Here is a 72,089-nt window from a genome sequence, read left to right as displayed (position 1 = left end):
TGTGGGACTCTTACCCCCTCCCCACTTTGGAGTCTGTACTTGTTCCTGAATAAATTTCCACCTTTGCTATACCATCTTCCATCCGTGGCTTCATTCTTCCACCCCGAGGGACAAAGAGCCTGGGAAAAGCCATCCTGCCCAGAGAACACCATGCATTCCAGTCCAAAATTCCCCGTATGAGAAGGAAGCTCATAGAAATATAGCATATTTAGAGATCAAACATTTCAGTGGCAATTTCAGCTCAATTATTGAGCATGCAAAGAAACAAGGATTTATAGAGGGCTTATGTATTATCCATAATTAAACCTGGACCTAGAACCTAGGCTTGGTTATATTCTTTCTGTAGATCATGTCTTATCCCCCTTACTTAAAAATGTGTTGTTTTTCCCTTTCATGTGAGTCCTACACTGGTTACAATGACATAAAATAGATGGAACAGAACACTCGCATTTTTTCTTTTAGCACTGTGGATACAGCCAACCCCCAAAGCTGCCCTCTTTCCCTTTTCAGTGCTCCTCAGTCCCTGACAAACCATCAGCAAACTCCTAATCATCCTTCACTCCTCTACATTTTTTTTTTCTCAGAGTGCACCATTTTCCTTCATGAGCATATATTCTGCTTGTATTTATAGTTTTGTTTTGGGGCTTTATTATCCATCTCTCCTCCTAAAGTGTAAGCTCCCCAAATGCAAGTATCTGGTCTGAAATGTTGAAAACATGCTTTAAAGAGTATTGGTCTAAAATTCTGCACCAGAGGTGCAAAACGTGGCTGATATTGCAGCATTTCCACTGTGCTTATCATCTTCAGTTCTTGTTATGCCCAGATTTCAGGATCCCCAAAAGATCACACCAGGGAGCCAGCCGAGTCCAATGCAAAAGCAGAGAGTCTTTTATTATTACAAACCCGGGTCTGGCTCCCCTACCCTCCTTACTGACACAGCAGCAAGTGGCAGAGAGAGGGCTAGCCCGGTGGGAAGAGGAGTTTTATAGGGGGGTGGAGTAAGGGGAGGAGAGGGGACTGTGGGCCCTGCCGATTGGCCAGGCGCAAGTAGAAATCCTGGGTGTGGCTAGCAGAGGCTTGGGCTTCCGGGAAGAAGCCTTGCCGAGCACATGGTTCTGCCCAAAAACGGAGGATTCGGGGCAAGATGGAGGGCGTAGCCCTCGCCCTTTCAGTTCTCTGGTTTTATAGAATAAATTGGCAAGTTTAATTGGTGAAACTTGTTGAGTCTTTTCATCTGCCTTGGCCTAAAGCCCTGCCCTTTGTATTGCTTAACCTAAGAACTATTCCTTTGGTAAAATCATTACCAAAGACCTATGAGACTAGATCAGGAAATGCGTAAACCTGACTGATTAAGGAGACCTTATCACTTACTGCAAAGAACTCACGAAGGGTCTGGAAATTAATGCAAGCTCATACAGCACTCTTTCCACAGCAAGCTCCTGGGAGAGAAAGACAGCTAACACCATGGCCTACAACTGGGAGATACAGTCTATTAAAAAAGACATCTGCATAAGACTCCCTCAAGCCTCCCTGGAAGGGACCATGCTACATACTGTTAACTAATTCCTGACTTGAAAAATTACTTCATCAATTTCTATTTTTTCATTTAAAAAGGCTCCCACACTTGCACCTCATTTGCCTACAGACCTCAAATGAAAATTATCCACAGCAGAGAACCTTTCAGACAAAGAGCAGGTGGCACTGGGGCACTCAAAATAGATGGCTTTTCCCAGAAACTGGGGCTGGGCCAGTAAAGTCACCTCCCTGCAACCCCACATCGAGGTATGTCAGTCTGTTCCATGCCTCCCTGCTTCGGGTCTTATTTTGTTGGTCAATTCATTTTGTTCATTAGATTCCACAAATACGTGAGATCATGGATGGACCTGGAAAATATTACGCTAAGTGAAATAAGCCAAACTGAGAAAGACAACTTCAACGTCCTGATGACAAGCTGATAACTTTTTCTATGTTTTGGACTGTCTGTTGTGATTACTGAGTGTATGAATGAGATCCTGGGCTTGGACAGGGAACTAAATTACATCATATAAGAATCACATTGGAAATATAGGATTTGTGGCAATGAGGTACTAAAATTGGTTTACAGTCTAATTTCTAAATTAAACTGTTTATGTTCAGAAATATGGTGTCGCCTTTTCTATCTCAGTTGCACTCTAACAGGATGACACATGCAAGTCATTAATGTGACAATTTGTATTCTTTTTATCTTGAAAATTTTATATAAATTAAAATTCTTGTATTCTTAATAAAAAATACTCTCCTCAGTGATTACAGATGTGGAGGTGGACAAATCTGTGATTTAAACAGGTGATTAAAAAGTTAAGCTGAAATTCCCTTTGTGTGGTCCATAAACTGAACAAGATTATATATAGCAATTTAATGAGAAAGAAAGACAGAATATTAAGCTCAGCATGAAAGTTTAGCTAGCAATCCAGGATGGATAAGGGAGGGCAGGAAGATGGGCAAAGATCAAATAAATTATTTCAAGTTGTTCTCCAAAGATGGGACCAAAGTCCCTTTCACCAACCTTTTTTCAAATATACTTTCTGGAACACGTCCTATATAATAAAGAGGTAATATGCAAAATGGTCATCACACCCTCACACAAGATGGTCACCCCCATGTGGTCACAAGATGGCCACCTCTGGCAGTCGGACATCCCTCTCAGAATCTGGGACCGCTGGCTCCCAACTGCTCACCTGCCTGCCTGCCTGATTGCCTCTAACTGCTCTGCCTGCCAGCCTGATCACCCCATAACCATTGTTCTGCCAGCTTGATTGATGCCTAACTGCTTCCCTGCCAGCCCGGTAGCCCCCAACTGCCCTCCCCTACCAGCCTGATGGCCCCCAACTGCCATGCCCTAACTGGGTACAGGGAGTGAACCTGCAATTGAGGTATGTGATCTTAACTGGGAATTGTACCTGAGACCCTTTGATGTGCATGCTGACTCTCTAACCATGAACACTGGCCAGGGCTGTAGATACACTTTCTGATGATGTTTCTATTTTGCATATGATGTTACATAGCTTTTCTCTAATGCTATCGAAGAAAGTAAGAAATTGCATATAAACTACAAACTCCATTCTTAACAGTATTGACAGTGATATTGACAGAAATACCTACTGTATTGGAGAAGAGTTTAATTAGATAATAGAAATCAAATTTGTATTTCCTTAAAAGTCAGAAGGCTTTACTTCTAATAAGTTAGTAGCTTATAATCATAAAATAAAATCACTCAATGGCATGGACTTTAAGGTGGGCACTTAAGTAGGAAAACTTTCTATTTAAGAGTATATGCAAAACAAAACAGAAACTAACTCAGAAGCAGAGAGCAAACTGGTGATTGCCAGAGGGGAAGTAGGCAGGGGAGGGGTAAAATAGGGGAAGTGGATTATTGAAGTACAAATTTCCAGTTATAAAATAAGTCATGGGGATGTAGTGTAAAGTATAGACAACAGATTCAATACCATAATAACTATGTGTGGAGACAGATGGGTACTAAACACTGTGGTGATCACCTTTTAAGGCATATAAATGTTGGTTTTTTTAAAAAATATATTTTTATTGATGTCAGAGAGGAAGGGAAATGGAGAAAGAGATAGAAACATCAGTGATGATAGAGAGAATCATTAATCAACTGCCTCCTGCATGCCCCACACTGGGGATGGAGCACACAACCTGGGCCTGAGCCCTAACCAGGAATCGAACAGTGACCTCCTGGTTCATAGGTCGATGCTAACCACTGAGTAAGATGGGCCAGGCAGGCATATAAATGTTGAGTCACTATGTTGTACACCTAAAACTATTATTATTTTAATAAAAAATAAATTAATTTTTTAAAAAAGTATATGCAGTAAATTATGTGAAGAGCTTCACATAAACATTCATACAAAAATTATCTTTGTACAATTCATTAAATCATTAAAATATAAATTAGGGGCAAAATTATTACAGCTAGGTTTTTCTTTTCTTCTGAACATGCATCTTATAAACTGGTAAGGTTATTAGGGTAATAATTTCAAAAACAGAAACAAAGAAGCTAAATTTAAAATGTTATATGTATGTTAATTATTATTTATAATTCTAACTTAAATATGCTTCATTTAAAAATATTTTAGTGAAAATGCACTCATTTCACCCAGTATTGGGTGAAAGAGGTAAAGGAATTAAGTAAAAATTGGTAGGTACAAAATAGTCATGGGGATGTTAAGTACAGCATAGGAAATATAGTCAATAATACTGTGATAACTATATGAATGGTGTCAGGTGGGTACCGGGAATATTCGGGGGGATGGACACTTTGTAAAGTACATGCTGTAAACCTGAAACCAGTACAAAAGAATACTGAAAGTGAACTGTAATCGAAAAATAAAAAATAGAATAAAATAAATGCTCTCTTTTTTTCAAATTAGTATAAAATAGGTATTATATTCATAAATAGATCTTAAACACTCATTAAATTAATTAGTTCTATAAAAATAAATTATGTAGTAGTAAAATGAAAACTGAAATCGTAGTGTTATTAAATCAACTGCAGGCTGTTTAATATTTTCTATTTTGTGGCTTAAAATATCATCAAGGCCATGATATCTATCAATATGCCCAAAGTTATAACTATAAAGAAAGAAAGAAAGCAAAACCTACATTCTGAGAAAAACTCAATGTATATTGTCCAATTTCGCACCCCCCCCCAACAAATTAGGCCAATCCTAGTGAGAGTCATTGGTGTTACCTAGAAGACTTGACAGTCAATATCCATTCAAATGATGAATATTGAGGTGACTAATATGTGCAGTCATTGTTCATTAAGAAAATAAGAATCCTTGCCCTCATGAAGCTTTTAATTTTGTTGCTTTATATCCTAGTATAGAATATATCAAAAATAGAATGCCAGCAATATTAATAACATTATCAATATAATCTTTAATGATGCATATTTCCTCTTCCCTCACTGATCCCATGTGATCACATTTCAAGGAAAACACTAATGAATTTGAACATCCCCAAACTGAAATGTAATATTCACAATATTTATGGTAGAATAAAATATTCTCACAGGAAACTAAAAATTACATTTCAATGTCATTAGGACAACACATTTTTATCTGCAACACAAAAGGCTAATAATTCAGGGAGTGGTCTCATAAGTTTCATTGAGGAAGAAGGCATTGCAGAAAACCCCATTATTTATGTGTCAGTTTCCAACAATACTAGTCTTTCCTAATATATCCATATGAGGTCACAACCCATTTTATTTATTTATTTTTAATATATTTTTTATTGATTTCAGAGAGGAAAGGAGAGGGAGAAAGAGACAGAAACATCAATGATGAGAGAGAATCATTGATCGGCTGCCTCCTGAATGCCTCACACTGGAGATCAAGTTTGCAACCCAGGCAGGCGCTCTGACTGAGAGTCAAACTGTCACCTTCTGGTTCCTGGATCAATGCTCAACCACTGAGCCATGCCGACTGGGCAGGTCACAGCCCACTTTAGAGATGATAAATCTGTTTCAGATAGTTAAGGAAAGGCCACTGAGAGTGAGCAGCACAGGATGGGTGATAGGGTTTTCTGATTGGGGACGTGTGCTCTAAAGCCCTATAAACATTGCCGCCCACATCAGAGTAACAAACTCAAAGTCAGATCTGAATTGCCAGCAAGTGGTAGTCTGGTAAACCCAAAATGTCAACAATAATAAGATTATGGAGCATGGTCTGTGTGTGCAAAATATATTTCCTGGCATTAACTTTTATGACCTTTACAACCACACTGTAAGGCTATTCCCTGTTTTAAAAAGTAGGAAATTAAAGTTTGTAATGGGGTTACTTTGACATTAAACTGCTCTCAGACCCATGTATACAACTATTTTTCTTACAAAGATATTTGTATTCCACTCATATCCTTATTTTAAAATGAACTCTGGAATTTAATTAAAAATTCATGTTGAAATCAAGAACATAAGTGGAAATTCCTCACTGGAATTCATGCAAATAAATGAAATAACAATGTTAAACCTGCATCTAATCTCTTGTACATATTGAGTGCCTGCTATAGCTATTGCTAAGTTGTACATTCATAATGACAAAACCATGAAATAAATTTGTTTCTATTTGTACCAGCCTAAAACTAAACATGGAGAGAGCAAAGGGGTGGATTTATAGTGTTTCCCCATTAGTTCCTTCTGTTAACATATCCACTAGCATTCCTTTCTCTAAATTAGAGTTTTTCTATGCTTTCTTAATTTTCTAACTTTCTAACACCTCTCCTAAGCAACAACAAAAATAAAATGGATCTATTAGTAATACATTTTTTTTTAATTCACTCACCTTATTATATCAAATTTTGCATATGCCATATCTAAACTATTGCTTAGAACACCCATTTTTCTAAGTTCTGTTACATTAATTCAGTAATAGTCCTCATAAATGTTTAAACAATACTGGGTAAGTAATAACAAGGAAGTTCCTTTTAATAGTTTTTTTTGGAGTTTACTGTCCACAGCAAATAATGAAAGTGAGAGCAGAAATATAGTACACAACTTGTCCTAAATTTATCTGTTTTTCTTAGAAAACTGGGCTGGAGGAGAGAGGAGATATATTGACAGTAGTTTGGAAACTTCTCTGCTAAAACAAATTTGAGGAGAAAATGGTAATAATAATATAGGTTTCCCTTGTCCGTAACAAATATTTTAAATGAAGGTGACTCATAAATCTAATTTCGTCCTTTAAGTAGCAGGAGCTGATGATTTGGGAGCTTTGGGAGGAGACACATTGGCATCCTAGACCTCTCTATGTTTCTGCCCTGAGTCCTGCATAAATGAAGATGTGGATAGTCTCACCCTCCCGGTCCTACCCTTGGCCTGGCAGCCCAAAGGGATCTGATGAAAACTCAGCTTCCCAGCTGTATCGAGCACCCATGAATCTATCGAGGCCGGAGAATAAAACTTACATGCATGGCCCAAAGACAACAGGGTGAAGTTCAGACATGGTAGTAAACGTAGCACCTTTTCCCTCAGCCCAGCAAATTATCCAGTGCCTCATTTCTCTCAACATGCTTCCTTAGTGTTAACTGCTGACGACAGAAGGGTGTAGGCGTTGGAGTGTGTGGATGAGACAAGTATATTTGTAACATGCTTGGCTTTAATAAATCCATGTAAATAATAACATTGTCCACACCAGAGCAAAGCAAGGGAGAATGGGCAAAGCTAAAAAAATATACTTAGTTGAATTTTTAGAAAGATAGTACCAAAGGTTTCTCATGTATGGCTATTTACAAAAGGTCCAATGTAGATCAGAATCAAGGTGATTTGGTAACTGCCATAAGGCATTTCACTTCAAAAAGAATATCTTTTTGTTGCTTATACTGTTCAGTGATTTGGTCTTGAATGAAAAAAACAAACAAACAAACAAAAAAAAGCTAACAAATAGAACCAGGAACTGAGTCAGTTTTTTTTCTCTGTTTTTTATTTCTTCATTTTTTAATGTTAGAGCTTTTAGACTCAATGACTGTCTCCAAAAGGCCTGCATAGTATTTGTCTGAATATTAAATTATCTTAAAATTAGAAATAATTCTGTATTTCTGGGTTAGAATTGTTTTCAGAAAATAATTGATGAGAGTTTTCATTAAAATAAAAGTAAACTGCTCTGCAAATGATAGTTAAGAAAATGAAAGTACAAGGCACATAATGGGAGAAGATATTTCAAAACACAAAGCCTGGTATATAAAATATAAATAATTCTTGCCCTGGATGGTGTGACACAGTTGGTTGAAGCACCATCCCATTACCCAAAAGGTTGTAGGTTTGAATCTTGGGCAGGGACTGTGTGGGACACAGCCAACTGATGGGATGTTTCTCCCTCAATTAATATATCTTTCTCTCTTTCTCATATTCCTCTCTTCCCCCCTACCTCCCTCTCTCTAAAATCAATTTTTAAAATGGACTCAAAATGCAACAGTAAGAAAATAAACAGCTGAACTAAAAAAATAGGCAAAAGATCAGTCACCTCACCAAAGAAAATACACAAATGGCAAATATACACATTGAAAAGATGTTCAACATCATATGTCATCAGGAAATGCAAATTAAAACAATAGTGAGGTAAGTATTAGAACACAAAATCAAGAACACTGGCAAGGTTGGGAGCAATAGGAACTCTCATTCATTGCTGGTGGGAATATAAAATGGTACAGCTACTTTGGAAGATGGTTTGGTCATTTCTTACAAAACAAAATATATTCTTACCATATAATCCAGCAATCATACTCCTTGGAATTTACTAAAATTAGTTAAAAAGTCACATACACACAAAAACCTTCCCATTAATGTTTATAATAGCTTTATTCATAATTGCCAAACTTGGAAGAAGCTAAGATGTCCTTTCTAGATAAATGGATTAAAAAATTACAAACAAAATAGAAATAGAGGCATGGATACATGGAATAGACTGTCAACTGTCAGAGAGGCGGTTGGGGAATGGGGACCAGATGAAAGAAGGTGAAAGGATTAGCCAATTTACACATATGCAAAACCCATACACACAGACAACAGTGTCCTAATGGCCAGAGGAAAGGAGGGGCAGGGACTGGATGGAGGTGGGCAAATGGGGGAGGATGGGGACATCTGTAATAGTGTCAACAATAAAAATGAAGAAAAAATAGGACTAAATAAAAACAAAGAAAAAGACTAAATATGGCCCCAAAAATCCTAAAACATTTATTATCTAGTCTTTTATGATAAAATGTTTGTCAAAAATGCACATCTTACCTCAAAAGGACTACTCAATTCCAAACATTTCAAAATTAAGAGATAAACACACATTTTATTCTATTTAGTATGGTGTGTAGCCTAATAAGATTTCCCACTAAAATATTATTAACCCACCCAGAAAACATATAGAAACAGAACTACACCATAACTGTAATTTCATATGCTATTGACATCTTTATCTTTTTCTCATATTTACCTATTAAGATATAGCCTTGTATAAGTAATATTTCTGTTCTTCATCATGGCTAGTATGGTTTCTCCTTATCTGTGCTCTAAATTTAAAATAAATGTTGAGATGTGGCTATGTGGGGAGGGCAGAGAGGAAAGAAAGGGAACTGGACAGTTGCAAGAGAAATCTAACCTCTCATAATTTCTTGAATTTCTTGTTCTCTTATTTTTTCTTTCATTGCACAAATGAGAAGTTCTACAAAGGAAAACATCAATTTTAGGATAAAAATTTTATAACTGGGGTGATAACTGAATGCAGACACAATATGATTTAAAGATTTTGTGTCAATTTTCTCAAAAAAGTTTTTGTGATAAAATTGGGTGAAACAGGGAGGAGGAACCAAGATGGCGGCATAGGTAAACACATGTGCTTGCTGCCTCACACAACCACATCAAAACTACAACTAAAAGACAAAACATTGATCATCCAAAACCATGGGAAAGCTGGCTGAGTGGAAGTTCCACAACTGGAAGGAAAGAAAAAAGCACATCGAGACTGGTAAGAGGTGCAGAGGTACAGAGGTACAGAGGTACATGCGAAACAGGCTGACAACTAGGTGCGCTGTTGTTTTTTTAATTGGGAGGGAGATACAAGCTCCCGATTGCTCTGAACTCCAATTCTGGGCGAGACTCTGGGGACCCAGATCCATACAGGGAGAAACCGGACTGTCTGGCATCGGCTGGAACGTGAGGGAGGCTTTCTCTCAGAGGTGCTCAGAGAGATCATTGCTCCTGCCCAGGGGTGCGGATCGCAGAGACGCGGGGACCCCTCCGATGCAGGGCTGACTGGAAGCCATTGCTGTTTGCTCTGCACTGGTGATTCCCAGAGACCCCACCCCACCCAATTTACAACCCGACCCAAGCTGTGTGCAGTGGCTTTTGCATATGAATGGCCCACCCTTTTGCAGCATAAAACCTAACAAACAGCAGCTGGGGCAGAGAGCTCCAAAGCTTCCAAAAGAAGGCCCAAGGCTAAGCAGCAGCAACCGGCCTTGCATCACAGCTGTGCCTCATCTGGGCACTTCCAAACCCCAAACAAAGAGGAGGAATCTGCAGATCTCTCTGTAGCTCCTGCTGGGTGGTCTCAGGCAGTGGCTGACTTAGCACCTCCTTGGAGATAAAAGAACCAGTGTACCCAGTGGTCAGTGTGAGACCATATCAGATTACAACTCTTCACATCCATAAGCAACACACTCAAGGGGCAGACTCAGTGAGCACCAAAGCTGCACTGAAGCAAGCCCTGCCCTATAAGGGTGTCTCCAGCATAGCAGTTCTTCTATTGTAGACACAGCTGATCCTCACAGCCAATTGGACTGGAGGTCAATTCCTCCCAATGATACCAACAGCAATCAAGGCTTAACTATAATAAGACTGTGCACCCAGCCCACAAAGGGATGAACCAAGAATGTCCACCTCAGGTGACTGGGGAGGCTGAGCCACTGGGCCCTATAGAACACCAACCACACAAGTCCACTCTATCAACACAGGGAAGCAGCCAAAATGTGGAGACAAAGAAACAGGTCACAAATGAAAGAAATGGAGGAAAGCAAACTACTGGATATAGAGTTCAAAACCACAGTTATAAGGTTATTCAAGAATCTTCAAGAAACCTCTGAGAAATTTAGTGAGACCCTAAAGGATATGAAAAAGGACCAATAAGAACAATATACAGAGATCCAACAGCAGACTAGAAGATTCCAAGAATCAAGGCAAAGATTTGAAATATGAAGAAGCAAAAAACACCCAACCAGTAAAGCAAAAAGAAAAAAGAATCCAAAAATATGAAGATAGTGTAAGGAGCCTCTGGGACAACTTCAAGCATACCAACATCTGATATGGGGCTTCCAGAAGAAGAGAGAGAGCAAGATATTGAAAACCTATTTGAAGAAATAATGACAGAAAACTTCCCCTACCTGGTGAAAGAAATAGACTTATAAGTACAGGAAGCACAGAGAACCCCAAACAAGAGGAATCCAAAGAGGAACACACCAAGACACATCATAATTAAAATGGCAAGAGCAAAAGACAAAGAGAGAATCTTAAAAGCAGCAAGAGAAAAACAATTAGTTACCTACAAGGAAGTACCCATATGACTTTCAGCTGATTTCTCAACAGAAACAATGCAGGCCAGAAGGGAGTGGCAAGAAATATTCAAAGTGATGAATAGCAAGAACCTACAACCAAGATTACTCTACCCAGCAAAGCTATCATTTAGAATTGAAGGTCAGATAAAGAGCTTCACAGATGAGGAAAAGCTAAAGGAATTTATCAACACCAAACGAGTATTATATGAAATGCTGAAGGGCATTCTTTAAGAAGGGGAAGAATAAGGAAAAGGTAAAGATAAAAATTATGAACAACAAAGTGACAACAAATACATATCTATCAACAAGTGAATCTAAAAACCAAGTGAATAAAAAATCTGATGAACAGAGTAAACTGGTGAATATAATAGAATCAGGGGCATAGAAAGAGAGTGGACTGACAATTCTTGGAGGGAAGGGGGTGTGCGGAGTGTGGGAAGAGATTGGACAAAAATCTTACACCTATGAACGAGGACAGTGGGGAGGAGTAAGGGCATGGGGTGGGGTGGGAACCAGGTAGAGGGGAGCAATGGGGGGTGGGGAAGAGGAACATTTATAATAATCTGAACAATAAAGATTTATTTAAAAAATAAGTAAATAAAAATGAATAAAGGTAAAAAAAATTGGGTGAAATAGACTCTATCTGTGTACCCAAATATATATCCTATATAATAAAAGCCTAATATGCTAAGTGTCCGGTCAACCAGTCAGCTGTTCAACCAATTAAAGTGTAATATGCTAATGATATGCTAAGACTGCTCAACTGCTCACTATGATGTGCATTGACCACCAGAGGGCAGATGCTCCGACTTTAGGTTAGCTTGCTGCTGGGGTCTGACTGATGGGGACTGAGGGAGATGGGCGCCAGACACTCCCTAGAGCCCTCCCGCGATCCCTCCCAGGCCCCAAACGTGCACTGATGGGGTCCCTCGGCCTGGCCTGCACCCTCTTGCAATCCGGAACCCCTCAGGGGATGTCAGAGAGCAGGTTTCAGCCCAATCCCGCAGGCCAGGCCGAGGGACCCCACTGGTGCACGAATTCGAGCACCAGGCCTCTAGTATAGTAATAAAGTCACTGGTACAGAATCCTAGCTGGCACTCAATGTACCTTCACTCTGAAACTCTTCCAAGAACAACCCATTTATTTACAAATGATTTAGAAGGCAAAAATGAATAAACATGGTAACAAATGCATTGTACATTACATTCAGATTACCAATGAATTGAAGTTATACAAACACAACTTCAATTTATAATGAATTAACATAGCTTTCAGAAGAGTCAGCTTCAGAATGTGGAGGTTGGTCATAGCAGCACTTTCCAGTCCAGTGAGCATGTGAGCCTCATGCAGTACCATGTGTGCTCAACTTTGACATGCAAAGCTGGATGACAAAACCTATTTACCTGGAAAGAGACCACTGCCCAGGACACTGAAAGTAAATGTTAGTTTCTGGATTTTTTAAAAAGGCAATGTAACATTTAAGAAAGAAAAAATATTTCCACCACTCCATGTTGAGCAAACATTTCAATTTATGTCAAAGCAAAAGTGAGAAGAAACCATGTCTTTGAAGCTTTGTGTTAGGTAAAATGTTGAATTGATATCATCCAAAGGACCTCTGAGAAACTGTATGTAAAAGGTACACACAAAATGCTTTACAGATAAATTCACAAACCAAATGAAAACGAGCATCTATGCCTATCCAAGAAAAGGAACAATTATATGAAAACAACAAAACTTCCAAAATAAAAGAATTCCCAAAGTAAAAGCATACCAAAAAACAGAAATAGGGAATGGGGTATGAGTTGGGACAGACAAGGGGAGTGGCACATAGACATACTAGGATCAGCAAAAGAAAGGATCCAAATATTGTATGTTATTATTTCAGTAAAATGTGTAAACATGTCCATTCTGAGAAATATGACTTGGGACCAGTTCATTAAGTAAGTAGAAACAAAAATACATAACACTCAGCTTTTTCTTTTAATAAGTGGTATTTTAGATACAAAAACATAAAAATATTATCTTTGCAGAAGAATTACACATTTATCATTCAAACCTCATTATACATTATTCCTAACAAACATTAATCATTTTTAAAACAACAATAAAGATGATAAATACTATATGAAAAGAAATATCCATACAAGTGACCACACATTAATCTTCACACTTTCACTGTTAGATTTAAAGATGTTTGGAGATAGTTAAAATTTGTTTTTATAACTTAGCTAAGCAGGGGGATATTTAAATTAGAATGTATATTCAAAATAAAAGAACATTTTTAGTTATTTGAATATTATTACACCTCAAGGAAAGCATGAAATTTGAGGACTCCTGGAAAGGACACACTCCTGTGAGGGTTATGGATCCGTAACGTAATTACCATATAATATGGTAGCTCTACTATGAGAGCAGCACGTCTTCTTAGAGGTGCTACCCAGAAGGCAAAGCGGGCAAAGCCATACTCTATGTTCGAGCCATGGAAAATGAGGATGGAAGGATAAATTTGAGCTCACTGAATTATGTATTTACAGGGGCTAGGGGAAAACTTGCTGTATTAATATAAATATGAAAGATGTATAAAATATTAAGTATCAGAAAAGTATTTCACTATCATTAGGACCATGTTTAGTTTTCTATACACCAGGAGAGTTTGAAAACAATATTCAGCCCTACTCTATACTTCTGAAATTACATTTTCCAGGGATATTTATAAACCTGAATTTAAAAACTTGAGAATTTCTTATTTTGACCACCTATATATTTTACACAGTGAGAAAACTGATAAAACTTTATTGAACATAAAATCTAGGTCTTTATTGAATTCACTCTTTACATTACAGTATGAAGTTTGTACCAAACCTCCCCTTTGCCATGTTAACTGGGGGTTTTCACTAGGGCCAATGAACAATCTTAATTTTCCATTCATCATGGCTTCTTTCAATCATGGCCAGAATGATCTTTCCCCATCAGATGTGATTTACTCTCTCCTCTTACATAATTGCACACCTAAAACGTATATAATTTTATTAACCAATGTCACCCCAACAAATTCAATAAATAAAAATATAAAAATAAAAAAGAATGCTTTAATGTCTTTTTTTTTCTAAAGATCACTAAAAGTCTGAAGTATTTGGCCCCTCCTTAAATCTCCAGTGAAATTTAATGACATCCTCGAGTTTGCTTTCTTTGCTTAAAGAACTTTGGCTTCTTCAGGTCATCAAGCACAACACACTTCCTGTCCAGGTGCCTAATGTGATCAAATGAATGATCTGACAATGATATTTCCTTTGTGCCTCAAAAGTTTTCATTGATCGTGCTGATAATGAAATTATTGTCTTTTAAGTTTTACCCTCTATTATACCTAGGCTAAATTCTCCACTCCATACACTATTGTTGACATCATTTTAATTTCCACAATTACACTGCTTCTTTTTTATGATTATAAAGTGAGTATTTATTAACAGAGTACATTTTCAAATTTTAAAATAATCTACAGATATGAATAATTTTTTTATATTTCTTCTTTTCTCTTTCTTTTTAATGTTTTAATCTCTATTGTTGAGAGTATTACAGATATCACCCCTTTATTCCCCCTTCCCCCAGGTCTTCACCATCCTATTGTCTGTGTCCATGGTCAATGCGTATATGCATAGTTATTGGATTAATCTCTTCCCATCCCCTTCACCCCCCTTCCCTATGAGATGTGTCACTCTGTTCCATGATTCCATGCCTCTGGTCCTATTTTATTCATCATTTTATTGTCTTCATTAGATTCCACATATAAGTGAGATCATGTAATATTTGTCTTTCTCTGACTGGCTTTTTTCACTTAGCATAATCATCTCTAGGTCTCTCTATGCTGTCTCAAAGGGTAGTAGATCACTGTGGTACATTTATACAATGAAGTATTATGCAGTTGTAAAAAGAAGGATCTACACTACTCTCTTCTTTATAAATACTTCCTTCCTACAGTTTCATCCAGCCCAGGGGTGAGCAAAAATTTTGGTAGAGTCAGAGAGTAAATATTATAGAATTTGTGGTCTTAGTGGCAAATTTGGGCAACTGTCTTTGCCACAAGACAAATAGTCTTATATGTTTTACATTTTACACTTAAAAATGTAAAAACTATTTATACTAGGTAGCTCAATGACCCACACAAAATCAGGCAGCAGAACAGATCTGGTTCCTAGTTTATTGTTTCCCAAATTCTGATAGACACATGACTTTACTAGTAAACATGATCTACAAACCTATGATTATCAAACTGACATCTCTAGCCAAGTCATCTTCTTGATGCTACTTGATATTTCCACTTGAATTCTAACAGACATCTCAATTTAATGCAAAAATACAAATCAATCAATCACACACAGACTACCTACACCTCTGCCACTGAACTCAAACCTGTGTTATCAGACCTTCCCCATCTCAAGAAAAGACTGTATGTCCCTAAACCCAAACACCTTTGTGTGATTCTTGATCTGCAAATCCTATCAACTTTATCTTCAAAACAACTTCTAATCTCAACCAATTTTCCCCAATGTTATTGTTACCATCTTAATCCCAACCACCATCAATCCTTTACCTGGACAGGTGCGATAGTCATTTGAATCTGGATCTTCTTCATCTACTATTATCCGTCTCCCTAATAGTACAACCTCTATGCTGGAAATAGAAGGAACTGCATAACAGGAAATCATATATTCCATCTCTATCTTAAACCTTTTGATTTTTTTTGGATCTAAACATTTCCTTCAAAATCATAACTAATCTGTTCCCTGAGAGCCCCTCTCCTCATGTCCCTCCTGTGCCCTTCCTTCATTCCAGACAAACCAGTCTTCTTCCCAAGAAGATAGCAAGCTTATTTCTATTTAAGAACCTTTATATTTTCTCTTCTTTCAATTCATACACACCAAATCTTCAATGTACCTACATCTCTTTTCATTCCAATCTCAAATGAAACATCACCTCCTCAGAGAGAGTTCCCTGACTTCCCTGTAGCCGGATCAGTGCCTTGCCACTTGCCATTATACTCAACCACATTATCACATCTAATCTTCTTCATGGTAGGACACTTGATAGCCCTTCATAGCACTGATCATATTCTTGTATCTATTTCTTCTTCTCTCCTTACTACGTTATAGCCACCTGAGTCTCTGCCTTCTTCATTGCTATAAACCCAGTGCCTGGCATATAGCAGGCACTCTATATCTATCTTTGATTTCCTTGTTGATTACTATGTATACGCTAATCCTTTTTTAATTTTTTTTTTCAATTACAGTTTACATTTAATGTTATTTTGTATTAGTTTCGGGTGTATAGTATAGTGATTAGACAATCATATATTTACAAAGAGGTTCCCCAATATTTCAAGTATCCACCTGGCACCATATATAGTTATTACAATATTATTGACTATATTTCCTATGCTGTATTTTAAATCCTTGTAACAATTTTGTGACTACCAATTTGTAATTCTTAATCCCATCATGTTTTTCTCCCAGCCCCTCCACCCCCCTCCCCTCTGGCAAATAAAATTTTTACACTATATCTTATTTTCCTGTCTGTATTTTTCCCTTCATATCTCTCCTCTGACTATATATTCAATTTTTAAATGTATGTCATTTTGTGTCCTCAGAATTTTTTCTTTCAATATATTGTGAGAGCTTTATTTTCTCAAAAAACGAAACACCTATTTTAGGCCAAAAAAAAAAAAGAAGAAAAGAGAAAAAGAAAGGCATGAAGACAGAACAGAGTAAGTATTTGCTTGGTATAAGGTGATACTTTCCTACCACAAAGACAACTATATCAGGAAACAAAGAAACAAAAATATTATATTTCTGGTTATTCCTGATTCCCAGATTTTGGAGCCAGTAAGTTTTCCTACTTTCTTGGCCATGGTGATAGAAGAGATGCACTTACAGCTATTAACACATTACCATGGTCTACAGTTGGCTTCCAGAAACACAACTTAATATGGTATCAATTGATATGAAAGTACTTCAAAAGCAATTTTATCAACATCTTTCAACAGAACAAATGACCCTTCTAATTGGCTTCTTCAATTAAGTACCTAAAACTGATGAAGAATAAGCTATGCTAAAGTTTCATTGGATCACTATTCTAAAAAGCTTTCAAATTAATTTAAAAAGAAATATTCAGTAGTAGAAAAGAAAAGAGATAAAAACCTTATTTTAATCAGTTTAAATAGAATTTAACAGCTCTTTAATAGAGTAGTTTGCTGTTGATTGCAAGAGTAATAAAACAAAAGTCCTAAGTAGTTATCATTGTATCAGCTGAAAACTCAAAGTGAATTACCAGAAAGAAATCTCAATATCCTCCAAAGCTTCCCATTTCATTCCAAACTAAAGCCAGTTATTACAATAGCCATTAAAATTACATAAACTCCATCCCTTCCCCCCTACCCTGTTACTCTTGGATCTTTAAGTTCTCCCCACCATGTAAGCTTTGCTTGAGTACAATAGTTTTTTTGCTGTTCCTACAAAACACCAAACACACTTCTGCTCATGATTTACATACCTGTTGTACCCTTGCAGGTAATGTTCTTCTACCAAATCCCTGTGCTATTCAGGACCTCACCTCCTTGGACTCTCAATTGTCATCTTCCCTGTGAGGTCTTTCTAGACTATCTAATTAAAAATAACCCTCTCAGGGTGGGTACCTATATAGATCATGTATCACAGAAATGTATACTTAAAACCTATATAATCTTATTAACCAATGTCACACCAATAACTTTAATTTAAAAAAAATGATGGCCACCATAATTTTTAAAAATTATCCCCTCAGAATTTTCTGATCCTCATCACAGAATTATTTCCATCATTTAACTATTTAAGTTGGCATATTTTACATATGTATGCTCACTATTTATCATGTGTCCCCCCCACATTAAAACGCAAGCTCCATAATGGCAGGACTTTTGTCTTTTTTTTATTGCTGTTACCTGCTCTATCACTAGTATTCAAAATGGTTCCTGGCCCAAGATAAATACTTTATAAACTTTTGTTAAGTAGATGACTCTGAAGTCTAAACCATCAAGGAGCTTATAAATAGTAAGTAAGACACAAATGAACAATTATAGTGCATACTGAGAATTATAGATAAGGTGGTCTGTGAAGAGCGGCTACAGTGTTTGGACAGGTTCAAGCCTTGGACCAGGGGTCCTCAAACTTTTTAAACAGGGGGCCAGTTCACTGTCCCTCAGACCGTTGGAGGGCCGGACTATAGTTTAAAAAAAAAAAACTATGAACAAATTCCCATGCACACTGCACATATCTTATTTTGAAGTAAAAAAACAAAACCTGGAACAAATACAATATTTGTATTTGCATGTGGCCCGCGGGCCGTAGTTTGAGGACCCCTGCCTTGGACTAATGAGAGGGCACAATCCTCTCATGGCCACGTGCAAGTCCCAGCTTGGAGGGCAGAGCCCCCCCAGCACAATTATAGCCAACGCTATAGTTGTAAGCTTAAACCTATGGTCGTGGCCCCACGTGCCTGAGTGATGTGGGCTTGATAGAGTTCAGGTGCATGTAATTGAGTAGGATTGAAACCCAGAGAATGTTGTAAACATTTTGACCACGCCCTTACTTTGCCTCGGAACCTGGCTATAAAATAAAGACATGACTTGTAGTCCTCAGCGCTGTCTCTCTCCATCAGAGAGGGCAGCATCCCGCCTAGACCCAGCTTTCTTCTCTTGTTTGTCTTTTCTCAATCCTTCACAGCCCCCACTTGGGCTAAAGCCCGCCACAGTTGTGTATGGGGAGTTTTGTAAACTACAAGATGTAACGTCAAAATGATAAGTGGAATCAGCAGAGACACATTAGGTGGTATCTGAGTTAAAGGACAAAAGGAATATAGCCAAATGGAGAGAAGAGAGAAAGGAAGACCTTACAAATGAGCATCAGAAGTTACTTCAAGAAAAATCAGTTTAAAAATCATCATTGGAAAAAATGCATCCCAATTATTGTATCACAGATAATTAACTATAAAATCCCCAAAGAGTTTAGGCTTTGATAAAGTTACAGGTCATTTTGTGACATAATTATATATAAATCTCAGTACTTCCTAATTTTTGAGGAAAAACTTTTAGGTAAGATATATGATAATTTTAAAAAAGTGAAGTTGCAGATGACCAGTCACATGTCCCTTAAGACAATACCTAGCTTGTGAACACTGTGTACAGCCCTTACAATTAAAAGGTTGATATTTTTAAATCTTTTAGAATCTAAATCGACAACTTTGAATTTCATGTGTAATTCATGAGCTTTTTAAAGGAAACCTAAAAAGTGACAGAGACGTGATTCCGATATATGTCTTTATGCTGAGATAGATATAGCACTGCAGGTTGGAGAGGTACAAAGAAACAACAAGAATTAAGAATAAGCAGTAATTTCTACCAAAAATGGAAATACCCAGTCTCACACATGAGGCTATTTTGAATCTCTCAATTCAAAAGTCTAGATTCAGTGTGCACAGAGTTAAGTTGCCTATAAAGGTCAATGAGCCACCTTCCTGAGCCTCTTTTTATTTTATGTCTGCTTGTGTGTGTGGGGGGGGGGGTAAAGTCCCACTAAAAACTTCATATACAGATTCATTTTTAAGAATTTACATTATATTTTATTATATTATCATATGTTAGAATATCCTAGCTTATGACACTTCATTTTTCCCCCTGCATGTGCCATTTCCATTCCTCTTTCGATTTCTAGCTATGTAGGGCCTCTTCATTCCAAATATAACTTCTTTTTTTTCCTCATATTTGTGGCTGGGAAGAGAGATGAGGCTAGTATATCACACAGAAGATAATGTCTAGTAAATTTACCTATTCTTCAAGTCAACTGACATAACAAATTCCAAACACAACAAAACTCTTCAAATGAAAAGTTAAATATAAAACAAGCACCGACACAGTCTCTAAATATGTGAAAACAGAACATTAAAGCTCAACTAAAAATGTTATAAAGTCACTTGGAATGGTGTTTAAAATATTTTTTTTCTAAATAAACTTGATTGTTAAGGGAAAGAGAACCTTCTAAAATGAGATTTATCTTAAAGGACAAATTAAATGGGAAATAAAACATACTTTATTACATTGCATGGTAATAGTACCTTTTAAAATATTGTGAATGAATGCCACTTAAAAAATGGAAGATGTAGTGTATCTTCAGTAAAAAGAGGTATCAATTACCATGTTTTCCCTATAAAAATGGAATATTCTAAGACAGCCTTTTTTTCAATGCCAATGAGTCTGATGATCAGGAAGACAGTTTAAACCACTAAACAACAAATACTATACAATGATTTCATTAAGCATTATATAAATTATGAAAAGGAAGTCTTTTTGTGGAAAAAAATATTTTTAATAGAGCACTCCAAACAGAGTCTTAACTGCTCAACATTTATGGTGTCACCTTCTCTTACTTCATGGGCTTCAATGCACAATGCATAAAAGGACTCCCAGCGACTTCTTTAGGAATACAACCTCAAATGTTGGGGGCGGAGAGGGAGTCACAGATAGTTTTCACAAGAATCCAAATTTTGAAAACAAGTTATTCAAAATATGTATTTAAAATAAATCCACTGGGGTTCTTATAAACCTTTTACTATAGAAATGGTACATCACATCAATTTCTAATAGCTGACTTTTTCGTAGGAAAAAAAACACTGCTAGAAAGTATTGTTAGGATTTTAAATGTTGTTGGGTAGGTATCTATGGGGGTTTCAAGTACTGGATAGTTGCATTCATATTTTAAGAAGCTTAAATCAAACTAAAACTAGACATAAGTTACATAATTCCACCACAGACTAAAATAACTCCACCATATACACACACACACACACACACACACACACACACACACACACACACACACATTCTTTTCTATCACGACGGAAAATTTTTTACATTTGAAGAAGAATGCTAGAAACATTAAGACTTCTGCTGTGCAGCAGAATTCAATTTTACCATTACTTAGCTTGATGGTATTTTAAGGGCAGGTCTCCTGGGATACACAAATAATCATTCAATATTCACTGCCAAATGTCTGAGCTCACCTCTCTTAAAACAATATTCAATTACAAGATGAAAGTAATTTATCCAAACAAACCTGAAAAACATAAACTTTAGATGGCATTAAGGTCCTTCAAGGAGAGTATTCCTCACCAATAGTGATACTAAGATATTAAAAGTTATAGATCACATGATTTGAATTCTAATTGAGGAACTGTAGCTATGAACTTTTAACTCAAAGTTAGATACTATCTTCATTTACTGAGAGAATTATACAATCACTTAAATTTCTTAAATGAAAGAGAAAAAAAGGGAAACAAAAATAATAGCTCTGGCACACACTGGGAAAAGATTTCGAGGGAGAAAGAGAAATCTCTCTCTCTCTCTCTCTCTCTCTCTCTCTCTCTCTCTCTCTCTCTCATTCTCTTTCTCTCTCTCTCTTTCCATCCACCCAACCTTTATTATCTTTTCCCTAAATTATCCGGACAATTAAATGTAAAAAACAACTGATTAAATTAGTATAATTAAATATGATTCCAAAACAATATAATTGAAGAACTTGCAAAATAGGACAGCCAAATTATACACTTTTTCCAAAATTTTCCCTTAACTAAAATATAATTTCACAATGGAGATCATGGAACTGAATATTATAATTGTGGATATTATCAGATTTTAATTTGGAATGTTTAATATGTGACCCAAAATCTAGTCATAGAAAAGGAAGATAAATTGATTTGTCCTCAATATTTAAGTTTGCTACATAAGTGATGTAGCTCGCTTCTTCAAAATTTCACATTTTCTTACAACAGCATCAGGGCTGCTCTTTGGAATTTCATTTTAGCATGTAAATCATGAAAGCCAATTGATTAAAATTATCTATGTATTCGTGATAACATATTAAAAGTAGTACTATATTTATGCTATAAATCAGTTACAAAAATCAGTAAACTAGTGGTAATTCGAATGCTTTGACAAACTTGTTTTTGAGAACAGACTGACATATTCATTCCATTCTTCTGTTACAGAAACATAACACCTTTATTGTATAGCAGAAAAAATAGCCCTCCTTTAATAAAAACCATTAAGATAGAAAGATATTCTTAAGAATTCCTAACAATATTTCTGAATGGTATATTTGCTTTTCCCCCCTTAGAATAGGCTTCTATTTTTATTTAATTTATTGGGGCTTATTTGTTTTTAGAAGTAAAAAATCAGCATCTTTATTTTTAACAATCATTCACCTTAATCCAAAACTTCCTCATACTGCCTTTATATTCATACACATCTTTTTCTTAAATGTTTATATAAATTATACTTTTATCTTAATACATATATTATTACTTCAACATATTGTTGTGAAACTAAAGAAATGAAATTGCAGAGTTTGGAAATAATTTCTCAGTTCTGAATAAATAACTGCTACCTGCACTCTCTAGAACCCTGCAAAGCCAGTGGGCTCTTCAGTGCCTCTCTTAACCCTTCTTCCTGCCAACATCCTCAGGGTTGTGTTACACATCACACCCTTTAGATAGTTCATTTTTATCTAGATTAGCTCCAAAGTCAATGTCTAAGTCAGTATTTAGAAATGTACTAGTATGTATACCTTTATATCTATCCTGTGAGAGTTACTTTAAAGAAAAAATAAATCTGAACATTTATGTTACTTGTTTTATTTGCATGGTAGGTATATTTTCTTTTAAAAAATCATGTTTTCTACTTTATCTTAAAGATTAGCTTTGCTTTCACTTATTAAGCAGTTTCTAATGTGCAAACAACCTAAGTAGCATAGAAACTGGCAAAGTCCAAGTCAGGAAATGCTACTGGGAGGATGAATATCAGTGTGTAAGTCAGATGTCAGGGAAACAGATGTCCTCAAGCAATGTTCTTCTTGACAGACATAAAGAAATTGACAAGAGACAACTACCTGAGTCCAACCCATTGTTCTTTTTAGGCTTTTTATTTGACTATGATGCCCCCAAAGGAACTATCAGCCAACATTCTTATTTAGAACTAAGAATGAATTTCCAGGAACATTTTTTATAAGTGGTGGTGGCACACAGTTGAATTAATACTGAGTATGAATTTTCATGTACCTTCTGGAATAAGTAGATTTTCTCCTCTGTCCTTACAACTTAATGACCATTTCTAACATGGATTTTATGGGAAATACCATCCAGATTTCCCAGTGATGTACAAATGATCATAATATAACCTACTAATAAATATGGAGCACTTTTATAGAAAATATAAAACAGCTTTGCTATCATACCTAAAATTTTAATTTATGTGAAAATAAGTGTTGTTGTTTTTTTTGCAGGCATATTTGCTACAAGAATCATACCTTATTGATACGTAATTACAACTATGAATACTGGAGGTCCCAATAATCAAAGTTTAAAGTTGTAAACTTAATATAGAGAAAACAGTATCCATAGATTTTAATGAATTATTTTGTTACCAATAATAAAGTACCATGCAATTTTTATTTTAATAGATATCTAGTAATATAAAATTTTAATTTTAAAGCATTTATTTTCAAATTCTGCTTCATTGCACACCCAGAAGTGAAATGTTTAATGAGCCTTATTGATCTAAATAATAATGGATAGCTTACAGTGTATTTAAAATGATAAGATTTCCTTATCATGCTTAAGAAATCTGCTTTATTTGACCTAGCGACAATATAGGAAGCAAAATTCCCTTAATCATAATATTAAAGCAGTCCATTATTTTTCTATGAAACTATTTTGTCCTTAAATCATTGGTATTTTGAGTTATTCTTTTTAAAAGAAACTAAATTAGTTGCATTTATTATTAGAAGTTTCACTATAGTTAAGCCTGGAATTGATTCCAGGCCATGATTTTTTTATTAGTTTTTTTTATAAGTGATGGTCACTGTCAAAGGAGATAATACCCAAGCAATCAATATTGAGGAAAGAATAAAGGGTTTGGTCAAATAAGAGATAACGATACTTATTTTTCTTCAAGTTTATAACAGCTATTATCCTTTGAAAACAAACCACAATCCCTAGAAATGATGGTCACAGAAAGGGTCTGGCAATCTCGTGTAATACCAAGTGTACTGTTGGATCAGTATTGCAGAAACAGTTGTCCCACTGCCTTTCAGTGATCCTACACATTGCCAGAGGAATAAACAACTCTCTCAGCCAACAGAAAGGCAGAGTAGCTGCTGTCTGGGGATTCTTGTTTTAGATATTTGGTGAAAAAATATATGTATTAAATATGATTATCTTATGTTATTTTTTATCAGAAAGGAAAGCAAAATGAGACCAAATAGATAGTAATGTAAATTCTTAATGGTGTGAAAGAAAAACTTTAGAAACCAAAGCCTAGTTCATCATTAAAATTGATTATCTTAATATATGCATATATGCCTATTTACATACAAACACAAACATACATTTTCAGTTTTAAAAACATCTTCATGTTTCATTTCTGAAATTCATTGAACAAAGTCAAATATGGTAAGCAAACAATGCTCTTTGTAAACAATATTGAAAAGTTAATAAACTTACTTGAATATACGCAATGTTTATTGGATATTTTGAAAACAAAGGGACTAGTAAAAGCTCAGCTTTATCACGATTATGTAACACTGCTATCCACTTTCAGTTTATCTAGAGTCATTTGCCTGCCCCTATGATTCCCTGCTCACAGATTTTAAGTCTTGACAAATGCAAAAACAATGTCAAAATGTATTCTCCTTCAAAAAGAAAAACTGAGGGTCATGTCTTCCTTTTATGATATAAAATATTAAATTGCAATTTGAATATGAGAAGGCAACACACTTCCAAAAAAAGAAAAGCAATGCTTATAAATAAACATATTTCATAGACACTAGCTTTTGCATAAACCACTTCATACAGCTATTGATCAAATCAGTATATTGAAAACCCTTATAACAAAATATATGGTCCCCTTCTACTCTGCAAAGGACATCTCAGGACACCACAGACTTGCAGCTCTGTTCTATCATTAATTTCCTCCGAATAGACTTGGCAGGGCAATGAAGAACATCAAATTTTTCACTTAATTTCTGAAGAAAACACAACATTTAAGGAACATGTTCTTGAAATTAAAATTTTTAAAACATAAAAGTCACTAAAGAAAAAAAAAACATAGATCTAAACACTTCTCTTAAAATATATAAAACCTTTAATTAATAGGTTCTTGTTCTTTAATTAGTAGGTTACACACACATACAAACATATCTATAAACGGTATCTAACACAACAGAGCAAAGCTAATTTTGAAGTGGTCTTTCCAAATTTGATCCACCAGCTCACACCTGACTGCAGCTTAGCTGAACTGACTTAAAAGCTTTATAGTGCACTTTAACAAAAACCTTGAGGAAAGATTACCACAAATCACTTCAAACATCAAACCAAAGGTCCACCTAATTTCAAAATAAAGTGAAACTCACAACCCAGCTCTTAGAATAGTAAAGCATGCTTGCACCTACCTTGGCCTTGTCCATTCCCCTGATGACTCCAAAGGATCACAATCAGCATCAGTAGTTCTGGAGCCCATGGCCACATTCTTCTAGTTACACGTCCTTGCCTTCTGGCCATTGCATTTTAAACTCTGCAAGAAAAGCATTATAAATTACAATCTTAATGAATGTTTTATAATGCAAATCCCATGTCTAATATGCATTGTGTATATTAGATTATCCTGATTACAAGATACAAATCACCCTGGTTACAAGAAAATCATGCCTCTCTTTGGGATTCCCATAATGATAAATAATGTAAAATCTCATTCATCTTAGCCTTGCATTCCAAACATTCATCTGAATGATATTTTTCAATATTAGTTTTCAAAATACAATATTAAGCTTACAAATGCTTAAAAAGCACTTCCAAAATACCTATCAGAGGTCAGTTAGACAAAGCATTTTACATGGACACTATTTATAACTTGTTATTTTAGGTAAGTTGATACATTAAAAACACCATGCCATCTCTATGAACATACACAAATATAGCATAAGTATTTCATAAATTATTTTCTAGTTTTCAGGTAAATTGTATTTTAGTTGTATTAGTAACTTTATCTGCATAAAAGATTTATCACATACACAAAACTAATCTTGTGTACTTAAAATTGAAAGCAAAATTAATCTTAGAAACCATAAAACATTTGCAATTGTAATTCCAGATATATGTAATAAACCATAAAAACTCTCATAAAATATATCACATATGAAAATATACCTGAAAGTTCATTTTGACACTGTTTTTAATAATAAATTAAAATTCATAAATGTCCACCAAAGGAATGTAACGTATTCTTACAGTTGAATGATATATTGTAGTTAAGATACATATGCTAAAGCCACATGTACCAACATGGACAAATGTCAAAAATAAAAGGTTAAGCAAAAATAGCAAGTTTCAGAATCATTATACCATATTAAATTATGCCATATAATATTATACCATATTTTACATGTAAAAATAGTTAAAACTGTACATTTTATAGGTGCATAAATGTGTAATACAACATACTAATGCATAAGAATGATAAATAACATGACCTAAATTAGGAAATTGCAGGACTACAATTTAAATAGTTATTATGAAAAATCTTCAAATTCCAACTTATCCACAGTTGACAAGTTATGGAGCTAAGGAAAGTAAATTTAATAATTTCCAGAATAAACCCTGTATTCAAAAATACTACATAATCATAATTCTAGTAAACTTGGAAAGAAATTTTGGCACCCAGAATTTCTCCTTCTCCCTTTCTTTTATATCAAGAGAAGAGGATTTAATTGTTCATTTTGCATTATGTCATTTCCGACATATAGTACCTGAGGTTAAGGGAAATTTAAGGGCCATCTAATCCATCTTCCTCATTTTAAATGAGCAAACACACCAAGAAGGTTGTGATGATATTTTCAAACTAACGTATAACAAAAAAATAATGATGATGATGACAATGATAATGACAGTCTTGCTACTAATAAATATTTCTTAAAAGTTTATTGTATTCAAGGTCATTATACTATGTTAAAAGCCTTATATCTTTTATCCCATTTAATTCTCACAGAAATCCTATAAACTAAGCATTTTCAAAATCACCATTTCACAGCTGAAAAAATAGGATTGTGTACAGAAAAGCTACACAATTGCCAAGTCATGTGATTAGTTGGTACCATTTTCATGACTTGAGCTAAAACAGAATGACTTCGGAGTCTATGCTCTGCACAAGTCAACACTACGCAGGACTAATTCCTGCATCTTTCAACTACAGTCAAGTAACCATTCCAAAAAAGATTCAGCTAAAAGGGAAAAGCTAGTTTGCATATAGAATTTGGTGCATTTATCCCAAATAAATATCTTCAAATTGCAAATCATTAAAATGTATGGCATTTGCATTATCACAGTTAATCCCTAAAAGCATAGACTCTTTCCAGAGTAACTTGGGTTGTCCTGGGCAAATTTCAGTCCTTTCCAACACACATTATCATTACTAATAATTTTACGTTAAAGAATAAGATGAGTGACATTACAAAAGAGTAATGGTGATACCTAATTATTTGTTTAGGGATCAGGAAACAGGTCAGGAAATTGTCGCCAAAGACTCACTCTAGTAATATGCATCTATGTATGTGCGTGTGTGTGTGTGTGTGTGTGTGTGTGTGTGTGTGTAAACTTTTTTTTATTTATCTTTTTTGTTGAAAGGGGTGATGGAGGTCCTAATATAAGATGACAGGAGAAGATTTGACTTTGGGTGGTGGGCACACAGTGCAATATATAGATCTCATAACATAGAAACCCACACATGAAACCTATATGTTCATGTTGACCAGTGTCATCCCAATCAATTTAATAAAATTTTTTAAAGTATTACAGATGTCCTCCTTTCCCCACCATTGACACCTTCTAGCCCACATCCACCCCCAGCGCCTGGCCTACACCACACTATTGTATGGGTCCATGGGTTATGCATATCTCTCTATATAAAGAGGTAATATGCTAATTGGTCCTAATGGTGTCCCAGTCACGACTGGTCAACAAGGTGGGCGGGACTGTGGGGCCGCAGGGTGGAACTCCAGGTGGCGTGCTATTTCATCCTGCCCAGGCAGACTCCCCTGGGACTCCGCAGCCAAATCCCGAAGCAGACCCCAGGTTTACTAAACTTTACTGGAGCTGCTCCCCACACTCCCACCCCTGCCCCAGGACCACGCTGCCTGGAGCAGGGCACCCAGCAGCCTCCTGACAGGCAGGTGGCCAGGGAGAGCCAAGTGAGGTGGGAGCAGCAGGGAGCCACAGAGGGGTGGGGCGGCTGGAGCCAAGTTCCTGGGGGTCTGAGGAGAGCGCCTGACAGGAGCCCAGACTGCAAAGAAGGAAGAGGAAGTGGGCACGGGGAGCTCTTCCAATCCTCCTGCACCACCGATACCCTACTCCAGCCCCCTCACCTCCAGGGGGACGGGAAGGCTGACAGGACTGGGAGAAGACCCAGCCTTGGGGGTAGCTGTAACCCGCACCTCCAACTCCCAATCTCTTCCCCCCGCCACCCCACAACAAGAGCATGCCAGCGATGACCTATCAGTGCCCCGAGGCACCTGGGGCCTGTGGCCTGCAGCTGCCGGGGGCCCCCTCTGCTGGGGCCAGGCACACGTCTCCTCCCTACAATTCCAGGCCCAGGTGGCGGCAGACCCCAGCGGCCCCCCAGGGTCAGATCCACCCCCCCACACCCCAGACAGCAGAGGCACTGTCTCTGCAGCAGAAGCACACTGAACCTTGCTGGGAGCCACAGCTAAATCTGCCCTCCTAGCCTGCCTGGCCCCACCCTGGCCCAGCCCTCAGCCCTGCACCAGGAGATCGGAGCCCTGCCCTGAGCACTTACAGCTGTGAAACAGCCACATTTAAAGGCACCAAGCGGGGAGGTTTGACAGTTACTCCCCCTTTGGCCTCGCTGACCCCCTTGCGCCCCCCACCCCAGCACCTCCTGGGAAGACCATCGCTACAAAGCTGCTGGCCAGAACCCGCTCCTCCGAGACCTGCCGAACCCTCTGCAAAGCTTCGAAACATACAGTCCCAGGAAACAATCATGCCCTCCTCCCCTAATCAGCACCTGCTACCTGCAAAGGTACCCATGGGCAGTTGGGGGCGAGCAGGCCAGCAGGGGTGGCAGTTGGGGGTGAGCAGTCTAGCATGTGGGCAGTTGGGGCGGGCAGGCCAGCAGGGGGGCAGTTGGGGGTGAGCAGGCTGGCAGGCAAAGTGGTTAGGGGCAATCAAGCAGGCAGGCAGGTGAGTGGTTAGGAGCCAGTGGTCCCGGATTGCGAGAGGGATGTCCAACTGCCGGTTTAGGCCCAATCCCCAGCAGTCAGACATCCCTAGAGGGGTCCCAGATTGGAGAAGGTACAGGCCAGGCTGAGGGACACTGGGAATTTCGTGCACTGGGCTACTAGTATGCATGTAAGTTATTTGGTTAATGTCTTCCAACCACCCACCTACCCACCCCCACCTTCCCTCTGAGATTCGACAATCCGTTCCATGCTTCTATGTCTCTGAATTGTTATGTTTATCAGTTTATTTTGTTCTTTAGATTCCACATATAAGTGAGATCATGTGATACTTATCTTTCCTTGACTGGCTTATTTTACTTAGCATAATACTCTCCAGGTCCCTCCATGCTGTCTCAAAGGTTAAGAGGGCCTTTGTTTTTACAGCTGCATAGTATTCCATGATATAAGTGTACCACAGCTTTTTTATCCACTCATCTACAGGTGAGCACTTGGGCTGTTTCCAGATCTTAGTTATTGTAAATTGAGTTGCATGGGATGCGTATATTTTTTTTTCTGATTGGTGTTTCTAATTTCTTAGGATATATTCCTAGAGGTGGGATCACTGGGTCAAATGGCAGTCCATATTTATTTTTTTTGAGGAAACTCCATACTGTTTTTCATAATGGCTGTGTTAGTCTACATTCCCACCGGCAGTTTATGAGGATTCACTTTTCTCCACATCCTTGCCAGCACTTGTCCTTTGTGGATTTGTTGATAGCCATTCTGACAGGTGTGAGGGGATACTTCATTGTTGTTTTAATTTGCATCTCTTTGATGATTAGTGACTTTGATCATTTCTGCATATTGTCTCTTGGTCTTCTGTAAGTCCCTTTGGAGAACTGTCTTCTTAAGTCCTTTGCCCATTTTTAAATTGGATTTCTTATCTTCCTTTTGCTAAGTTGTATGAATTTCTTATATGGTTGGAGTATTAACCCCTTATCAGATGTATTTTTGGAAAATATGTTCTCCCAGTTGGATCCCTTGTCAGCACACACTCTTTTAACCACTAATGGATAGATCTTTGTCCCCTCCTAATCACTGTGTAAACATTTTTATTTGGTACCAAAAATGTCAAAATTCACATTTAAAAAACCCTTTAATGGATTTCTTTTGAATATTTTTTATTTACTGTTTTCTTAGCTTTTGCTAACCTACACAAAGTACTCATTTTAAATGTCTTTTTTTGGGGGGTGTTTTTGGGGGTGTTTTTTTTTTTGTTATTCTATAGAGAATTAAGGCAATATTTGAAAAACCTTGAAATATGCTTCAGAAAAGGATTAGCATAGAAAACATTGGTTCCAATACATATTTTACTAAAAAACAGATGTATTTCAAATTGTATTATAATCAAAGAAAATGTAACCTTCCTCTCTGATTTAATGTTTATAGAAAACTAATATTTCATAAATGGCAAGTTTCTATGACAGATTATCTATATGTTGTTCCTGACACTCTATAAATATGAAAATATAACTTTCTATGAAATGCCTATATTAATCAACAACTATAATTATATAAAGTAAAACCAATAATTAAAAAATTTAGGAAAGAGAAAACAAAATAATTGTAAAGTTGAAAGCTAGTTTATCCAGAACACAAAGAGATGCCATGGGCTCTGTAAGTATTTTTTAACACTCCTTTTATGCATATTAGCAAAAAGAAAATGAGAGATATCTACATTTAGTATATTAATTACAAATTGAGCATGTTGTAGAACATGATGAGGAGAGGAATATTTAAACTCATTTTCTTGTAATTTTTTAATTTGTGTTTGTATTGATACCTTTTCTCATGTTATCCTTGCTTCTGCACGTACAGGAGAAGCCTTTAAAGATGTAAGTCAACATCTATTCCAATGCTTTTCCTACCTAGGAATACCAAGGGCACTTAAAACTGACAATGGGCCTGCCTATACCTCTAGAGCTTTTAAAAACTTATGCTCTACATTCGGCATCGCACATACTACAGGAATACCCTACAATCCTCAAGGCCAAGCAATAGTAGAAAGGGCTCACCAAACTTTAAAAACACAAATTAAAAAATTACAAGAAAATGAGTTTAAATATTCCTCTCCTCATCATGTTCTACAACATGCTCAATTTGTAATTAATATACTAAATGTAGATTCTGAGGGAAATTCCCCGATGTACAGGCATTGGAACCCTGATCTAACTAAACCTAAAACCCTCGTCAAATGGAGAGACTTGCTTACAGGAGCCTGGAAGGGACCTGATGTACTTTTAACCCAGGGGAGAGGATATGCTTGTATATTTCCACAGGACGCAGACTCACCTGTGTGGATTCCAGACCGTCTAGTCCGACCTTATGTCTCACCGCCCGCCATCTCTGCCTCATCATAGCACACCTGACCAGTGCCCATCTGCAGCAGATGTGCAGACCTGAGCTGGAACAATCTGTCCATTGGGAGGATCACATGTGCCTCCGTTTTGTCTTTCCACATGTCCCAGCTTTGCCCCACATCTCCTTTCCTTTTTCCTTTTTTTAAAATCTAACTACTTGTTTGCTGGTTCTTTGGCCTTTCTCCTTCTTTCCTGAACACAGCGTTTTCTAGAATCTCCCTACCCTACTGTTCCAGGAAGGGCACCTCCCTTTTATGCCGTGACTAGGGGTGTTTGGTATATGCCCCATACATGGAGTTGTCTTGTGCCAAGAGCCTGACATCCTGGGCTGAGAAAGCCCTGTTCCAGGACTCTCCTTTGTCCTGTATTGGCGCCTCTTACCCTTGTGCCAAGAGGGACCCTCTTCTTACAATCCAATTGCCCATAGCTGTTGCCTGAGCTCTCTGTTCATGCTGAGGTTGAAGCCTCATGGTGGCTGGTACCATGGATCTGTCTCTGGCCCAATGGCGTAAGCTGGGCCCTCTCTAGAGAAGAAACCTGAGTTCCCTATGATCAATGCCAGAGCCCCGCCAGCAGGCAAGGGGATCCCAAGGCAGTTGCTGGGCATGGAGGCCAGAGGGACATAGGCTATCAAGGAGACAAAACTGAACCTCACATCACCCTACTTGGCCCAGAGATGGCTGGTAGTCAACGACGGGTAAGACTCCACAGGGTGGGACAACCTAAGACAGGCACAGTCGGGGGCCAGTAGGAGAAAACTTGGGGTGCAACAAAGGTGGGGCACAGACCCCCCTCCCCAATGGTGCAGGGGCTTGAACACTCGGCCCTTCTGAGGAAGGTCTCCTGTCCCCATGGCTGCTTCCTGCTTCCCATGCCCAGCTCAGATCGGGACCCAGGTAAAGACAGAGACTGGCTGACAGCAGCTGCCCTCTCACTGCAACAGGACTTGTTTCCCATTTCTACCTTGGACCACAGGGAAAGGGGCAGCTGAAGGAAAGGGCTGTGTCAGGATGCTGCATTCTTCCCTTTCTTCTCCCTCTTTTTTCTAAACACTTCCATGCCTTGTAGTTCTTTTGCTTTCTCTTCTTTTTCTACTACCCTCCATTTTCCATATCAGCTGGATCCAGAGGGCACAGCTTACTCCTCCTCAGACATCGACACCACCATCAACCACGGCCCTGATGGACCCTTTGATGCAGCCCTTCAACTTGCTGACGCTTCGGGAAGCCTGTCGCCAGTGACGCCGCCCGCTAGCCAGACCAACAAAGACAACCAAACCAACAACTTGAGGACAGCTGAAATCCCTTGACTGAAGAGGCTGGCAACCTTCTACAGGAATGGGGCTCCTTCTGCGCTCCATCCACTATGTTTATAGCTATGCTTACTATCATTGCTTGCCACTCTTCTTCCGAGATTTAAATGGCCCAATCTGAGAGGTGGCCACTGATTTGCATGTGCTATCATTTAAAAAATAAAAAAAGGGGGAATTTGCCGGAAGCCGGTCCATCCTTGCTGCTTGACACAGTCGCTGCAGGATAGAAACATCTGCACAGCATATGTTTCAAGGGACCTGGCGTATATAGCATACTGTTCTTAATATGTTTGCTCCCCTTAGTGCTGTGTGTTTTAACCAAGGTCACCTCTCCGAGAAAGGTTGTTTCCCCAGGTAGGAATTTTTCCCTGAAGTCAGGGAGGGGATGCCCCTCCTAGAAAGGTTGCTTCCCCAGGTAGGAATTTTTCCCTGAAGTCAGGGAGGGAATAAAACTCCTTAACTAAGTGCCAGGCAGGTAGTTAATCACTACAAACAATCATGCTTAAGCTACATAATCTTTACTCCCTGGAATGGAGATAAGAAACGCCCTAACCTTTGTAATAGAAATTGACAGGATTAAAATCAACTGGTATAAATACGGATGTAACAAAACAATAAACAGCAGAACTTCGCTGGAGATCCAGACCAGAACTTGGCTGGAGATCCTGGCTAGAGATCCTGGCTAGGCTGCTGATCAACTGAACGCTGTCTCCGTGTCCTTCCTTCTTCACCGACTCCGTCCACACCTTTGGGGACCCCTGGACCTGCTGGGGTTGGACCCCGGCAGCCAAAACCTATCATCAATCCAGGTTGAATCTTCTAGATATCAGTTACTTCTCTACAGACCATTTGTGGGCTATAGTGCAGCCAACTTCAAACATTCTGCCCTCTCCCAATAGATCCACTTCTCATGAGGATCTCCTGGATATTTTCTTCCTCCCCAGCCACCAGGCCCAACCAACCAGCCTGGGTTATATGATTAGATAAAGTTAGTTCTTAAATAAAATCTATTTCTGCATCTAGATTAGTAACACCTTTAGACTTGCTAGCCCATTGTGATCTGCAGAGTAGTTCTAGTCAGCTTCTAGTATTAAGTTCTGAAAGCAACTTCTTTAAAAAAAAAAAAGAATTTTCTGGAACAAAGTTTCCTTGCAGGTCTTTCTCTTGGCATAGTTTTCTTTATTGAAGTGTTTCTCCAGTGAGAGCTGGGCTGTGCCAAGGAACCTCCTGGCTGGTACTCCTTTTGCTCAACTCCATTATGCAGCAACCTCTCCGATCACCCTTTTAAAACTAAAGGCCAAAGGATCAAATGGGATCAGGAAGTGACCATAGCTCACAGGGCATCAATTCCTCTTCTCAGCATATTATAGGAACACAAGCTAAGCCAGAAACATAGCCCATTACAGCTCTCGAGTTCCAGTTATCAACATTGATTTTTTTTTAATGGGAAATTTGCATTAGAAGTCATCACATGACTTACATTCACTAATAACTTAGATTAAGATAAATACTGGAACCTCACTGTAACATTGTCCTTGGATGAAGTGCTATATAGTCATTTTTAAAAAGTGTCTTTTTCATGTAAGTAAATTCTCATAGGTGGGATCTATCTCAATCCAAACTGCACATGGCATTCAACAGTGATGGTCAAAGTCCTGCAATATCCACATTAATATTACAACAGGTATAAAATATACACATAAATATAATATACTAATATATTTATACTTATTTATTTTATTTATTTTTCAACAGGATAAAACTTAGAGACTGAAAATGTTATTTTAGGCCACCGTGATTTAGATTAAAGAGCACAGACAATGACAGCATATTTGGATGTTGATCCCATTTAATATATTTGACAGATTAATTCATCTCTTCAATATTCACTCTCTATCATGTGACAAATTAAAAAAACAACAACTAAAAAACATTAAAATGATATTTTGTCATCAGTTCAAGGTAACCTGATAAATCACTTGCCAACTGGCATTATAAAAAAAACATTTTGAAATGTAACATTACATGTAATCTGTCCTAAAGTGTGGTCCATAAATGTTCTCCCTCAGAATAATCCAGGATTTCTGGTAAAATATCCAGCTATAGCTATCACTGTGGACCTGCTGAATCAGAATCTCTGGAGATGAGGCCTTGTAATATTCATTGTAGTAAGTCCTTCATGTGGTTATTTTTATCAGGAAGTTACAGGAAGTATTAAGATACTTAAAGTAAAATTATAGATAAGTTGATTTTATATAAATCTATAATCCTTATCATCTTAATAAAAATATCTATATTCAGACTGACTTTTATGGTGAAATAGAATATAAAATAATTAGTCATCTATGTATAATTTTAAATGGATAGTGCTAAGAAACCTAAAGCAACAAGTTTAGCAGTAATCACCCTAATGCTTGAGAGCTCAATGGAGCCATAAGTGCCTAAAGTATTTGCAGAGAGGAAGAATAATTTATCCTCCGAAACACTGTGAAATTACTAAAGTGCATAAAGTCATTCCTATGCATCCTGATATTCTCTCAAGTGGACTTAAAGATGAGCCATCCTGACCAGATTTCTGACCCATATCTTATTTGTTAAGGTAGAGAGAGGAACCTTTGAACCTTGGAAATTATAGGAAGTTAATAGATTGTGAACTCCACTGGTTCTAGTTGTCTTAAGTTGTATTAATTTGCTCAACAAATATTATTAGACATTATAGTAATTACTGAGCTATAGTCATGAAGAAGAAAGCCAGTGTCCTCTTAGGGCTTAAACTCTAGAAAAGAAGTCAGAAGCAGAATCCCAATTAAAGAGAGAAGAAATCATTATAAAATGTATTCACATGCAAAACCAAAAAAGGAACTGAATGCACTACAGGGTATTAGAGGGAACATCAGTTAGAATTGACTTGAATCTTTCTTTCTAGTGACACTATTTAAGTTTAGATATGAGAATAACAAGAGTTAGCTTTGCATATGGTGAGAAAAAGTCTTTTAGGAAGAAAAACTAGAATATTCAAGAGTCCTGATATAAGGACAATCTTGGCATGTAGAAGAAATTAAAAACTATGAATCTGGTTTGAGTAAAGCAGGGAGAACAACCTATGAGATGTGACTGAAAGATAAGAAGATGTGAAACTGTGCAGGGCTCTATTGATAATGGCAAAAAAAAAAAAAAAATGTGGGCTTTAGTCCAAGTACATTGGAAAAGTGGAGAGATATGAACTGGGACATTTTAAGAGATCATTTGGCTTATTGTAGCTTATAGAGTATAGGACAGGGGTGGGCAAACTTTTTGTGAGTGCGTGCCAAAACCAGAAAAATCTCTGACTCAAAATTCTTCTGCATGCCAACCCCAATTTTTTGAGAACATGTTACACCTACTTGATATCTCTTAAGGTGTACGTATGTGAAGAACCTTGAAGAAATAATAAAATTCACTTGAGCGACAAAAACACAGTATATGATGATGAAAAATACAATTATTTTTTAATGTATACATGTACACTGATAGTCCGAAAGAAAACTTTATGACTCCGTTTGATATTATCAGTGGGACTTTTGCTGCTGCATCACTGATGACAGAGATTTTACATCAGGTTTATATTTCGTGACCTTCAGAGATACGCATGAGCTACTACTTTCATCCCCCAGGCTACTCCTATTACGAGACTTAACAAAATTCATCACTGAGAATAAAGATTCACAAGCGTATGTGGATGAAACCAAAACACTGCTCTGATCTAGGAAGGCAGGGAGAGTTAAGGCAGAGGCATAGAAATTGCTCTTCCCCTCTCTCATCAATCCATGTCTATGGTCTTTAAGATAACTTGCTATATAAAATTATTTATTTATCTAAGATGCACCTACACTGAATTTATCTGAAAAAATAAAAAAGTTGATATTAAGAAAAAAAATCTAAATGGAAGATTATAAGAGAGGGTTTCGCGTGCCAGCAAAAGTTACTAGTGTCCCATGTTTGGCACGCATGCCAGGGGTTACCCACCCCTGGTATAGGAAGTTAAAAATGAAATTAGGTAGACTAGTGGTGGAGCTAAGATAATAGATTAGGTAAGAAAACTAGATATTTGGATTACATATTGTGAAAACAAGGAGAGGACGCAAAAATGACCTGAAGGCCTCTGGCTTTTTTTTTACCTGAATGGTTGTTGGTGCCATTTACTTGGACATGTGTTACCTGAAGTATCTATGTGCTGTTGTTAAGTGAGGCATGGACTCTCAGTTAGTTATTTTAACATATAGACTATACTCAAGCAGTTCAATAAAGTTATAAACTCGTTAGAATACTTTTTAAAAATTATTTATTGTTTAAGTATTAAATATGTCTTCTTTTTCCTCCATTGACTTCTCCCCAGCCACTCCCACCCCCTAGAACATTCCCTCACCCCCCTAGTGTCTGTGTCCATTGATTATGGTTATATGCATGCATACAAGTCCTTTGGTTGATCTCTCTCTCTTACCCCCACCTTTCCTTGCCTTCCCTCTGAGGTTTGACAATCTGTTCTATGCTTCTCTGTCTCTGGATCTATTTTTGTTCATCAGTTTATGTTGTTCATTATGTTCCACAAATGAGTGAGATCATGTAATATTTATCTTTCTCCGACTGGCTTATTTCACTTAGCATAATGCTCTCTATGTCCATCCATGCTGTTGCGAATGGTAAGAGTTCTTTCTTTTTTACAGCAGGTAGTATTCCATTGTGTAGATGTGCTACCTCATCTGCAGACCCACAAACACTGGGACTCCAGCCTCCTTGGCCACAGGCTCCTGTGAGCACTGGAGTGCACTCCCCTCCCACCAAGCCTGCCACTTCAGGCACAGGCCCTGTGCTACCCAGTGCTTAGACCTTTCAGTGAGAGCAAAAATGGGGAGACAAAGAAACAACCCCCAAAGGAAAGAAAAGGACTCATCAGAAAAAGAACTAAATGAAAAGGGGACATGCAATATGTCAGAAAAAGAATTCAGAGTAAAGATCATACAGTTCCTAAAGCAGCTGGATGAGAAAATCAACAACTTAAGTAAGAATCAAAAGGAAATGGAGAATGATATAGCTACAATAAAAAACACAATGGAAGGTTTCAACAGTAGAGTAGAAGAAGTGGAGGAACGAATTAGTGAGTTAGAAGATAGGACAGAAAAACACACCCAATCTGAATAGCAATTGGAGGAAAAAAAAATTGAAAGCAGGAGGAAAGCCAAAGGGAGCTTTGGGAGAACATGATTCGTTAGATCACTTTAATATGGACTCTACAGAGAGAATGGTGACCTCTCTCTTTTTGCTCCCCTCTTCCAACTGCCTTGAGTGCCCTGAACTTTTATTCACACTCAAAAATCAGAATCCTATCTGAGAGAACTTATTCAGATGAGAAATAATGGTAATTTCTCAATAACAGTGTTAAATAATAAAAGCATTTCTGGTCAAAGCAATTGTATGTTGGAAATAATGATTTCCCAGATGATGAATAGGGATTGTGACTATAACAAGTTAGTATATGATATCTGCCAAGTTCAACTCAGCTTCATTTTAAGAGCCTTCTACTAGGGCCAAGAATAATGACTCAAATTAATGAACTTAAAAATTGTTTTAAAATGTTTAATGGAGGCATTTCAAGTCGTGATCTGAGATTTGTTACTGTTACTTTTGCTGAATTCAATTTGATGCTGAGATTTAATCAGATTAATCAGACACCATAAACTGTGAAGTACACTGTTCCTTACAAATACCTTAAAACTTTTAAATAAGCCAAACTTGGATATATGGTTTTACTAATAATTAACAAGAAAGGGTTCGTGGGTTTTAATTAACATAGTTGGTTAGAGAAGTTTTTGACAAAGGAGACTTGGGAAATTTGGGAATCATCTTTTTTTTTTAATCTTCTAGAGCAGCGTTTCTCAACCTATGGGTCACGGTCCTTTTGGGGGTTGAACGACCCTTTTACAGGGGTTGCCTAAGACCATCGGAAAACACATATATAATTACATATTGTTTTTGTGATTAATCATTATGCTTTAATTGTGTTCAATTTGTAACAATGAAATTGGGGGTCACCATAACATGAGGAACTGTATTAAAGGGTCATGGCATTAAGAAGGTTGAGAACCACTGTTCTAGAGGGAGTCCTTAAGTTACTAAAAAATAATTTTAATTTATGAACAGATGCCATTAATCAGAAAATAAAGAAATTGTAAACTTTATGGGAGATAATATTTGTTATAAAGTTGTACTATTAATTTCAATCATATATTTTCCAAATTACAGGGAGATGTGAAGAATTTCATTACTTGGCTAGCAAAGTCTCTACTCCCTGGATAAACTCTCAACAGACTTAATGATCAGCATATCTGTCAATTTAATTTTCTGATTTCCTGTGAGCAGTTTACAAAAGATAAAGAAAAATCAAACCCAAAAATGCACTATATTTTAAAACTTTCATCAGATGATGAAATAGTACCACTTGGTAAAATATTGATGGATCTTGAGAATATCATAGTAAACAAAATAAGATAGAGAGAAAAAAAATAAGAACTCATATATGGAATTGAAATCTGAAAGCAACAAATAAACAAACAAGAAAAACAACCAAACAAAAACTCAAAGACTCAGACACAGTATGGCAGTTACCACAGGGAAGAAAGGTGGGGGTGGGGGTAATAAAGGGTAAAGGGGGTTCAAATATATAGCGACAGAAAAAGATTTGATTTTGGATGGTGGCCAGACAATGCAATGTACAGATGATGCATCATAGAATTGTATACTTGAACCTATATAATTTTATTAACCAATGTCATCCCAGTAAATTTAATTTTAAAAACAAAGCTTGTTTGGCATATGCCCATGCTCAGTGCTTTAGTTCTGTTGAAATATGCATTCTCAGTTCTATGTGCTTATTTCATTGTTACCATAACACAAAAATCTATGCCTTTATTGCTTTGAAATAAAGCATAATCTTCATTTCCTACAAAATATAAGAAAAAAACATTCTTTGAGTTTAAAAAAAGACTAACTTATTTTTTTTTTTACCTATTATCAAATTAGAGATCTTGAATGAATTCAACTTCATAATTGTATTTACTTTTAATCCTATTGTTCTAGAAAGCTGTCAGATATCACCAATTTTTTAACTTCACTCATCCTGAACAGGTTATCTATCACTATCACTGTTTCTACCACTAGACTCTGCCTGCATTACTTAACATAATGTCCTAAACTAAATGATTTAGTGAAGATTTTATTAGAATGGATAGTAGAAATTGTATTATCAATGGATGTCATATCACTTCATATTCTGGCATTTAATTCAAATAACTCAAGCTGCTCTCATGATCCTAACCTTCATTGGGAGCATAGGTCCAAGTGATCCTGGATCATGGCACTCTTAAGTTAAATTTCTTAATGACTAGAGTGCCATAAAGATGGTTATCCAACAAAACCCTTAAATGAACCATCCAAATCTCATATAATCACAGGACACTTAATTAACCTTCAAAAGACACCCTTTAAAAAAAAAAAAAACACCCACATAGTGTTTGCTTGTACACATCATTGTTCATGAATAGAACAGTTTCACTTCTCTACCATTCTAATTCATCTGATATGAAGGACTGTCCTAAGAAAACTCTAATTTTTCCTGGAATGTTTAACTCAATTTTATAGCAACTCTTCTCTAGCAAAAATGTAGTTTAAATGTGTTAGTGTGTTATTGCTACTATAACAAATTAATACAATCTCAGTATCTTAAAACAACACTTTTTTTTTTCTTATAGTTCTGGAGGTCAGAGGTCCAAAATGGGTTTTACTGAGCTATACTCAAGTCTTCATCATGGCTGTGTTCCCTCTTGAAACTCAGAGAGAATCAGTCTAGAGGCCTGGTACATTCCTTGGCTTCTGGCCCCTGCTTCCATCTACCAAGCTTATCACTCCAAGCTCTGCTTCAGACATCCCTACCCTACAGTAGTAGCTTTCAGCCTGTCTCTAATAGGTCACATGTGATTACATTGGGCCCACAAAAATAATTCAGAATAATTTCCCCATTTTAAAGTTAGATGATTAGCAACCTTAATTCCACCTGCTATCTTAACTCTCTCCCTTGCTGTGTAACATAACATATCCACAGCCCCTGGACATTAGAATATGGGCATTTGGAAGGCCATTATTATACCTACTATACTAAGAAAAAAATTAAAAGGTAAAATCTTATATAATAAAAAGCTAATATGCAAATTTCCCTATCAACCAGGAGTTCAACCAGGGGGCGGGACCAGCTGGCCAACTGGCCATGGCCCTTCCCCCTGGCTAGCCTGGCCTGATGGCCCCGATTGGGGCGGGCTGGCCAGAACCCACCCATTCATGAATTCGTGCACCGGGCCTCTAGTTATGTATAATGCACTATTAACTCTGGCAATGAAACATTACAGTTTATAAATATTTCTATCACATACTGTTGTAAAAATGTTTTAGCTACTAGACTATTGATCAAAGCTTTGGTATATTCTTGAAAAAAACTCATATCCTTGATGTTAAGTCATCAAATATAAGAAGATAGTCTTTTTAAAATTAAAAAAGAATATTAAAGACTACCCAGACAATAGAAAAAGAACTCTAGTTGCTATGCCTCAAGAGGCCTGATTTCTGCATATGTTATACCCCTGGTAATATACATATGTGTCAAGTTATTTCATGTATATGCTATTTCCCCCATGCTTTGCAAATGCCTTTATTCTTATCACTGCTTACATTAAGCCTATTTATTCAATCTTTCCTTCATTATTTTCTTTTAATCAACCTCCCCTAATTTTTGTCTTCTGAACTCAATTTCATTTCTTACATATTCCATATCATCACTACTTGGTTATGCTCTGCTTTACAATGTTCCTTTGTTTTATACAATCTCCCCCACACATCAGTTGCTTTGTCTGCATGACTTACCATCTCAGTATTCAGTGGTAACACCACCTGCTTAGGCTCTGTCTCCAGCTGGGAATGTAGTATCTTCCAATTTCTAGTTTAACTTAAACTTCTTAATTAACCAAAGCCTCCATTTGAGGTAATAGGAGGATTTCTGCCTTGAACACTCTGTGTAATGTACAGAAACACATTTGGGAACATAATTGACTTTTATATACAGAAGCCAGATGCATTGCATGCCTCTGTGTGCTTATGGAAGCAAGTTCATCTCATATATCACAATAAGCATCTGTTCTACTAAATTTCACTGCCGGATACTCATTATGCTTAGGCAACAAAACACTTAAGGAAGTAAAGGGTCTTTCCAATAAAAAAAAATAAAAAAAGGAACATGAGAATGCTTTGTTTAAAAAATAAATCTTCCTCTATCAGTTCAACCCAAAGTAGTAACTACCAAAAACAAACAAACAAACAACTAACAAAAAACCAAGTCATTATTGAAATAGTTTCTGATAAGGCATTTTGATCACTATCCTGTATAAAATTTAGAGAAAATGATATATGTGTTGATATTTAAAAGGTTGATTTCAACAGTACAAGGTGTGTTCTGAGGTTTGAATAAAATTAGAAAATGCAGAAGTTTAAAAAAGAACAGAAAACAAATTACACAAATATGAACATCCTAATAGTTTAATAGTTATATGTTTTTGTTTATAACATGAATATATCCATAACATAAGTTTTGTTAAAATATTTTTAATAATTCCATATAAATACTTTTCTGTCTTGTTTTTTTGCATTTTGTTTATGAACAATAGAGATCTTAATACAGTTAGTGTCCATATGAGGCTCTTAATGTTTCCTGCCAATGTACTTTGTCCATTTTTCTATTGGACTACTAATCTTTTCTTATTGATTTGTTGGAACTATTTAAATGTCAAATATGTCAAATGAATTGTATTTTTTTCTGATCTGACGTTAGCTTTCTGTATTTGCTTATGGTATCATTTGAAATTTAAAAATTTTCTATTTTAACAGAATCTAATCTATAATTCATTTTCTTATTTTTTTCTGTCAAAATAAACTTAGGAATGTTGATTTTGCTCTACTAATACAAATAATATTTGCCTATGAGTGTTTTATTTCCTTTTAAATTGAGGAGTTAACTTGATACCTACTCTGGAATTAAATTTGTATATTTTAATTAAAATATAGTTATTATACTAGTATATTATTAAATTAATTTTGGGTGTACAGCATCATTATTCAACATTTATATACCTTATAAAATGATCACCACAATAAGTCTAACAACCACCTGACATGGTACAAGGTTATGTTATTGACTATCTTCCCTATGCTGGACATGATATCCCATGACATTCATTTTATAACTAGAAGTTTATATTTCTTATGCCCCTTCACCTTTTTCATGCCCCCTCCCAATAATACCTACCCATCCAGCAAATCCACTTCTGGTATCTATGCAAAGAAAATAAAACACTAATTTGAAAAGATATATGGACCCCTATGCTCATTGCAACATTATTTACAATAGCCAAAATATGGAAGCAAAATGAGTGTCCAGCAATGGATAAATGAATAAAGAAGATGCTGTATGTGAGTATATGTATATATACACACATATACATGTATATATACATATATACATACATCTATACACACAATGGAATACTTTTCAATTAAAAAGCACAAAATGTTACAATTTGTGACAATATGAATGGACCTAGAGAGTACATGCTAAGTAAAATAAATCAGACAGAGATAGTATTAATTTTTATGAATGATGCAGTATAACCTTCTGTGACTATGAATAACTTATATTCAATAGCTTCAGTACCATTTTATGAATGATTTATCATTTCCCTCTGATTTGAAAGACCATAATTATTATAAATCAGATAATAAGTTTATTGAAATTATGGAATAAAAATTTATGTAAGTTCAAACATAACAGCCATCCTTATTTCTGCACCACTATTCCCCTGAGAGCTGGATGGAGGAATTGCTTTTCTATGGTTTAGATGTGTGAGTAACATAGCATGGCTTAAATAACATTTGAACTACACAGAAACTTTCATTTCTGTGCTGAACCATGTTCCAGCTTGGTTCTGCACATTTGCCTTTGAGAGTAGACACTGAATTTTATTTATGGCTATATTTCTACTACTCTAAATAGTGTCAGGTACTACAAATGGGCTCAAAAAATATCTGTTTAATTATCAGATGGACAAGTATCTGATTTTCCAGTGCATTGATTCAACTCTCTCTGAAAAAAATTTTTTTTTTTAATCCTCACCCAAGGATATTTTTTCCATTGACTTTCTTACAGAGTGGAAGGGAAGGAGGAGGGGGGCGAGAGAGAGAGAAACATCCACATAAAAGAGACACATGAATTCATCTCCTGCACATGCCCTGACAAAGGGTGGGGAGTGTACCCGCAACGGAGATAGGTGCCCTTGACCAAGAATTGAACCCATGGGCCGATGATCTAACCACTGAGTGAAACCAGCCAGGACATTTTTTTTTTAATCTTCACCCTTGATTTTTTTTTTGATTTTTTTTTTAGAGAGAGTGTGGAAGGGAGGGAGGAGGTGGGGTGAGAGAGAGAAACATTCATCCAAGTGAGAGAGACACATCGATTGGTTGCCTTCTGCACTCATCCCTATGGGGGCTGGGGAACCTGCAGCCAAAGTACATCCTCCTTGACCTGGAAAGGGTCCACAGGCCTATGCTCTAACCACTGAGGAAACCAGCCAGGGACTTCTGCATAATTTCAACCAGCTTTTTTCTGTCAAGGATAAAACATTCATTCACATGATTTTGCCCCTACTCATGTGCACACACTTGCTCACTTTACAAAGGCACTGCTTTAAAATATCAACAACTATGAAGATATGTGTTAATTCTAGAGGTCTGGGCTCAAAGAAAATAATAATAGAAAACCATAAACGTGAATCTGAAAGAGAAGAATATGGAAGATAAAAATGCCAAAAGAAAATCTCTCCTTATATTGTAATTTGTTACTATTGAAGTGAGAAAAGTAATAGACATAAAAATGAAATTACATAATATGTGTATATATCTATGTACCCATTTTCATGATGTATACATGTAAACACATGAGTGTGAAATATATATGGTAAATAATATGTCATCTCTTTTGTATTAATAATCACATATATGTACATACATAAACAATATATATGGATATTTGCCTAACTATTTCATTTCTATTCATTTCCTCAGCTAAAAACTGAAGAGAATTTAAATTATTTATCTAGAGTTGTTTTTAACCATAATCTCAACATTTCTCCTCATTTTTATACTTTCTTAGATTACCATTTTGTGACTATTTTTCTATAATTTATATATACTTGCAACAGTCACCTTAAGAAATTCGCTCTTTGGCCAAGATCTCGAGGACTGATTGCATGTAAATATATGTGTGTGTGGAAAAACACATGTGACAAAGAAAGGCCAATTGTAAAATAAATGTACATACCTATCAAAAAGAATAACAAAATCTCTGAGCAAAATTATCTGTGCATTTCTTCGTGTTTATAAAATTAATAGAGTATATTTCTTGGGAGTAAACCTATTTGGTTTTTTTTCTATTTAATTCCATGTGAACTGCAATATTGGCATAATACATTGGTAATTTGATACTTTGTCACAGTAAATTATGGGGTGCGGTTACAGTGTTTTGGACAGGTTCAAGCCTTGGACTAATGAGAGGGCACAGTCCTCTCGTGGCCATGTGCAAGTCCCAGCTTGGAGGGCAGAGCCTTCCCAGCACAATCATAGCCAACAGCTCTAGTTGTAAGCTTGAACCTATAGTCCGAAAACGTGGCCCCTCATGCCTGAGTGACAGAATTCAGGTGTATGTAGTTGAGTAGGATTGAAACCAAGGAGAATGCTGTAAACATCTTGATCATGCCCCTACTTTGCCTCGTGGCATCTGCTATTAAATAAAGACACGCTTGTGGGCAATGGCGCTGTCCATCAGAGGAGCAGCATCCCAACGAGATCCAGCTTTCATTCTCTTGTTTGTCTTTTCTAAGCCTTTCACCACCCCCACTCAGGGTTACTGAAACAGGCTGAGCTGGCATGAGTATGCCATGGCTGTGCTGGCTCCCCATAGTAAATATAGAATGATCCAAAAATAAAGAAATAAATCAGTGAGTTCCAAGAAAATATGTTTTTTGAAGGATTAGATCATTGAAAATCATCAGTCAGTGGTACAACAAAGTGAAAAACGAATGAAAACTGAAGTTCTTGGGGCCAGTGAAAAACAGTAGTGATGCTATATTCTGTGCATCAATCACCATTACCACACATCTTTGATACCTGTATTGCCAAATACTTCACATACAGCCTTAATGGTGATTAATAGACAGGCCACAGTACTGAAACTGAAATGAGACTATAGAGCAAGTAATATTCAAAAGCATCTCAAAAATGTATTATTCCTACAAATGGAAATACCGCTTTTGTCAATATTACCTATACAAATTTTTATTTAATTTATCCAAGATTAGCAAATTCAGTTTTAGTGAACAATTTTCAGATTTGCCAAATGAAATACATGAAAGAACTGTGTGATCATAAAAGAAATCTACAACTCTGTTTATACAAATTTGTCAGTAGTGGCAACAAAAGTTACCATGTGTGTGATGTCATTGTTTTCCCCACAATCCTCTGAAGCACCAACCACTCTTCTTTTTAGATAATTGGTGCATATTGTCTAAATCAAGTCCTGTGCTCAGGTCACCTCCGCCCTGCCATCTAGCCTGGCTCCCAACAGGAATGTAGTTCAAAGGCCCCTCTTTGTAGGAGTTCTAGAGCCACCACTGAAAAGTACACACTCACTGCAGGTGTTGAAATGCCTCACTCTGCAAATTCAGAGCTCCAAAAAAAAATGAATCTAATTTTTAAAAATTGAGAACACTGTAACTCTAGGAAATAAATTATGCTGGATTAGATGACTCTCTTCATTCCATGCAGCCTATCTTCTCATTTTTTTTTCCATTATTTTCCACATAGTCACAACTAACAACTGCTTCATTGTTAAACTTCATTAAATGATTATTCCACAATAAATTATCTCAATGGCATTTTGTTGTCTCTGCTGTTCTGGTTCTATCCCTGTACTCCTGATTGAGTTTGTTTTTTTATTGAAAAACAATAAGCTAATAATCTAAGCCTTGTAAAAGTCATCATTTCTTCTATGCTTTATAATAGCAAATATCTCTTAGGTCTGTGATCATAGTAGAGATAAAGTTAATTATATTATTTTCATATTAATTAATAATAGCAATGTCATTTGCCATTCTAAAATCTAATGCTACGGGTGATAAGTTGCTGCCAAGAAATAGCTGGTTGCACGAACAATAGCAGAGAGATAACCAGCAGTCTTATACCCACAGGAGGCATGTCTGCACACTTGCTTCCGCAGCCAAAGTAATGCCATATGTCCTCAGTGATGTGGGTGGACTAAAGTAACAGTTGCCTTGCTAAAGAGGACCAGAAGTGCAGGCAACCTATCACACTATTATTTTTACTTATGGTTGGTGAAAACTCAGTTGAAACCCTTGCTGGGATGAATAGTATGGCTGAAGAAGATGTAGAAAAGGACCATCGATGGTGAAAAAAAGACCTCTTTTATGTGTGTACAATTACTAGATCTCTGGACATGGAAGCTAAAAATATTTTTGTGCATTATGCTTTGCATTAAGAATTATTTAACATCAACAGAGTTCTTTAGCCCAATCTCACTTTTCCTCGTTGTTTTTTTCATTAAATACAAAGTGGTGGATGTATAGTCCCATGTCAAGAATGACCATTCATAATTATCCTTATTTAATTCCATGTTAAACTAGCATCTCTATTTTTAGCTGATCGTCATAAAAATTATATTGTTCACTGACATTAAAGAAAGTGAAAAACACTTAAAAACTTAAATTATTTGTATAATAATTTCTGGAAAGCAAGTAGAGCACTAAAGACAAAACTGCATTCACACACATTATCTTTTACAAGGTAAAAGAAAAACATGGATTTGGGATTATTATAACAGCATTATATGTATATCAATAATGATTTCCTCTGGAATTTCCACAACTGAAAATATTATTCAGCTATTGTATTAATGATAAATTGTATAGTTTTAAGGGCATTCTTAATACTGTGATCAGCACAGCTGGCATGGCTCAGTGGTTGAGCGTCAACCTATGAACCAGGAGATCATGGTTCTATTCCTGGTCAGGGAACAGGCCCAGGTTACAGACTCGATCCCCAGTAGGAGGCATGCACGAGGCAGCTGATCAGTAATTCTCTCTCGTCACTGATGTTTCATCTCTCTCTCCCTCTCCTTTCCTCTCTGACATCAATAAAAATCTATATACAAAATACTGTGATCAATTTACTTTTCTCTTAAATTCTTCTTTTTGACAAATGAGAGAGCATTTAGGAAGGACAATGTTCCCAGCACAACAACCAGTAAAGTATATCACATCCATTTACAACATAATTTTAAGAAAAATGAAGGACAAACTTGTGAGGCAGCAAAAATTCATTTGCATTAAATTAATGTGAACAGGGCTTTTCAAGTTCCCTTTGGCAACAATGGTTTAGAGGGAATGAATTCATCTTATGAAACAGTCCTTTTTGTGGTTAAAAAAGATTTTAAAAGCTGACATGACCATCATTAAATTTCTCCTGGAAGTCTGCAATTAGTATATATAGCTCATGAGATAAAATATTCAAAATGCACACATTTAAGAAGACCAATTATTATGGAACCACTATCTGACATCTCCTTGAAAATTATGTCCTACAAAGTGTAAAAAATGAACCAAGATTTCTGTGATTTTTTATATGGTTTTGGCTTTGTAAACAAAAGATAAAGTTCATAAATAAGAACTGTTCTAAGAACTGCTTATAAATAAGAAATTAAAGATATTACTCTATATAATTTAAACCTAAGTAATTTAGGTGCAGCCTTGATAATTGATTTAATATTTTGATAAGTGCAAATAACCCCACATTTTACTAAAACTAGATTTAATAAATTTAAAGGTATTTAATTGATCAGCATCTTTGTGGGTTAGGAATATTCTCCTCCAATATACTATATAATAAAGAGGCAATATGCAAATTGACCATCACACCCTCGCACAAAGATGGTCACCCCCATGTGGGCACAAGATGGCTGGCAGGAGAGGGCGACCAGGCCTGCAGGGGAGGGCAGTTGGGGCAATTGGGCTGGCAGGGGAGCAGTTAGATGTTGATCAGGCTGGTAGGGGAGTGGTTAGGGGGTGATCAGGCTGGCAGGCAGGCAAGCAATTGGGAGCCAGCAGTCCTAGATTGTGAGAGGGATGTCTGACTGCCGGCAGTCGTACATCCCCCAAGGGGTCCCAGATTGGAGAGGGTGCACCAGGCCTCTAGTTTTCTAATAAAAAGAAACTAAACTCCAAATATACTCGTTTTCCCTGAGAAAACAAACACATTAATTTTAGGGTATCAGGGCACAAGACATAATCACCATTTGTGATAGGCTAAGTAATAACTCCCAAAGATGTTCCCCTCCTAATTGCCAGACCCTGGGAATGTTTCAGTTTCCAGAGTCAAAGGGAATTTACAGATGTGGTTGAGTTAAGGATATTGCAATGGAGAAATTATCTGGAATCATCCAGATAATTGCCAATGTAATCATAAGAGTCCTTGAAAGAGGGATGGAAAGGGATTCAGAGTTAGAGGAAGGAAGTAAGAGGACAGAAACAGAAATAGGAGTAGCATATCTTGAAAATGAAGGAAGGGGCCATACACCAATGCATTCAGATAACAACTAAAAGCAGAAAAATAAGAAGGAAATTTTTTTAAATGGTTCTCCCCTCAGAGGAACCAGCCCTGCAGACTTCTTGATGTTAGCTCAGTGAAACTAATTTTAGAATTCTTACCTCCAGAAGTATAGACAGTAAATTTGTGTTAAGCCATTCAGTTTGTGGAAACTAATATACCACTGTAATAAGCAAAAGAAAGCAAACAAAATAGTGATGAATTTGAGAGATCTCTGGGGGGAAAAATGTTAAACTCAGTAACAGGATTTATCTTGGTAACCGTATTATATGTTACTTATTTACATGTCGAGTCACATTATTAATATCATTATTATAATTATCAATCAATATGAATACACTAGTATATCTAATTTAGAGATAGGAATTTCTGTATAAGTCGTCCTATAATCCCGTGCAGATGGCCTTGAGCAACACTATATCTGATGGAGCTAATATCTTCATGAAAGAATCTTCCTGTTTTGCGTGAAGTTACATCTGAAATTAAATCTATTAAGCAATACCTAGAAGATTCAGATTTATTTTTAAGAACAATACTAAGACTGAGTTTATGACCCTACCATCACCCACAGAATCAAAGTTAATTTGAAAAATTTTAAAGCAATATTTAAAACATTTTGTCCATTTTTTTCTCTTGTTAAAAATAAATAATTCCCAACTCTCTTTTATATTTATACTAACTGGATGAAGTCCAGACATGAATTATGCTACCACAAATAGAAAATTATTTAAATAGACAAATTTCACTTATTGCTGACAGAATGACAATACAAAACTGTCATAACTTTAAAGAAATAAGTGCTTTGTGGGAAAAATATTTCCTGTTCTTTATCAAAACTTGTCCTGAGACTTGCCTTCTTTTCACATGACTATGCACAGTAAAAGTGTAAAATATTCCCTTTACTTTTGTAGTTTAATGGTTACAGGACATCAGAAGTAGGATATGGGAATGGTCTGTGCAATATTGTCATTGAATTTGAGGAAGAAGATTTAAAATTTGGAAATAAGATGTAGGATTTTTCCACAGCAATATGCAGGGAACCAATCTATATATAGATTGTCTATCATGTGCTAAAATCCTTACATAAAATGGTTTCATCAAATCTCCCCAATGTACCAACAATAACTCTTCAAAGCTGGCATTTTAATCAGTTTATAAAATAAAGAACAAGACTACAGAAAGGGAACATGTTAAACACCACACAGCGACTTGAGGGTGAGTATAATAACAAAAATAAAAATAGCAATCTTATCCTGATTGGATGTGGAACTACACTAAGAAGAAAAACATGAAGAGAAAATTTTAAACCCAAGTTTGTAACATACTTTATTATTCTAAGATGCATATGCATTATTTGCAGGATTAGCTGAGATAATTCTTGTCAATCCTAAGTAAGTGTCTGACACTTGAAAACTGTTCTAGAGTTTATCCTTATTATCATTTAGTTTGGAAATCATTAAGTTTCTTCACTGTCTTTTGAAATTTCACTGCTTACTCATATTTTAATTCTCTAGGAAAAATAAAATTGAACATATGCATCCCTTTTGGTTACAAATTTTGGAGCTCAAGTAATATGTAGCACATCACATTAAACTGCTATTTATTTTGGAATAAAAAAAAGGAAATGTTTCATTAAGTAAAAAATAATTGGATTATATATTTTATATGCATAATGCAGCTCACTAAGTGTAATTTATATAAAAAGCATAATTTTCTATAAGTCTTCCAAGTGCTTAATAATACATTTAAAAGCTTGGTTCAACAAATCAGAATAATCTGAATTACAAATGACAAAAATTTGTTCAGCGCTTCTGCTTTTTATTTCCTGTAATTTAGTCCATATTAAGATTTAAAAACCTATGTTAAAGTCAATATTGCAGGACCAATCCCTTTACCTTTTCTTAGTTACTCTTAAGTTATGAATAAAATGTATTTATCCAAAGTTACCTAGGCATTGAAACAAATGCAGTAAAAATTGTGGTTGCCGGCCACGTCCATTGTTCATATGTCCTACATTTTTATGCATTAAACTTGCTCTAATACTCCCTTGTGCCATCGGTGTCACCACAAAAGGGAATATGAAAAGAATCTCATAATGAAAAATATATATACACTAACACTTAAGATGTTCAGTCATCTCCCTAGTATCTTATGCCCCCTGTGAACTATTAATTAAAATGAACAACTAAGTAAATACAGCACTTTTAGGAAAACAAAGTCCAAAATCAAATTCATACCTCTGCAAATTTTTATCCAAGAAAGCATGACCCAATGGGCATCACAGATGTGGAAGAAACAACTCACTTTTATCAATGAATATTCATGATACTCCAGCAGCATGAATTGTTGCTGCCCCACCAATACCTCCTTAGCACTCACTATTCTCATCTCGTGGGTCAGACAACATCCAAGACTAAGCAAGGACTCTGTCCAAAGGCTTTCTCGAGTCACCAGAGCTATGCACAGGGTTGTCCAGAAATTCTAGAGCATTAATGACCCTCCTCCCTGTGCCTGGAGCAGCCCTGAATTAATAATGGAAATTTATGGAAGAAACTGCCCTGTTCCCTTGCCCCTCAGTTGGGCTAACTCTGGTGCATATTCTTCACTGTGCCCCATCGTGCTCTGATTGAGCCCTACTTGCTCCTTATATTTCTAGCTCACTATACACAACAGAGATGATTGTAAGTTGATTACTATAACTACTAGTTATTTTACTGCAATGTATACACAAATCTCTATTAAACAGGAATGTTTATAAATAAATATGTCTAGATAAAGATATACAATGTCTCCCATTCTTTCCTGAGGGGTAAAACAACAACTCTCCTTTTCTTAGCCTCCTCTCTCCCTCCTTCCTCACTCAGTTTCTACCTGAAAGAATTGCAAAGGAAGAAAAATAAGGCTTTGGGCAGCACTCTCAAGGGGACCCCTTCTCTCAGAAGAGCTATAATGATGGGGAGCATCACATATCCTGTATGAACTATTCTCTAGGATCTGAGAGAAGAGATTTTGAGGTTCCAGAAACATCATTTTAAGCCATTCTTTTAATATCAGGACCTTAAAGGAACTGGCCAGATGGTCAAGAGTCATAGAGCTTATTACCTGATCATTCACAAATACCTGAGCCATGAGTGAATGGAGAATGCTGCAATGACATGCAAAGTTGCATGCAACATTCTTAGTTCCCAAATGCAACAATAAATGTTATGTACAGAACGTGAAAGAAGTTACAAACTGAGGCTCCTATCTAGTATTTATTGCTCTTGCTCACTCTCTGCCTATACAACTAAACTCTCTGCTGAGTACATGCATGCACACACCAGCATACCCTCCCAACCCATCCCACTTGCCAAAAAAGAATCTCAAACTGAAACTCAAATGGGCTCCAAAGCATATTTTTACCACTTAAGAATGAAAAAGAGTTAAAAAGTTGAATCAATATTATAAAGTTTTTTCTCTCTCAAACTATAATAAGCTTGTTTTGAATCAGTCCGTATCAAAACACCAACTCATATATATCAAATAAATGTATATGAATGTGGTCAAATATTCAAAATAAAATCATTCAGTTTCTAATTCTCTCCCTATATTAAACATACATTATCTTCCAATGTTCTCAAGGAATCTTAACAACTATTCACTGTGAAGTCTGGCAGTTCACTCTGAAGGCAAGTTGTAGCTGTGTTTCATGTTTACACTAAGCAGTTTTGAAATGCATCTAATTATGGGTTGCCTTCTATCTTGATTGTAAGACATAAATTATTACCAAAAATAATAAATATTGAGTCTGTCTTTCAATCGCTCTTATTAAGGAGGACACATGGCCAGCTGTTAGTTGTTTAGAAGTTATTTGAGGAGCATATGCTACTAACTCCACACAATTATATCAGAGTGTATTCCACATAAAAGAAGTAAGATGAGTCTTAAGAAATAATCAGCCCTAACCCGTTTGGCTCAGTGGATAGAGCGTCAGCCTGCAGACTGAAGGGTCCCAGGTTTGGTTCTGGTCATGGGCACAACCCCAGTAGGGGGTGTGCAGAAGGCAACTGATCGATGTTTCTACCTCTATCCCTCTCCCTTCCTCTCTGTAAAATATTAATAAAATATATTAAAAAAAGAAATAATCAGAAAAATAGTAAGGAATATTTTAAGATATTTTTACATAAGGCATATTCAAGTATTACTAATACAATAATTTCAACTAAAAGAAGCCACGCAATTTTTGGGGAAAAGAAATGAAGTTAAAAAGCTTGAGATTAAATTTCTGTTTTATATCATAACAATTTAAAAATTTAGGAAAGTGAATCCTTCTATGTCACAGTCTCTTCACCTGAAAAATAGAACTAATATTACTATTCTATAAAAATTAAAAATGGAATATGTATGAAAGAAACTGGATTACAGTAGTAGATACTCAAGAAGTACATGTTGAATCCAAACTGATGTTAAAGAAGAGCAAAGTAAAATATTACTTTTTAATTACTAAAACTGTATGTGCATATATCTCCATTTGAAAAACCAGTAAGTCCTCCAAGGCATAAAATGACACTGGTGTCTTATAGAGAACTTTGTAAATATTTAAAAGATATTTCAACTTCATCCCCAAATTTGGTTCTGATATTTATTTGTTAAATTTATAATTTGTATACTTCACTATTATTAAAATGCCCATATGGCTAATAGTATGCCCAAGAATCATTCTACTGTAAAGCATACAGCAAGGTTGATGGAGTAAGTATTGAATTCAAACACAAAAATAGTTATCCCAACCATCTAAAAGCAAAACATTTAGACCACTCTTGTGACCATGATGATTACAAGCTAGTGTTACTAGTATGAAAGCAACTTCTAAATCAAATAAATTCATAACACACTTAGGAATTTAGCCTCTCGCATATAGACACATTAGATAAAAAAATTGAAGCAAATGTGAAAAAAAACATTAAATTAAGGAAGTTCTGTGGGAAATATCCATAATTTCATCCCCAGAATTTTTCTATCAATCCCTTTCCCCAAAGTCCTTTGAGGAAAATAGAGTTGCCTTCCTCTCAACATGAACTCATTATTTCTCACATAGCGTTTTCAGAAGGACTTGTCAATCAGACACCTGAAAGTTGTGCTGTTGAAGAAATCCGAAATGGTAATAATTTTGGAACAAAGGATGGAAAGGAGATGAGTAAATCAACATGGCTTTTAACCTAAATTGCTGTCACAGTTCAGAGCCTACCTAAAGAGCCTGAAGTTCCCTGCCTTTAATAAGCTATGAGGGGGACAGAGCAAAAGAACCTCTGGTTACTAAGAGGGAGGTCTACCCTCTGGGAAATCAGGGAGAAAGAAATACCACTCCCCACTTAGAAGGCAGGCCTGCCTGCCCGCTGTACGCTCAGACTCCTTACTTCCACACCTTTCAAACCTTTTGACTTAGCTTGGAAAATTGGGCATGAGCCGAGGAGAAGGAGGGACAGAAGGACAAAATAGGATGCCACAAAAACCAACGACTGTCCAGAAAGCTTATATATAAACACATATACAATGCGTACATTTGGGGAACTTTCCTAAAACCCAGTCACTTCAGCTGAATTCCATCTGAATCCACTGGTCCTTGCAGTGAGGATCACACCACCCACTGCCCATCCTCCCATCCCCAGCCATTGCAGCCACAGCTAAGACCCGTCTGTATGTCCGTGACTTTGGTAAAAATTTAAAAGCCAGCCGAGCTCAGGGAGCTGAGCAAACTCGCCAATTCCAAAGCTCTCGTTGAGACTTTTCTGTCCAGCTCCCTGTTTAACTCACCTGGAGCCGGGCGTCTAGATGCAGCCCCTGCCCAGAGGAACTGGGAGGCAGCCCCCGGGAGCTCAGCTGCGTCTGCCTGAATGAGGAAGGCAGGGAGCAGAGCAGCTCCCCGTCCCGCTGCTCCCGCGGCTCCCAGATTTCTTCCGCTCCCCACAGGGAGCGTCCTTCCTTTTCTCTCCTCTTCCTCCTCCTCCTGCCGCTACTGCACTGGCTCTCCCTGCCCCCCTCCCCGCCCCGCGTGGCGCAGAGAGCTGGTTCCTCCTGCCTCCCGCCCCCTCCTCCAGGCAGGGAACTGTCCACGCTTCTGATGAGGCTCCCGGCTCCCCCTGGGCAGGCTGTGCGCACCAGTCCCCGCGGTGACACGGGAGTCCCAGGAGCAGAGCTGATGATAAAGCCTTGTGCGGCCGCCTGAGAAATGTGCTGGAGGAGGCGACCACCTGGACCCCGAGCATCTAACACCCTCTTAGATTGAAATAATTGATAACCTGACTTCTTCCCAAACATCTCCAGTGATTCACAAGTGCCAAAAAGTAAATGAGGGGTTGAGAATACACCTGCATCAGTATTATTCTCTCTAAATAGAGAAACTCGACTAGATTCTAGGACTGAAAAGTCCAAGAAGTGATGTAAGATTCCGTCTAGTGCTTTTGACACAGTTGGGTGTTCTTGGGGGCATCTTACCAAATCAGCAATTTCTTACTCAAGACAACACAAATTTCCAAGGAAAGATACTGATACTTACTAAATGCCAAGCTCTTCATTTAATAGCCACCTTCCCCCTACTCTCAGAAAATGTTCATCACAATTCTATGAGGTACTATTACCAACTCTACTTTCCATTTTAAGAATTAGATATGGAGTAACTTGCTAAAGGTCCCAGAGATTCTGTTTCTGAGACAAAATAACAAGTGAAATCTGTATGTCACGCAGTCCATACCCGTGTACAATGCCTTGCAGCATCTTAGCTGGTACTGTGCAATTGAAGCAATAAAAATAATTCATCAGGAGCCTGATGAATACTAAAAATCATAATGAGACTTATGGAGTCAAGCACTGCAAGTAACAATAGTTCAGATGCATGCTAACCATGGTGATTGCTTATTAAAAACAACAATTAGAATTAGGAAAGGCTGCCCAGAAGGGGGCTCAGTTGGCTGAGTGTTGTTCCCATGCACCAAGAGGTCACTGGTTTGATTTCAGTTCAGGGTACATGCCTGGGTTGTGTGCTCCATCCCCAGTGGGGTGTGTGCAGTAGACGGCTGATACATGTTTCTCTCTCTCTCTCTCTCTCTCTCTCTCTCTCTCTCTCTCTCTCTCTCTCCCTCCCTCCCTCCCTCTCTCTCTCTCTTTCCCTCTCTCTTCTTCCTCTCTTTCCAAAAATCAATCTAAGCACATGCACACACACACACTTAAAAAATAGAATTAGGAAAGGCAAATAATGTTCAAAATATTCAGAATCAATTTGCAGCCACATGTGAGTTGAATTTCTCATTCTAAAAAAGAAATCAGATATTGGCTCTTCCAAGAAGCCTGCAATGGTCTTTTGCAGCAGAAGCAGGCCTAGTAAAGAAACAACACATTTGTTTCCATTAAGAATATACAATTACTGATTATTATAAATTTTTAAAATACCGATCATTTGTTTCAACTAATCTTATATGAAAAGTTCATTGCCTAGAATATTAAACAGTATCAAAAATAAAATTTATTTAACCTATAGAAATAAGAGTTAGCAATAACTGATTCATTGAATTATTTACTAAAATGTCATAATGTATTTATTTCTCAGATAAAGAATAAGATTTTCTTCTGTAGTATAATATGCGTGTTGTATTTTTCTTTGTAGAGATGGGAGCATTAAAAAAAGTACGGTCGGATTTCTTGTAACCAAATCTATCCTGATTATTCATTCTATGCTCCACTCCAGAAATTATTCAAGGAGGGCCTTATTTCTTCTATTTTTTAAGTCAATTCAGAGGCTTAAAAAAGAGGTAATTGGTTCCCAAAAGGTGAGCACTTTTTTCTTTTTTTGATTTTCAGAGAGAGAGAGAGAGGGAAGGAGAGAGAGAGAGACATCAACTTGTTCCACTCATTTATTCATTTATTATTGGTTTCTTGTATCCGTTGTTTCTTGTATGGGCCCTGACAGACTGGGGATTGAACTTGCAAACTTGGCATATCAGGATGATGCTCTAACCAACTAAGTTACCCAGCCAGAGGCAAAAGGTGAGCACTTTTAAACCACTAACTAATTCAGAGTAAAATTTGTTTATCAATAATCATATAAGACTATGTTCAATTATGACTAACTGCCTTCTATTCTCTTAATATTACTACTCTTAACTGAATTTTTTTATTTTTGGCATAATTATATCATACCATCTTCCATTACTTAGTACACATGTGCCCATAAATCATTCTCTGATTTGCCTTGCCAACAAAAAAATTTTCTTCTTAGAATGTTAACACTCTATTTGTTTCTTCTTTGCAATACTTACACTCAATTTTTTCCTAGTTCTGTTCACATATAAACTCTCCTACCAATTAGCATTATATAAATAATACATTTTTTTATAAAATGGTTGAATAAATGGGCAAAATATATATGGTAAATTTTCACATACTTACAAAGGCCTAATCTATTCAAGTAGACAATCAGCTTCTAAAGGAGGAGGGATTTTGTCTACAAATTTTCGGTTTTTTTCAAATATTAATAACCTAAAGCTCTGGATCAGAGTTGGGAGCAAAGCATTTGGTTAAACTTAAATTATTCATTCTTCATTTATTTGAAAAATATGAGCCCATGATAATGTTTTCTGAACCCCGTGCATGATATGGAGTATACAATGATGTTCAAACTAAATATGGTCCTTGACAGCAGGGATTTTATAGTGTAGTAATGGAAAAAAATAATAAATTTATAGATTCTTATTGAATGAATGAAAAGTCTATCTGAACTCCTTGGCTGAGGCCATAAAATGAAAGCGAAGAGCTGTCTGCCTGAAGACACTAAAAGTACCTTTCGGGGGTCTCTCTTTTGAAATAGAACATCTTACTATGGAAATAAGAGAAAAACAGGCAACTGTGCAAATGACCGCACACGTGCATCTTTGTAGTTTGTGACCTTTATCTTCCTCAACACAAGACCACAAACCTTTCAACACCATGAATAGTATGTGTCTTGCACTTTACTCTCTTTTATTCTCAAGCGATCTTAATTTTTAGTTGATCCAATGGCTTTTTTGGTGAAAATACTTTGTATTGAACAGTGAAGGCTGCTTTTTATGTGCCATCCTCATGTTCTGCCTCATTCCTCTAATGCCTGTTTGTCTTCTGTTTACAATGATACAAACCTTATCTACTTTGTTTGGTAACCATCACATAGTAACACATGCATCCACATTTTATTGGATTTGAGTTTGCAAGTGTTTGCTTTTATATCAGAAAAGGAAAGTTAGAGGAAACACAGTATAAAGATGCTGCAAAGATTATCTAAGGAGCTAGCCCCACATCTCAGAAGATCTTTTTTAAATATTAGAGAAGGGACTGAGAGATAGACCCTAAAATGGCTGAGGCATCTCACATGTGAACATATTTTATGACTAAAATTTTCTCCAAAAATTTAAAAATATTATAATTTTATTTGTGTATAGGTATTCATGAAATGGAGTTAGGGAAGGGAGTATAAACTGGTAATCAGTTTGGGGAAATATTCCACAAATATCAAAAAATTTCCAAAAGAGGAAATCTGCCTGGTTTGAATTGATTTGAAAAAGCTCATCTACACTAATAAAAGACAAAGATGCTAATTGACTATACTTTTGTTATGCCCAAGCCATGCCCACCAGCCAATAAGAGTGATTATATGCAAATTAACCTCACCAAGATGGCAGCCGGCAGCCACAGAGCTGGAGCAAGCAGGAGGCTTGGTTGCCCGGGTGATGGAGGAAGCCAAGCTTCCCGACAGACCTGAGCCAGGTGTGGCCTATGCTCATGGCAACAAAGTTTCAATTGTAGAAGACAAATAAATCCCAGATACCTGCTTCCAGCCAGCCTCCACTGGGAGCTTTGGTGGCTGGGGCCGTGGCCAGCCTGCAAACAGCCATCAGCCCCTCACCCAGACTGGCCAGGCTCCCCAGTGGAGACCCCCACACTGAAGGGGCTGTGGCCAGCCTGCAAACAGCCATTGGCCCCTCACCCAGGCTGGCCAGGTACCCCAGGGGAAACCTACACCCTAAAGGGGCTGTGGCCAGCCATCAGCCCCTCACCCAGGCTGGCCAGGCACTCCTATATAATAAAAGGATAATAAGCAAATTGACCCTAACAGTAGAACGACTGGGAATGACTAGTCACTATGACACACACTGACCACCAGGGGGAAGATGCTCAATCCAGGAGCTGCCCTCTGGTGGTCAGTGCACTCCCACAAAGGGAGCTCTGCTCATCCACAAGCCAGGCTGATGGCTGCCAGTACAGCGGTGGTGGTGGGAGCCTCTCCTGCCTCCTCAGCAGTGCAAAGGATGTCTGACTGCAGCTTAGGCCTGCTCCCCACTGGCAAGAGGACATTCCCAAAGGGCTCCAGCACTGCCAGAGGGATGTCTGACTTCCAGCTTAGATCCAATCCCCCAGGGAGCGTGCTTAAGCCAGCAGGTGGTCATCCCCCGAGGGGTCCCAGACTGCAAGAAGGCACAGGCCTTGCTGAGGGTCCCCTCTGAGTGCACAAATTTTTGTGCACCAGGCCTCTAGTAATTCATAACTCTATACATTGTCCATGGGCTTAATCATGTAGAAATAAAGGTAGCAGATAACTTAGAGAAGGATCTCTACTGGATCTAATCCTTAAAAGTTTTACATACACTTTTAAATAAAACAGGCATGCATTTACATATCAGAAAATAAAAAGTATTGCGTTATCAACATGTAAGAGAAAGAAAGCACACTTTAGTGTTATAAAAGGGAGTTGTCACTAGAACATAACCCATGACTTGGCATCTTCCTCACCCACAGGCTAAAATTTCCTCTCTGGAGTGATGCCTATAAATTTGGCAGAGCATTGCTACTAAAAGCAAATAGGTTTGCCCGGCTGGAGTTTCTCAATGGTTGAGCCTCTACCAATGAACCAGGAGGTCAAGGTTCAATTCCCAAACACTTCTGGGTTTTGGACTCATCCCCAATAGGGGGCATGCAGGAGGCAGCCAATCAATGATTCTCTCTCATCATTGATGTTTCTATCTCTCTTTCCCTCTCCCTTCCTCTCAGAAGTCAATAAAATATCTTAAAAATAAATAAATAAATAAACAAAAGCAAACAGGTTTGCCCTAACAGTTTGGCTCAGTGGATAGAGCATCAGCCTGCAGACTGAAAGGTCCTGGGTTCAATTCCAGTCAACAGCATGTACCTTAGTTGCTGGCACATTAAAGCATCTACTAAACTGAAACTCAGAAGTTTTAAGTAACTTTCCCAAGGTCACAAATCTAGTAAATAAATCACAAAAAAAGATTTTTAAACTCTGCCTGCCTCACTCCAAAGCCCAATCTCGTTTTAACTCATCATTAATACATTTGCTTCCACCTTCTATTTTCTGTGGTTTTCTTTCTATTTCATTAACTTTCTTATATATGACCAATTTTTTAATCCTCTCCAATAATTTTTAGAACACAGTATATTAGAGATTAGAGCAATACCAAATATAATTTATGAGAAACTGTGATGCAGTAGCTCCAAAATATGCAAATACTAAAGTGAGTCAATTAAAAAAATCTTATTGCAACACGTTTAGCATAAAACAAAGTATTCTTTCTACTTAGAATTTTTACCTTGTATTTCTCAAATGTAATCAGGTTATTAATTGACAAAATAATTCCATAAGTAGCCTAAAAGTTAAGAATAAAAATTCTTATATAAGGAAAGAAAAAGAGCATAAGTATGCCACATGAATGACATCTGTAAAAATCATAGGACTTCTATCTGGTATTTCATATGTAATTCTATCTACAGTATGATCACAAAGAAGCGCCTACATGATTCACTGTGCATTATGGGACAATAAGTCACCTCACCAGATTTGGAGATATGTAAGGTTTTACAGTCTAGGAAAGTCTAGCAGATATTTTCACTTATTTCTTAGACTATACCACCCTAGCATTCCTCCTTTCCTATAGGAAGCTGCACATGAAAAGCATTGACTTTTTTAAAATTTAAATTCTTTATTATTTAAAGTATTACATATGTCTTCTTCCTCCATTGACCTCTCCCCAGCTGCTCCCATGTCCCAGCACATGGCCTCATCTCCCTACTATCTGTGCCCATTGGTTATGCTTATATGCTTGCATACAAGTTCTTTGGTTGATCACTTAGTCCTCCCTCTCCCCTGCCTTCCCTCTGAGGTTTGACAGTCTGTTCAATGCTTCTATGTCTATGGGTCTATTTTTATTTTATTTTGTTTAAAGTATTACAAATAGTAGTACATATGTCTCTTTTTTCCCCCCATTGACCTCCCCTGAGCCTCCCCTATGCACCCGCACATGCCCTCACCCCCAACCCCCAGTGTCTTGCATCCATTGGTTATGCTTATATGCATGTAGACAAGTCCTTTGGTTGATTTTTGTTCATCAGTATACATTGTTCATTAATTCCACAAATCAGTGAGATCCTGTGATATTTACCTTTCTCTGACTGGCTTATTTTTGCTAGGCATAATGCTCTCCAGGTCCATCCATGCTGAAAAGCATTGAGTTTTAACTCATCAATGAGTGTTACTTCTGTGTACCCAGACATTTTAAAGGGAAGGTTGGCTTCTAAAATGGTAGCATTATGACCTTGGTCTTTTTGTTGGGGAGAAGTATTCCCTAGCCTTAATCTAATTCGCCCAAAGCACACTTGAGCTGGTTTTCTTTTATTCCTGCCTATCACATAACCCTTCCCCCTCTACCAATTGGTTTCTGAGGAAACTGCAAAAAATCCCCAAAGGAAACTGAGAAAAAATGCAAAATATTACACAGCAGCAGAATTCCATGTTGTTGTTAGTTAATATTTTCATGTGGAAAATATTATGTCATGCCACATGAATGACATCTGTAAAAATCAAAGGACTTCTATCTGGTATTTTATATGTAATTCTATCTACAGTATGATCACAAAGATATCATACTGTATCTTTATATAAAGGCACTGGCATTTACCACCTAGAGTACACATTCTAGAATCTTAAAAGTAGAAAGGCCTTAAAAGACCTAAAAAATGAGATTTGTCAAAGCTGTCTTATTAGAAATGAAGGTGCTAAGGTCTGTACTCAGCACAGTACTTGCCTGAGGTCACATAGCTAGCTAAGCTTCAGTGGAATTTTTTTCTCTTTGACATATATTATTTCTTTTTAATTATCTCAGTGTATTTCTGGTCCATAATAGGGAGGCAATCTCCATTTCAAAGGCTTCATTTTCTCTCTGAATTCCCTTTATATGTCCAGCTTTTTAATAGCACTTTGGAGTATTACATAAAATAATCAGCAACATTTGAATGAATATATATATATATATATATATATATAATTTAAAATATCAATGATTCAGAAACAAAAAATAAATATCAGATAAGGAAAAGTTATACTTAAACTTCCATGTGACATAAATTTCAATTTATATAGTTGCACTTTGTACATCTGTGTATACAATATATATTTTTTTAATTTTAAATATGTAAAATATAAATATGAAAAGATAAGGAATGAAAAAAGTGAAATATCAGGCCAAAACTCAGCACAGTGTCATCCTCAGATCATAAAAGGATTCTCACCCTGAAGAAGCTGGAGAACTTGAAGATATATTGCCACATAGTCACATCATAGAACAACCATAATTTGTAGACAATTTTCAGAGAAAAAGTAATACCTGAAACACTTTTTATACATTTTCATACCTAATTAATATTTTAATCTTTATTTGTTTGATGGACTATACTAAGTATGTGTAAGGAGTACTTGTAATTAGCAAGAGGTCTTCAGAAATATGTGTTAGCTGCACATTTCAGTAACAAAATTCCATTTTTCAAGACCTTCCTCTATAGACCAGATTTTTTAAAATAATTGATTCCCCATGAAATCTTCACTATAAAATCATTGAATATGAGATTAGGCCATGATGAAAATGAGATGAATGGCTCAGGTTCCCATCAGTTAAGTGCTTAAACTTACTAGCCCCAATGACATCCTGAAGCTACTATTCACTTAAAAGCATCTTTATCTAATAATTCAGCAATGATAACATAAGTTGTATTAAACTGGTTGTATTGAATTACACTCTTATTTTTCTGCTTATACTATCATCAAGGGAAACATCAATTAAAAAGGCTTAAATCAATACTTTAATACTGTGTCTTTAAAGATGGCAATATTTAAATAATGATAATAACATTAATAAGAGACCTTATTAAGAAACTACTGGTTTGAAATAAAAATATTAAATATCTACCCCTCTTATCTTACAATAAACAGAGCAGAAAATAAGCAAATATGATACTGAAAGATTATTGCATCATTTTGTGAAGGTATCAACCTCCTAGAAAGCTGCTGAAGGAACTCTGTTTCAAAGTATTAGCTGGTTAATTTATTCATTCATATATCCTTTCAACAAGCATGTTTTAAGCTTCTACTAAGAGTCAAATATCAGACTAACTAATGTTAACTCAGTAACTTCCCCTCCCTCCACAATATGTTATGCAGCACTGAATTACATTTGACAGTGTCTCGGATAATGAGTTTAAGAAACATTAAAATAAGAATGGCTCCTTATTTAGCTTTTATAAACATGACTGGAAAAATCAATAAATGGGCTTCAAACATGGGCAAACGTGATTTTCAATTTCAACCCCACCACTTAAAAGTAGAGCAATTTCAAAAGTTACTTAAGCCCTAACCAGTTTGGCTCAGTGGATAGAGCGTCAGCCTGAGGACTTAAGGGTCCCAGGTTTGATTCTGGTCAAGGGCATGTACCTTGGTTGTGGGCACGTCCCCAGTAGGGAGTGTGCAGGAGGCAGCTGATCGATGTTTCTCTCTCATTGATGTTTCTAATTCTCTATCCCTCTCCCTTCCTCTCTGTAAAAAATCAAAATATATATATTTTTTTTAAAAAAGTTACTTAACTTCACTTTTTCATGTGTAAGCAATGTTAAAAATGCCTATCTCTTAGTTTGTGGTAAAGATTAAATGAACTATGTGGAAAATTCTAAGTCCACTAACTTAACATAAGAAATTATCTTGGTAATTATTGTGTTGTTTTTTTCTGGTTGTCGGTCACTTAACAATAGCCACCCTAATCTTAGTGGCATAAAATAGCAAAAATTTTATGAACCTCATGGTCCTGTGGGTCAGGAGTACAAGCAAGAAACAGAGAGGAAAGCTTGTCTCTGCCCACAAAATCTGGGGTATCAACTGGAAAAACTCAAGTAGCTGGAATTGTCATTCACTTGTTTGACACCTGGGTTAGAATTGGTCAAAACCAGAACTATCATCTGGAGAACCAATGTGTTTTCTCCATATGATTTGGGCTTCCCACAAGGTGATGTTAAGTCCCAAGAGAATATACCCAAGATAAGCCATTCCAAGAATAAGCATTCCAGAAGAACCAGGTAGAAGCTGAAGCCTTTTATGATCTAGCCTCAGAAGACACATGGTGTCACAAGTCCACCAAGATTTCAATGGGTAGGGAACATAGACGATACTTATCAGTGGAAAAAAATTGTCAAAGAATTTCTAGAGGACAGTTTATAAAATTATCACAGTTCTCATTCTCCACTATAGGTTAAACAAGCTGATCACTGTCGATGCTTTCTGGAATCACTGCTTAAAAGTATTTTGCAACCCGATGAGGACATCTTCTTAGTCACAGCTATTAGAAAAATTTTGACCAGCTCAGTCCTAGGAAATGTGATTATTTCTGATTCTGAGCCATATATAAGTGAATGCCAGCTGCTTTTAAAAGGGACTTACTACCTTAAAATGGCGATGCTTTCATTTAAAATTTTTTTCTCTATAATTTTAAACAATGAAAATTATGTCTCATTCACAGTATCTATACTGATAAAAGCCTAGGTGACCATCACAAGATGGCCATCCTCACATTGTCACAAGATGGCCACCCCCCACATCATCACAAGATGGCCACCACAAGATGGCCGGCAGGGGAGGGCAGTTGGGGGTGATTGGGCCGGCAGGGGAGCAGTTAGGCATCAATCAGGCTGGCAGGGGAGCAGTTAGGGGGTGATAAGGCTGGCAGGCAGGTGAGCGGTTAAGAGCCAGAAGTCCTGGATTGTGAGAGAGATGTCCAATTGCCGGTTTAGGTCCCACCCCTACAGGATGCTGGTTTAGGCCCCACCCCATCCTGTAGGGGTGAAGCCTAAACTGGCAGTCGGACATCCCCTGAGGGGTCACGGATTAGAGAGGGTGAAGGCTGGGCTGAGGGGACACCCCCCCCACCCAGTGCATGAATTTCGTGCACCAGGCCTCTAGTATGTACTAAACATAGTGTCTTAACAACCACCATGTGTACTTTTATGAATTAGAATTTGTAAGAAATTGAGTACTGCATTTTGAATTTCACTGATTTTTTAAAAATATCCACTGCATTAGAATGCCAAGTATTATGCAAAACATGGAATAAATTTCCAAATTTTAACAATTCAGTTAGCACAATAAAATTATGGATTCCACGCAACAAGTCAGTATTTTTTTTTATTTCTTAGTGAAAACATAAGGATTTCATATTTTAAAAGTCACTAAAGTTATAGTGGTATAAAATCCCTACTATATGTATTTTATAAAATATAATTTGAAAATTGCTGATACTAATCTCATTATTTTTAACTATTTTCACTTTCTGTTATGAAAGTGAAAATGATTTTCTTCTGAAAGGCACATTGGCATGATTGGCTAGTTCTGCCTTATTCTCCAAATGATGAGCATCTGGTGGAGAAGTTGCCAACTGGTGAGACTGTAGGATTCCTTACACTATTTGAGACTTGGAATCTTAAGCTGTTGCCATTTGATGCAAGTAGAAGCTAAATAATCTTCTCATTATTTGACTTTTGCTCATTTTTTAATCTATCTTTATGTTTTGTGCCTTTTAGATGTGTTTCAACTCTAATGTAATGGTAAACAGCTGCTTTTTTTCAAGGACTGTAGTTTTCTGACAATATAGTTATGTAGGCAACACAAGACTGATGGAATTTTCTAACCTATCTTAACTAATTGTGGCTTTCCTCTGATCATTGGTTTCTAAGAGCAATGGTGCTCCTTGTTTGGTTTAGAATGTCATATCGATATGCTGAAATGGCCAGCACCTAATCACTTTGATGTAGAACTTTGTTGTTGAAGGTGAGTGAGGTAGGCAGAGGAGAGTGATGAAGGGTGCCTAGACCTTAATGTGCTCCTAAAGATATTAAAACCACAAAATGTTTCTTTAAATTATTCATCTATTCTGATTCAACCCACTGTGTGGAAATGGCATCTGATCTGGTTCTTTCTTCCTTATGTTTTCCCAAGGATGCAGCAGTAGGTCCCCTTCAGATTCTGTTTCTTCTTTGTTATTTACATTCTTAGTTCGCTAATTTGAAATCATGGCTTATAGCTACATTATAAGGACAAATCTTTTTCTAAAGGCTAAAATAATGCAAAAAAGAATTTTTAGTATGCATTATAATTTCTCCTTAGAATTTGACTGTTAGGTACTTGGTCTATGTGACATCTCTACATGGTCATGTAGTTAAGCATATAGTTAAGGATGGTGTTTAGCGTGTTTGTGGTTTGATCATTGTTAATTGCTATAAGACCAGCACTAATTTTTTCTCAATTACATCATTCCCCTGCTTCTTTTTTAACTCACTTACTTAGCAGATAGAAATTTTTAAAGTGTACAATTTAGTTTATATCTGGTGATTGCGTTTTAGGTTGCCAGTTACCTGAGGACCTTTGGAGAGGTTCATTAATTTATTGGCAACATTAAACTATAGTTTATATTCACTTCCACTCATAAGATATTTTCTTATAGTCAACAAACCCCATCTGAAGTGATGGATCCTTGTGGAGTTAAGATAAAGAACTAAGTTTGGTATACTCATAACTTCATGTCTTTTTTCTGACATATTGAATTTTTTAGATCTTAGAGTCTATTACTTCTGGGCTTAATGATGTCTACCCAGTAACAACAAATTCTACTCTGTATGTTTTTAATCTTATAAGGTCATACATCATGATATGTAGTTAGGAAGAAAAAAAGTACAGATAAATTTAGCTGTAACTGGGTTTCATTTATTAGCATCTATTATTGAAGCCCAGCTAGTCTTAAAATGGTCTCAGATGGCAAATGAGTCATTTACTTTAAATGCATAGCCTAGATCAGCAATAAACAAGGGCTTACTAACCTTATTTTACTAAAGCCTTATGACTGAAAAAATCACTATTTAAAGAAAATAAGGATGAAGAATAAAATACCATGTAGATTCATCTTTGTGTATGTTTTAATGGTTTAATTTTCTTTAGTGGGCACTAATCAAATGGTGTTAAGACGACTTTTTTTAAGATATATTTTTATTGATTAGAGATAGAGGAAGGGAGAAGGAAAGAAATAGAAACATCAATGATGAGAAAGAATTCTCAATCAGATCAGTTACCTCCTGCACGGCCCCTACAGGGGATGGAGCTAGCAACCTGGGCATGTGCCTTACAGGGAATCAAACTATGACTTCCTTGTTCATAGGTCAATGCTCAACCACAAAGTCACACTGGCCAGGCTAGTATTGGGCTTTTGAAACTATTTTAAGGGTTACAACTTTAATCTGAAAAACTATAGACTGTTTCAGAAAAAAACTGAAAACAAAATAGAGGTGTTTTGTACTGACATCAAGTTTAGCAGTAATTTTCCACTATACATACAATTTGAGAGTCATTCAAAATTTAAATATAGTCTTTCTCTTAGTTGCTTGGTCCATAGCTCATATTGACTAGTGCAAAGCAGGGTTCCTTCAATTTATCAGTACTGAAAGCTTCCACATGGTTCTTTGCAAACCCTTACTACTTTACAGTGTGTAGAATGCCAACATTCACACATGTATACTGAGGAAAAATTACTGCCAGAAAAGAGAAATGTTATATAAAGATATTTAAGGTATTCTTTTTAAGGTGGACCTCTAGAAAGTATTAACTATATGAACCTTTCAAAGTTACTTTATAGGTTCTCAAGGCAAACACCCCCACAAAGTGTAATCTCTGCATCACACAAGCAGCCATGCAATTATGGTCTGAAATTTGCACACCAGAGTTTATTTCTATTTTAAGTAACTAGAGGCCCAGTGCATGACATTCTTGTACTGGGGGCAGGGGGTTCCTCAGGCCGACCTGGGCCCTCTCACAGTTCAGGACCCCTCGGGGAATATCCGCCTGCTGGCTTAGGCCTGCTCCCCAGGGGGACATCCCCTGAGGGGTCCTTAGCGCTGCTGCAGAGGCAGGAAAGGCTCCCGCCACCACCGCTGTGCTCACCAGCCATGAGTCCGGCTCTGACTGAGCAGCGCTCCCCCTGTGGGAGTGCACTGACCACCAGGGGCCAGCTTCTACATTGAGTGTCTGCCCCTGGTGGTGAGTGTGCATCATAGAGACCGATCGTTCCACCATTTGGTTGATTTGCATATTAGCCTTTTATTATATAGGACTAGAGACTCAATGCATGAATTCATGCACCTTGAAAGGAACTGTGGTCCACAAGGCTGCAGGGAGCACAGGGGCGGGTCTCAGACCATCCTCCATGTGCCCACCTGACCCACCCTGCCACAGCCCCTTGTCCTCTGTCTGCCAGCAGCCCCACTCCTGCCACCACTGCTCCCATACACTGACAGCCCACTTGCACCCACTGACAGCACAGAGAAATTGGGGCTGGCATCAGCAGTGGGTGCAAGTGGGGTGGCACTGTCAGTGGGTGCAAACAGTGGCTGCTGTCCCAATCACCCTCAGGAGCAGGGAGAAGGGGAGAAACCCTCAGGGGTGATTGGGCCTGGCAGCCATCACTCACACCTGCTGATGGCTCCGAGCGATCATCGGGACTGGCTCTGGGTGCCAGCAGCGGGTGTGAGCGGTGGCTCTGGCACCAGCTGCGGGTGCAAGTGGCACTGGTGCTGGCAGTGGGTGAAAGCAACAGGGCCTGACTCAGCAGTGGGTGTGAGCAGTGGGGCCAGCCCAGCAGCGGGTGCAAGTGGGGCCATCGCCGGCAGCGGGTGTGAGCAGGACCAGCGCCAGCAGCGGGTGCGAGTGCTGGACGGGACCACAGCGCACAGGAGCAAAAAATTTTCAGTAACTGCCAGAGGCTCACCCCAATGACAGCGACCAGTGCCCTGCCTTGGTCTGGCGTTCCCACTCACCTCCTCCACCATCCCATTGCAGCGGATGCCCACCATGTTTCACACTCTACTGCCTGCTGCAAACATCTGCCATGTTCCGCACATGCCCTCTGTTGGTCAGCACACATCATAGCGACCGATTGTTCGGTTGTTCTGCTGTTTGGTCTATTTGCATATTAGCCTTTTATTATATAGGATGAGAATGCTGCTAGGAAGCAGTGTTTTAAAAAAATGCATATAAACAAATTTGTTAAAATCTAGCCTGGCCAGTATGGCTCAGTGGTTGAGAGTCAACCTATGAACTAGGAGGTCACAGTTCAATTCCTAATCAGGGCACATGCGCTGGCTTTTGGCCTCCATCCCCAGTGTGGGGCTTGCAAATCAATGATTCTCTCTCATCACAGATGTTTTTATTTCTCTCTCCTTCTCCCTTCTTCTCTGAAATCAATAAAAATATTTTTAAAATAAAAATAATTGTTAAAATCTGGAATAAATTCATGGTTATTGCTTTGATAGAAACACTTAAATGATGTGTGCTAGTATGTGTATAATATTTTAAACCTAGAAAATTAGCTACATGCTCTCATCTTAAAATCTGCCAGAGAGAGGATCAAGCTTAGATTGGTGAAAAGAAAGTACCACTTAACATTCTATATTACTTATCATATGCTAGACATTGGTCAAAAAAGCTTTAGATATGTTATTTTTTAAAATCTTATTAAATTTATTGGAGTAATAAAATTAAATAGGTTTCGTGTGACTAATCCTATAATACATCATCTGTATGTTCACCATCCAAAGTTACCAATTATTACCCCCTTTACCTTATTTTACCTTCCTCCATCCCCCCTCCCTCTGATAATCACCATACTATTGTCTGGATCTATGAGGGTTTTCTTTTTTTTCTGTTTGTTTGTTTTTCTTAATCCCTTCACTTTTTTCACAAAGTCCCCAACTCCCCCTCCTCTATGACTGCTGCTCTGTTCTCTGTAGCTATGAGTCTGTTTCTATTTTTTTTTTGCTAGTTTATTGTGTTCATTAGATTCCACATATAAGTAAGATTATATGATATTTATCTTTCTCTGACTGGCTTATTTCACTTAGCATAATACTCTCCAGGTTTATCCATGCTGGTACAAAGGTAAGATTTCCTTCTTTTCACAACCAAATAGTACTCCATTGTGTAAATGTACCACAGCTTTTTTATCCATTCATCTCCTGATAGGCACTGCTTCCAAATATTGGCTATTTAAATAATGCTGCAATAAATATAGGGGCACATATATTCCTTTGAATTAGTGTTTCATATTTCTTCCATTATACTCCTAGAAGTGGAATCACTGGTCACAAGGAAGTTCTATTTTGTACTTTTTGAGGAAACTCCATATGGTTTTCCACAGTGACTACACCAGTCTGCATTCTCACCACAGTGCACGAGGGTTCCCTTTTCTCCACATCCTCACCAGCTTTTGTTGTGTGTTGTTTTATTGATAGTAGCTATTCTGACAGGTATGAGGTGATCTCTCATTTTTGGTTTTAATGTGCCTTTCTCTGATGATTAGTGACATTGAGCATCTTTTCATATGTGTGTTGGCCATCTGTATATCCTCTTTGGAGAAGTGTCTATTCAGGTACTTTGCCCATTTTTTAATTGGATTATTTGTTTGTTTTTGTATAGATGGCTAATAGACATGTGAAAAGTTGTCCAATGTCACTAATCATCAGAGAAATGCAAATATATTGGGTTATTAAACAGAATGACAAACATAATATTTTTCAAGATCAGCTAAGTAATTTTAACCACCAAGCAGCTGATATATAAGAATAACTTGCTATAGCCCTACCCAGTTTTGTTCAGTAGTTAGAGCATGGACCTACATACTGAAGTATCAAGGGTTCAATTCCAGTCAAGGGTTCAATTCTCAGTCGAGGGCATGTACCTAGGTTGTAGACTTAATCTCCAGCCTTGGTCGGGGCCATGTA

The sequence above is a fragment of the Myotis myotis genome, unplaced genomic scaffold (genome assembly GCF_014108235.1).
Source record: "Myotis myotis isolate mMyoMyo1 unplaced genomic scaffold, mMyoMyo1.p scaffold_m19_p_2, whole genome shotgun sequence".
NCBI classification, from domain to species: domain Eukaryota; kingdom Metazoa; phylum Chordata; class Mammalia; order Chiroptera; family Vespertilionidae; genus Myotis; species Myotis myotis.
The sequence above is the reverse complement of the archived record's forward strand: the minus strand, read 5'-3'. Positions refer to the sequence as shown.